The sequence below is a fragment of the Mesocricetus auratus genome, unplaced genomic scaffold, assembly GCF_017639785.1.
Source record: "Mesocricetus auratus isolate SY011 unplaced genomic scaffold, BCM_Maur_2.0 Super-Scaffold_100011, whole genome shotgun sequence".
Taxonomy (NCBI): domain Eukaryota; kingdom Metazoa; phylum Chordata; class Mammalia; order Rodentia; family Cricetidae; genus Mesocricetus; species Mesocricetus auratus.
In genome coordinates, this window is record NW_024429195.1 from 28,624,266 (window position 1) to 28,696,354 (window position 72,089).

At 45.3% G+C, this 72,089-nt stretch overlaps 1 long non-coding RNA gene across 1 annotated transcript; it reads right to left on the minus strand.

The window, feature by feature from the left end:
* Nucleotides 1-32,927: 32,927 nt before the first annotated feature.
* Nucleotides 32,928-50,529, minus strand: LOC121143210. The gene is made up of 2 exons (XR_005880398.1): nucleotides 50,051-50,529; nucleotides 32,928-34,822 (listed from the first exon to the last, which is right to left on the minus strand). It is a non-coding gene; the product is annotated as an uncharacterized LOC121143210 (long non-coding RNA).
* Nucleotides 50,530-72,089: the final 21,560 nt, after the last annotated feature.

Genomic DNA, 72,089 nt, shown 5'->3' on the forward strand with positions numbered 1-72,089 from the left:
TAAAGTGAGTTCAAGGCCAGTTTGGGATACAAAGTAAATTCAAAGCCAGCCCAGACTACAAAGTGAGTTCAGGGTCAGCCTGGGATACACGATACCCTGTTGTGAGGGCTACTATTGGCAACTTGGCAAAATCTGGAATCCCCTGGGAGACAGGCCTTTGGACATACATTGGTGGGGGTTTGTCTAGATTGGGAAGACCTGCCCACTGTGGGTGGCATGGTTCCCGCAGTGGGATGAGGACCAAAGAGCTGGAGGAAAGGAAATGACTAGCTGCTTCAGGCTCCATCTGCCGTTCCTCTTTATGTCGCCTTTGTCAGAAATTTTATCAGAGCATCCAATAATAACTAAGACATCTGTCTTAAGACAAATAAATACATTTTAAAGAAAGGAAGAGCACTTAGGAGTAAGAAGAAGCTAAAATGTCACTGTTATTATTTTCACAACTTTGCAATCCCTGTCTTTGCCAGAGCTGCTTGTATGTGACAGAGAAACAGTGACAGTGCCCTGTGAGCTGGGGAACAAGCTCACAAGGAAGGATGAAAGTATCTGGGCTGACCTACCTTTAAAGTGGCAGGACACAGGCAAAGTAAATCAGCCTCCCTGGAAACTCGGGGCTGCGGAAGCTTCGGGCCTTGAAAAAAAAAAAAGGCAAACAGTTCCTTCTTCTGGCTATTATTTTCTAAAGTGCATGAAACTTTAAATAAACAGTCATATTATGTTCAAAATGCCTCTCAGATAAAAAGGACTGTCAGCCAAGCATTTGCAGAAGATAATGGCAGAAGAAAAGGCAAGCTTGCAGAGGCGAGACATCTGGAATAGAAAATCACGTAGCCAACTTTCAGAGCCGGCTCTGGAAAAGACAGGCTTCTTTGGACCTAAACTGAGAAAAAGAAAAAACCTGAAAAGTCTCCCCCACCCCCCACCCACCTTGTTTATTTAATGCCTTAAGGGTTGGAGGGGAGCTTGGTCTATGACTAAGAAACCGAGAACTAGAAAATTCCCAAACGCAAAGCAGGGCAAGCCTCAGGTCTAGCCTGTCACTCAGGCTGTGTCCTAGATAGCAGCAAACAGAGCTGTTTCTGAATTTGGCTGAGGGACACTCTCCAGAGCCTTAGAGAAAGCGCCAGGGGCTTCTTAACAACAGACAGCATGGGAGAAATGGCGGCGGGGAGGGGAGCATTCCTGTAAACACAGCAGTTGGGAGACAGAGGCAGGCAGATCTCAGAGTTCTGGGCCAGGATGGTCTACAAAGCAAGTTCCAGGCCAGCTAAGGCTGCACAGCAAAACCGTCTCTCAGAGCACACACACACACACACACACACACACACACACACACACACACACCAAACAAACAAACAAAAAACCCTCAAAAGCAAGCAGACAAAAAAAAAAAGAGTTTAAAAATGTCAAACAATATAAGAAGGCAGAATGTCTTTGAACACAAAACATTGATTAGAGGTAGTGTTAGTATTAGGGTTGTTAAATTTTCCTTGACTGAGATGTAGCTCCATGGGTAGAATGCTTGCATCCCCAGCACTTCAGAAAACCAAGCATGATAGTGAGTGTCTGTAATCTTAATATCTGAGAGGTAGAAGCAAGAGGATCAGAAGCTCAAGGTCATACTTAGCTACACAGTGAGTTCAAGGTCAGCCTGGGTCACAGTCGACTGTCTCAATAAAACAGTCAGAAATGGTGGCACACACCTTCAATCCCAGCACTTGGGAGACAGAGGCAGACAAATCTTTATGGATTTGAGACCTGCCTGTTCTACAAATTGAGTTCCAATGCTATATATTGAGAGACTCTATCTCAAACAAGAGGCAGATGGATTTCTGTGAGTTCTAGGCCAGCCTGGTCTACAGAGCGAGTTCCAGGACAGGTTCCAAAGCTACACAGAGGAACCCTGTCAGGAAAACCAAAAGAAAAAAGCATGGATACCAATGATAATATTAATTGATGTTAAATTTCCTAAATTTAATAGGTACTGTAGTTATAGGGATAAAACCTCCTTGTTCTTAGGGAAATGTCAATGTTAAGGGTTGAATCAGATTTTGTATGACCAAAAAATATATATTTTGTTAAATTTAATTCATTAATTATTTTGAGACAAAATCTCACTGTGTATTTCTGCCTAATCTGGGTCTCACTATATAAACCAGGCTTAACCTTGAACTGAGGAAGATTGCCAGCCTCCGCCTCCCAAATGCTGGGACTAAAGACACACACTACCAACACAGCTCTTTTTATATATGAGTGTGTGTGTGTGTGTGTGTGTGTGTGTGTGTGTGTGTGTGTGTGTGCCAGATGTCAGCAGATACACTCAGAGGACAGATGGGTCAGATTGCCTAGAGCTAGAATTATAGGTGGTTATGGACCACCTAATGTGGGTGCTGGGAACTGAACCCCAGTCCTCTGAAAGAGAAGCAAGTTACTCTTAACCATTGAGCCATCTCTCCAGGCCCCAAACCCAGTATTTACGAGAAATAGCACTTACTTATAATCCAGCTCTTAGAAGGCTGAAGCCAGAAGATTACAAGTTCAAAGCCTGCCTGGGCTACCTGTTAGGTAAGCGTTCTTTCAACTGGGGTACAACCTTGGCCTTGCTTTATTTTTGAGACAGGGTCACAATGAAGAAAACTAACCTGGAACTCGTGGCAATCCTCCTGCCTCAGCCTCCTGAGTGCTGCTATGACAGGTCTGCATCACAGTTTGAGTAAAAAACAGAGCATTTACAGGACAGTCAAGGCTACAGAAAAAGCCTGTCTCAAAAACAAACAAACAAAAACCTGGTCTGTAAAATCCCTGGCCTCGAGGAGACCTGGCATTCTGGTCAGATAGGGTTGATGGCTCTGCCCATCCCCAGGAAGGCAGGCTCACTTGGAGCCATGCTAAGTTAGGCAGAGTATTTAGTTCTCCAATGGGTTCCTGACCTTGTTCTTTCTCAGAATCCTTGCCCCTATCACAAAAGCTTACAGCCACGTAGGCTTGCAAGTCTGCCCATGAGGCCAGGGATTTTGTTTTGTTTGTTTGTTTTTTCAGACATGGTTTCTCTGTCCTGGATCTTATTTTGTAGATCAGGCTGGTCTCAAACTCACAGAGATCTGCCTGCCTCTGCCTTCTGAGTTCTAGGATTAAAGGCTTGCGCCACCACCACCCCTGGCTATTTTTTCCTATCTTTTAAGAAAGCATCTTAAACACATTAGGATGCCCCCCCCCCGCCACTGCCATTGGGCTTCCTTACTCTCTCTAAGCCCCCTTCCTGCCTTAAAGCTGCTTGTCTGTGCCTGCCCTCCCTGTCAGTTTCAATGGCATGCTCTTCTCTTCTCCCCTCCATTTCCCTCCTCTGGGCAGGGTTCACAGCTGGCCGACCCTGGGGTTTTTCTTTTAAACACTAATAAAATGGTCTTTGAGCTTCCATTCAAGTCCATTGATAAATTATTTTATTAATGAGACTGAAAGCCACAAAGAGAGGTCCCCAGTATCCTCCACCTGGTCTTTGACCCGATGGACAGAAATCTCTACCAGACCAAGTGCCAGCTGAGTCTAGCATCCAGTCATGCTCACTGGAAACCAGAGACACCAGGTGGCTGAAGGCTGCAGCCCGGAATGGGAGGCGCTGATGGCTCACTGCTCCAGTATATCATGGGCTCTTCTAAACTTGCTGAGGGTGCCTACTTGGAAAAGCCACAGTGACGTTTAAATTGCATGACAGACGTAATGACGCTCACCTTTATAGCACTCAGGAATCTGAGGCAAGAGGATCAGGAACCCAAGGCCAGCCTTAGCTGCAGAGCATGTTCTGGGCCAGCTACAGCTACATGAAACCCAGTCTCAATCTCCCTCTCCCATCCCCCACTAAAAATAAAAGATGAAACTGTGCAATAGGAAAACTTCTAAGACAGTCATAAACTGATCCGGGGTCTTCTATACAGGCTAGCCTGGCACAGAATAAATGGAATTTGTGAGGCCAGGCAGTCGTGGTGTACAAAATAAGATCCAGGACAGAGAAATCCTGTCTGGAAAACCAAAACCACAAAGAAAAAAAAGAAAAAGAAAAAAAAGAAGAAGAAATCGTGGATCTAGAGAGATACTTGGTGGGCAGCTCTCGCAGAGAACACAGGTTCAGGCCCCAGCACACACAGAGACTCACAACCGTCTGTGACTCCAGTTCCAGGGGATCTGACGCCCTCTTGTAGCCTCCGTGGGAACCAGAAATGCACACGGTGCACAGACATACACATAAGAAAAACATTCACATGCATGAAATAAAATAACCAGAAGTATTTAAAAAGTCAATGGTCAGACATGGTGGTGCCTTCCGTCCTAGGGTTTAGGAGTCAAAGAACAAGACCTGCCTGGTCTACAATGTAAGTTCAAGGTCAGTCAAGGCTACATGGTGAGACCCTGTTTAATTTAATAGAAGTACTCTACACAGGTCACATCTCAGCAGGAGAGTCTTCCCCCAAGGTATTAGTCATATGAGCAGGGAGTGAAGGGGGGGAAGGGGAGGGAAGCTACCAAGAGGCACAGTAGCAGGGCAAAAACAAACCCCCAGCAGAGTTTTACCAAAGACTTCAGGTGTCTGAGAATGCAACCCCCTCACCGGGAGCTAAGAAAAGCTGGGCGTGGCGGTGCACACCCGCAACCCCAGCCCCAAGCAAGCAGAGACGGGGAGGTCAGTAGATCAAGGTCAGCCTCAGCTACGCAGTGAGTATGAGGTAAGCCTGGCTTCCTGGAGCCCCTATTTCAAAAGAAAAGAAAAGGCCCCAGGCCTCGTGGAGTACCTGAAGTAGGTAAGAAAGAGTCTGGTGGCAAGGAGAACGCAACCAGCCTCCAGCAAGAAGTGATGTGACGGGGCTGGAGGAGAGATGCAAGAAGTGATGTGACGGGGCTGGAGAGATGCAAGAAGTGATGTGACGGGGCTGGAGAGATGCAAGAAGTGATGTGACGGGGCTGGAGAGATGGCTCAGAGGTTAAGAGCACTGACTGCTCTTCCAGAGGTCTTGAGTTCAATTCCCAGCAACCACATGGTGGCTGACAACCATCTACAATTCAATCTGGTGTAATGTAATAAATAAATAAATTTAAAAAAAAAGAAGTGATGTGACAAAGAGAACCAGGGCTCCGCCGGCCAGACACACAGAATGGACCATGTGGCCCCAGGGCACAAGTCCTGTGTTTCGTTCCCAGCACTGAAAAATCAATAAAACCCACAGAAGCTTATTTTGTTAGACAAAGCTGTGGCACACGGGCAGAACTGCAGAAATGCCAGAAGATAGCTCTTATATCTGCACATGTGGGGAAAACGTGGAAAAGTCAATTAGGCCCACGTACTGAATGCAACAGCCACTTGGAAGGTCCAGGCAACAGACTGAAAGATCTGTTGCATGGGCAAATTATTGAGACCTTATCTCTCAGCAACAATAAAATATTATATAATGAGCTAGATGGTGGTGGTGCGCGCCTTTAATCCCAGCATTCAGGAGGCAGAGACGGGGATTTCTGAGTTTGAGGCTATTCTGGTCTACAGAGTGAGTCCCATGACAGCCAAGGCTACACAGAGATACGTGTATGTGTGTGTGTGTGTGTGTGTGTGTGTGTGTATGTGAAGGGTGGTGGGATAACAAAACAAAATACAGTGCATGGAACAAAAAAATAAGTATTTTATGAATGACCCCAAAGAAGTATTTTATGAGCGATTTCAAAGTTGTGATTCTCCTGCCTCTACCTCCCATGTCTTGGGATGACAAAGTGTCCCATTGGTGAAAGTGGCCATTATCGTTAATAATGGCCCTTCTTGTGGTCAACTGTGAACCTGTATGATCTTAGTGACAATGTAGTGTTCCTCTGTAGTCAGGTGCAGTGACTCACTTAGTGACAATGTAGTGTTCCTTCATACTCAGGTGCAGTAACTCAAACTTGCAATCCGGGACTTTGGAGGTCAGAGGATGGTTGTGAGTTTGAGGCCAACCTGGTTAGTTACAGGACAGCAGGAGCTACAGAGTGAGGCCCAGACTGAAAAACTAGACAAAACAAAATGTACCTATAACCTTAACACTTCTAGAAGACGCCTGACAACATGACTTAATGGCTAAAAATGTTTGCCTGGGAGACTGACCTGGGGCCTGTCACCAGGACCCAACTAGTAAAAAGGACTCCAGTAAGTTGTCCTCAGATCTCCACAAAAGTGTCATGGCATGCACACACACTCACACACACACACACACACAATTTTAAAGGATTAAAACTTGAATACAGATGTATATGCTTTTCAAGTCTTTGTAGCATATCTAAGTCTTCAATATCAGTCCCCTTCAGTAAGACCTCAGCCCTTTCCCCTAACAGGGAAGGCCTTGAGCTTCCTGGGTGGCAAAACCTGGTGTGAGGCAGATGGATAATTAACATAAGGGAGTTAAATGAATAACAATGACAATACTTGCACTTAGCTGTGTCCTGGGACTATGCTAAACAACTTCCTCAGTAACAGCCCAGAGGCAGGTGTCATTTGATTCCCAAACTCTAGGAAAATAACTTACTCAAGGTCAGAGTTCTCTGTGGACAACCAGACCTGGACACAGTCCTAAGACTTTTCCTGATGACCACGGTTTTCATGTGTGGAGACATGCCTCAGGTGGGCGGAGGAGGTAGGTCTTTGCAGGAGTTTTCCTGAGTTCACAAGGCAACTTAAAACTGAGAGGTTCGTTGTAACCAGGCCTTATTCTTGTGAGCAAGAGAACTTGACACTTCCAGGCAGGGATCCAACAGCCATTCTCAGAGCCTCTCTGCCTCAGGCACCTGGTGACCTTATAGGTGGACACAATGAAACCATTTCTGGGTCATAATAGAGGAAGACAAAATGTGCACATTTAAATTCAAAATGATGGTGGTGCAGGTCTGTCATTCCCAGCACTCGGGAAGCTGTGGCAGGGGGATTGCCATGGGCTCCAGGCTAGCCTGGACTACAGAGTAAGACCCTGTCTCAAAAGAGAACAAATAACTAACTTTCTCTACCACCCCCCACCAAAAGCATAAAATGAAGATAGTCTGGAGGTACATGCTGCCATCCCAGCTACTCAGGAAGCTGAGGCAGGAAGATAAAGAGTGGGTTCAAAGCCAACCTGGACAACTTAGTAAGACCCTTTTTCAGAAGGCAAAAAGAAACATGGAGATGTACTTGGTAAGTCACTAGCCTAGCAAGTGAGAGGTCCTAGGGTCAGTCCCCAGTACACATTTTATGTACACACACACACACACACACACACACACACACACAGAGTGGCAGAAGCTTACTAAAGTGAAAGTCACTCCTCAGAAATAAGACAGGCTTCACCAGAAACAGAACTAGTAAAGAGCCTGTCAGAGCACCCACCCTCACCCACACCCACCCAAAAGTCCAATTCTGCCCCCAGGCCATAGAGCCCTTTCACTGGGTAAGTGAATACTAATTGAGGGTAATCAAGACTTTTATCACTTCCCTGGCAAAAATCTACATTCTCTTTCACATTGATTTTTTCCAAGGAACTAGAAAACTCTGGTTCCAAATATTCCCTTTGGGCTGGGGATGGAGATAAGCCTTAGAAGGGGGTCGGCTCTTCCCAATAGGCCCCAGAGCAATTTACATTCAATTAGGCCCAACTGCCCTGGGGCTGACAACTTACCCACAGGCTGCAGAGAAGGAAAAACACACCGGTATGTTTTCCAGTTTATCCTCTGGAGTCTCACTCTGTAGCCCAGGCTGGCTCCAAACCACAGTGATGGAGGAAAGAGGTCGTTTCAAAGTCATCCTTGACTACATTGCAAGTTTGAGGTGCACCAGGGCTCAAAAAAGAAAAAGAAACTGTAGATATGAAGAACTCATTTCTCCTAACTCTATCCTCCAAAGATAACAGTTAACTGTAGTTCTGGGCCTCTTCAGACTCGGGGCTAACTTCACACTCTGGAATAAACGCTCCCTTCTGACTTGTGACCAAGTTTGCGCAGATAATTTTCATGTGCACAAACATAAACAAGTAGAACGTGCTACCCCTCACTCTCTCCTGAGAAATGTCTCGCCGTATGCTTGGGTTGGCTTGTTTGGAGGAAATAAACCAGGCAGGCTACTGTAACACAGTTTTTTAAACCCAGCATTCCAGAGGCTAGGGCAGGTGTGTCCTGTGAGGTGGAGGCCAGCCTGGTCTACAGAGCTAGTTCCAGGACAGCCACAGCTACACAGAGAAACCCTGTCTCAAACAACAAAAAAACCTCTGGGCGTTACAGTGAGTAACAAGCATAATTGCAGTACTCAGGAGTCTGAGGCCAGGCGATTGCTTCAAGTATTACATTACCCTGTGCTATACAAGATTCCATCTCAAACCTCCCTCCCTCCATTTTTTTTTTTGTTATTGTTGTTTTGTTTTGTTTTTTGAGACAGGATCTCTCTGTACTCTGGCTGTCCTACAATTCACTCGCTCTGTAGTCCAGGCTGGCCTCGAAATTACAGAGATCCGCCTGCCTCTGCCTCCTGAGGGCTGGGATTAAGGGTGTGCGCCACCACTGCCCACTTCCTTTTTTTTAAGGCCTATTTTTATTTTAAATTGTGTGTGTGCATGTGTGTAAGTATAGGGCTATGTGCACTCAAATGTGGGCACCTACAGGGCCAGAAAATGGTGTTGGATCCCCGGGAGCTGGAGTTACAGGCAGTTGGGAGCAGCCTGATCTGGGTTCTAGAAATTGAACTCAGATCTTCTGAAAGACAGCAAGTGTTCTTGACCACTGTGCGGGTTCTGTGGCCCTCCTCAATGGTTTTTAAAACTATGGTATCTAGCAGTCTTGCGAATGTTCGCACATTTGTGTAGATAACTTTATAGGTTGTTTTCTGAAAGAACTGTTCAAAGAACTGCCATATTTGTATTCAATCAATGTTAGCAATCTTCCTCCTAAACATCCATTCTAAAAGGGGTAAAATGACCTCCTTTCTCCCTCCCCACTCCCGGTATCATCTCCAGCTCCAGAGGGCTGGCCCAACCAATCGGCTCACTCTCAAGGAGCAAAGGCACTCAGCCGGCATTTCAGAAACCTTGTTACAGCTGTAGAAGTCCAGATACACACAAATTTCAACAATCGCCACCTTCCCTCCATGCCCCTCCAACAAAATGCAACCAAAGCTAGATAGTTACCTTACTAGCCCCTTCTACAAGCTATGTTGTTCTGACACACAGTCAGGCTTCAGAATATTAATCAGACCCAGGTGGCTGTCTCAGAAAAGGCCAAAGACTAATGATGGGCTGAGACTGTAGTTCAGTTGGTAGAGTAGCTTGCCTAGGCTTCAGAAAGGCCTGGGTTCCACCTCAGTATTATATAAATGGTGGCACATTCCTGTAATGCTAGCACTCAGGAGGTGAGGCAGAGGGATAATTTTCAAGGTCATATTGACTGCTTAGCGACCATAGCTATAGAAGATTAATTAGGGGGAAATGACTATGGGTGTTGGTGGCGCATGTCTTTAATCCCAGCACTCAGGAGGCAGAGGCAGGCGGATCTCTGATTTCTGAGGCCAGTCTGGTCTATAGAACAAGTTCCAGGATAAGCCAGGGCCACACAGAGAAAGCCAGTGTCAAAATCCTTTGTCAAAATAAACCAAAAAAACAATAATAATTAAAATTGATGAGCAAGGTGGTCTTGGGAAGGAGACTGATGAGGTCAAACTGAATTGATGAAGAAAGTTCTGCTTCTGTGAAGTTTTATGGTTTTCTCTTTCTCTGTCTCTGTGTGTATGTGTGTGTTGTATGCATACAGGCACACCAGTATGTGTGTCCACATGCATATAGAAGTAAAAGATACCCATTAGATAGCTTCCTTAGTCACTCTAGCTTATTTTGAGAGTGGGACTCCTACTGAACCTGGAGTTCATTGATGGACTGTCTGGCCTGCTCCAGGAATCCTCCTGTCTCTGCCACTCTAGAACCTGACCCTCTCCTCCCCTCCTCCCCTCCCCTCCCCTCCTCTCCTCTCCTCTCCTCTCCTCTCCTTTCTTTTCCTTTTTGAGACAGATTCTCACTATATGGCACAGGGTGGCCTGGAGTTCACTGTGTAGACCAGGCTGGCCTGGAATTTACAGAGATCCATCTGACTCAACCTTGGGACTGCTGGGGTGAAAGGTTTGCACCCCAACACCCGGCCAGAGCCTAGATTTTTCTGTAAAGATCAGAGCTCAGGGCCTCGTGGCTGAATGGCATAGCATTTTACTGGCTTAGCCATCTTGCCAGGCCTGCCCTTTTGTGTGGGATTTTTGTTTGGTTTGGTTTGGTGTACAAGTAGCCAACCAAGAGTGGTGTGCACACAAAGTAAGTTTTCTATCCCAGAGCCCCATTCCAAGCACCAGGCACAAAATCTGTCTCTGGGAAATGATACCCTGCTTTGGAGAGCTTCCTCTGGCATTTTCCCCGTGTTCCACTGGAGAACAAAGTGTTTCATGACTCTTGGGGCCACCACATAGACTTCATGGTCTCCAGACAATCCTGGCACTTCTGCAGCCGAGGTGACTGGGTGCTAGAAGCCGAAAGGCGCCTGTTCTCTGGGAAGTCTGCCTCTCCCCTCACGACTGCAGCTACCATCACTTAGACTAGCAAACTGCTGAACCTCAAGGTCCTCAGGTGACGCACCTCAGTCCGGGAGATGGTTCAGCTGCTCTCTGGTAGCGCAGCCAGGGTAAACTCTTTATCTCTACTGAATTCCTCTTCTCTTTCTTTTACACTGAAAGAAAGTATGGGGCAATTGTTTTTTGTTTTTGCTTTTGTTTTTGTTTTTTGAGACACAGTTTCTCTGTGGCTTTGAAGGCTGGAGGCTGTCCTGGAACTCGCTCTTGTAGACCAGGTTGCTCTCAAACTCACAGAGATCCACCTGCTTCTGCCTCACGAGTGCTGGGACTAAAGGCATGAGCCACCACCGCCCGACTTGGGGCGATTGTTAACAGGAGACTTTTCTGACTGAAAAAAAAAGCCCAAAGCTAGTGATCCACACACTTCAGTCACATGTGCAAAGTTCCTCGGGTAGCTGACACTAGCCACTTCTTAGGATCCATGGTGTCAGGGAAAGCATGGCTCTGAGTATATACATACATGCATTCACACATGCCAGAAATGCAGTTCAGAGATGAGAGCAAGGCTGGCTTTTCCAGTGCCCATTTTACAACCATCCGTAATTCCAGTTGCAGGGGGTCTGATATCCTTGTCTGGCCTCTGTCTGCACCAGGTGCCCACAGGGTGATCAGATATATGTGCAGGTGTATATGATGACCTGGATTTGATTCCAACAATGTAAACCAGGCCTTACCCAAGTCTGTAATCCCAGGATTCAAGAAGCTGAGGCAGGAGAGTTGTCTCCAGCTTGAGGCTAGCCTGAATGAAAAATGACAGCTTGTCTTAGGAAAGAGACAAGAATGAAAGGATGAGAGAATGTAGTGAGGGAATAATATGATAAAAATGTATTACCTAAATGCCTGAAAATGTCAAAGTGAAACCCATTCTTTACATATAACCAGCACATGCTAATGAAAGATTAAAAAAATAGAAATATATGGAAAAAATCCATTAAAATGGAAGGTGTGGGTTGATTTTCAATTATTTGATTTTCGGCTGAATTCTTGAGCTATTTGAATTATTCTATGAAAATAATTAGCAGTACATACTTGCAAGGCTCTACCTTGCTGGGCAGTCTTCGATCCACTGTACAAAGTCAAATATTTGTTAGTAAGTTGGAGCACACACCAAGTGTCACATTTTGAAAAAGGCAAGTTTCCCAGGCTATCAGTGAAAAACCATAGCTCAGACTTCCTAGGAAATTCCAAGAACTTTTAGCTATTAGGCACCCCAAAATCCATCCTGCTAGGGAGGCAGTGGGGGGTGGGTCGTAGCAGACAGGCTGTAGGTTCTTTAAGAATCTGTGAGAATGTCTCTGGCAGGAATGATTGATGGGAGATACACAATTAATTTCACTTGACAAGCATCAAGGAGAAGTTTCCCCCAAGCCTGTGTAACCCGAGCTAAGGCAACCCAGCTTCAGCGAGGCGTGTGTTTAGACTGGATCTCACCTTGGTGACTTAGCCATTAGCAGGAATTCGATGTTTACTTTCAGGATTCTTATCAGTACTTACTCTGTGTTTGCGTGTGATTTTCTCCCGATTGCTCAACACACTCTGGCCATCTATGATTTAGAAATGAGTGAAAACGCTAGCAGATCACAGAAAGCTAATCTCAGCTCGATAATCTTCTTCAAACGCCACAATTTTCCGCTCTCTTTCAGGATGCATTAGTGTTGTCTCTGGAAGGAGCCCATAAACAAACAGGCTATCTCCCTCAGGTGCAATAAAATCAGGTCTTTTTGTTTCCTCTAGGGAGGCCTACTTAAACATTTTGACCAAATGTCTTCTCCATTTCCACAGGAAAGCATCTGTCCTTGGGGGGGGGGGGGGGCTACCTGTGACATCCCTTCTAGAGAAAGTTCTAGAAAACCTCTTCTTTTTGGGGGGGTGTTTGAGACATGTTCTTGCCATGTAACTTTACCTGGCCTCCAACTCAGAGAGATCCTCTTGCCTCAGCCTCCCATGTGCTGGGACTAAAGGCCTGGGCAACCATGCTTGTTATTAAGATGCCCTTTAAGAGTTCACAAGGAGGGTTGCGGTTTTCTTAGACTGTTTGCCTAGCATAAATGAAGCCCTGGCTAGGGGTCAAACGTCTGTAAATCCCAGCATTCAGGAGGCAAGAAGGCCAGAAGTTCAAAGTCCTCCTTGGCTACAGAGTTGGAAGCCTGAATACATGAGACCTTGTTTCAAAAAAAATCATAAATAAATAACTTTTTTCTTTCTCTCTTGTTTTTTGTTTGCTTGCTTGCTTGGTTTTGGTTTTTTTGAGACATGACTTTTTTTTTCTCTGTATAGCTTTGGAGCCTGTCCTGGAACTTGCTCTGTAGATCAGGCTGGCCTAAAACTCACAGAGATCTGCCTGCCTCTGCCTCCTGAGTGCTGGGATTAAAGACGTGTGCCGCCACCACCACCTGGCTCACAAATAACTTTTAAAATAAAAATTTAGCCTTATTTATTGGATGACATGGTGTGTATAGTATTTACTGGATGACATGGTGTGTGTAGTATTTATTGGATGACATGGTGTGTGTAGTATTTATTGGATGACATGGTGTGTATAGTATTTATTGGATGACATGGTGTGTATATTATTTATTGGATGACATGATATGTATAGTATTTATTGGATGACATGGTGTGTGTAGTATTTATTGGATGACATGGTGTGTGTAGTATTTATTGGATGACATGGTGTGTGTAGTATTTATTGGATGACATGGTGTGTATAGCATTTATTGGGTGACATGGTGTGTATAGTGGTCAGAGGATGGCTTTGAGACTCTGTCCTTTTCTTCTCCGCTTGCACTCAGGTCAGTAGGCTTGCATCATCCAATGCTAGTACTTTTAGCGCTGAGCCATCCCAGTGGGCCCATAAAGGATTGGCTAACACTGGACAGGGTCCAGGAGGTCTCACTCTGGTTAGATGTTTTCCTATCCATATGACTTCAGACAAGGCAGCCCATATAAGGACCAACTCAGAATAATCTACATAGTGGTGTGAGAGGCAAGCCAGGGTGGGCTGAGCAGAGACCGAGTCTAGAAACATTGATGCAGAAGATAGGCCTTTGCTTAGAGAGCTAAAAAACAAAAACAAAAACGCAGCCTAATTCTAACGTCTTGCTGTGGATGTAACATTGGAGATGTGTTTATCCTCCTGGATGGCTGGAGGTGCTGGGGAGTAACCCGACCAGAAGCAGTTGAAGTCCTGGTGAATAAGCAGACCAGGAGCAGCTGAGCATCAAAGGGAAGCTTCCAGATGCCTCTTGGCAGACTCTAGAATCATGCAGAGCCCTAGTCAGTGCTGCCGTGATGCACCAGGTGCCTGGGGCAGCAACAAGCCTGGCACTGCCTTTGCTTGCCGCTGCCCTCCGGGCCCCTGAGCACACCCCATGCCAGGTGTGTGCAATGGGCGTGCTCCTCCAATGGTGCAGGTCAGGCTGGGGGTGGACTGCGAGCCGCTCTAACCTCGCCCCACCGGAACCACGTGACAGCCCACTTCTCTTTGATCTCAGCTTCCCTTGGTGGGTGGCTTCTCCTTCCTCAGCTTCAGGGGCCTGCCTGCTGCCCTGTTCCGCCACTTTTGTTGTTGTTGTTTAGGTTCCTCAAGCAGATACACCACTTCTCGCGCACGCGCACGCGCGCACACACACGCACACACGCACGCGCACGCTTACGCGTGGGCTGCCGCCAATCTCAAGGACCCGACAGTCCTCCACAGTCTCACTTCACCGGAAAGCACCACTGCGGCCCTGCCTCCCTTTGCCTTGTTCCAGAGCAGTTCAGGGTCTCAGTTAGTCTTAATTGCAAAGCAGGGGTTCCCAAACCTGCAAGCTAGCAACGCATATTCAACTGGAGTGTTCTCTGTGGACTGAATAAAGAATGTCTCTCCTTCACACACACAAGCCATGTCCTTAGCAACCTTGAGGTTGACACCAACAGTTCTCTCCTCCCCAGAATGTCTAGCATCCTTCTCTGTAACAGTACTGGGGAGGTTGAAGCAGGAGCATTTCCATGAGTTTGAATCCAGCCTCTGCTACAGAGTACCAGTCAGAACTACATAGCATGAGCCTGCCAGAGAGAGAAGGGGGGAAGGGGAGGGAGGAAGAAAAGACCCGAGTGGTGACACAGCTATAATCTAAACACTTTGAAGGCTGAGGCAGGAGGATTGCCCTGAGTTCTAGGCCGACATGGGCTACAGAGTAAGACACTACCTGACCCCCTCACACACACATATAATAAAACATAGAAACAAAAGCCAGGGTGGGGGCATATACTTTTAATGCCAACCCTCAAGAGAAGGAGGCAGGTAGGTCCCTTTAAGTTTGAGGGCAGCATAGCAAGTTCCAAGCCAGCTGGGGTTACACAGTGAGGCTCTGTCGCAAATTTAATTAATTAATTAATTAATTAATTAAAATTAAATAAATAAATGTGAAAAGCAAGTAACTTCTCTTTGAGAAACCCACACCTGTGTTGTGGGGGCGTGTCCTTACTAGTCACCTCTTTTTCTCTTAATCTTCATGCTTGAAATCTGTAGTAAAATATCTTTAATAAGTCTAGTTGTCATAGCGCACACCTTTACTCCCAGCACTCAGAAGGCAGAGGCAGGTAGATTTCTGAGTTTGAGGCCAGTATGGTCTACAGAATGAGTAGGGACCTTGGCTGGGCTACACCGAGAAACCCTGCCTCAGAAAAAAAAATCTTCAATAGACCCCCAATTCTGCTTTTAAAAAAAAGGATGAAGGAAAGAAAGAAATGAAAAAGGAAGAAAAGAAAAAGCAGCTTCAATTTGTAGGGCTAGGTAGAGAGCAGAGAACACATAAATTCAGTTTTTTCTTTTTATGATGGATTTCTTTATTTTTTCTTCATTTTACATACCAACCACAGTTCCCTCTCCTTCTCTTTCTCCTCGTGCCCTCCCGCCAACCCATTCCTACCCACTCCTCAGAAAAGGTAAGGCCAGGTGGAGTCAACAAAGCCTGGCACATTCAGTTGAGGCAGGACCAAGCCCCTACCCCACTCTGTATCAAGGCTGAGCAAGGCATCCCACCATATGAAATGGGCTTCAAAAAGCCAGATCATGTACTAGGGAAAGATCCTGGTCCCACAAACGGACAGGGCTACCATGTGAGCTCCCACAAGTTCAGGACAACTGTCTCTGTGGGTTTCCGTGTCATTATCTTGACCCCTTTGCTCATAATCTCTCCTCCCTGTCTTCAACTGGTGCTTGGATGTGGATCTCTGCCTCTACTTACATACAATGGATTTCCTTTATAAGGTTTTTAATTTTTTTTTTTTTTTTTGGTTTTTCGAGACAGGGTTTCTCTGTGGCTTTGGAGGCTGTCCTGGAACTCGCTCGGTAGTCCAGGCTGGTCTCGAACTCACAGAGATCCGCCTGCCTCTGCCTCCCGAGTGCTGGGATTAAAGGCGTGCGCCACCAACGCCCGGCTGAAGGTTTTTAATTTTATGTGTGTGTTTTGCCTACTTGTATGTCTGTGCACCATGTGTATGCAATGCCTGTGTGAGCCAGAAGGGGGTGACAGATTCTCTGGCACTGGAAATACAAACAGTTGTGAGCTACCCTGTGGGTTCTGGGAATCAAACCCAGGTCCTCTGGAAGAGCAACCAGTGTTCTTGACCAATGAGCAGTATCTCCAGGCCCTGGACTTCTTTTCTTACAATAATTGTAGACTCACAGAAAAAAAAAAAAAACGCAATGGAAAGTACAGAGATTTCCCCCACTCCATGTCTTCCAGCTGTTCTAACAGGGATTTGTCTTTCTGTTTTCTCTTTTGTCTTTGATGGGCCTTTCTCAGCACATTGGTACCCTACCCCATTCCACCCCCACCCTGGCAACTACAGCTTTCCCTGAGGGCCTCTCCTGACTTTGCACTCTGGAGTTTGACATGTGTGCAATGGCATGTGCCTAAAGTGGCAGCATCATTCAGGATTGCGTCACTACACTGGAAATGTGATGTTTTACCACTTATCCCTTCCTCCCCTAGCACGTCCTGGCAACTGCTGAACTTTCCCTTTTCAGAATGTCGTATGCTTGAAGCCATCTACACATTGCCCTTTCAGGTAGACATGGTTCTATTATGGGCTTCCCATTATGGGAGTATGACAGGGCGGGGAGGGGTGCCTTTTAGCTTTCTGAGATAAGGCCTCAGGTAGCTCAGACTGTTATACAGCCAAAGGTGACCATGAACTAATAATCCACCTGCCTCTACTTCACAAGTGCTGAAACTACAGCTATGTACCACCATACTAACTTGGCTGATTGGCTAGTTGGTTGATTGGTTTTGTTTTGTTCTGTTTTTGTTGCTGTTGTCTGTCTGTTTATTTGTTTGTTTGTTTGTGACACCACATAGGCCAGGCTGATCTGGAATTCGCTGTGTAGTCCAGGCTGGTTTCATGTGCAAGGCCATCTTCCTGCCTTAGCCTCTCAAATGCTTGTATTGTAGGCATGAGCCGCCACTTGACAGCAATAATATGCATCAGGTCGATCCACGATTGCTCAGGTCGATCCACGATTGCTCCGGGTTTGACAGCTTATTTGTTTTTATCCCAGTGTCCAGCTACACCACAGATAATTTATTTGTTTACCTACTCAAGGGCATCTTAATCCTTCCAAATGTAGGCAATTATTGCTAAAGCTAATGGGGGAAGCGACCACAGGCACGTTTCCAGGTCGACACAGGGTTTCTACTCATTTGGGAAATACCAAAGACTATCACTATTGGATCTGGTAGTAAGTAACAGCAAGGTTAGTGTAGACCATCTTCCAAAGGCTGCTGAATGTTTGTCTCTCCACATCTCTGCCAGCCTTAGCTGGTGTCAGTGCTATATATATCTGGACTTTTCAAATACACGGATACAACGATTTTGTTTGTTTGTTTTTTATGTGCAACTCTGGCCAATCACAGCAGCTCTTGTCTTTAATCCCAGCACTTGGGCAGTGGAGGTTATGGAATTAGAGGTCCAGGACCTTCCAGGGCTGTAAAAAGAACAAGGTGTTAGTGACATAGTTCTACTGGCAAAACGATTGCCTAGCATGGAGGGTGCCCTGACTTCAATTCTCAGCACGCAAAAACTCCCGGGTGTGGTGCACACCTGTGTAACTGCAGGGGTGAGGAGGAGAATCTGGGATGCGCAGCCACCTTAAGCTACATATCAAGACCTATCTGGGCTATGCAGACCCTGTCACCAAAAATATAAAAGACTATCTACAATTTCTCAAAGGTCTGTGACGGTGACTGTCATCTTGTGGGCATCTCTAAGACCTCCTTTCCAATGAGTGGTGGGATCATATGTGTGTACCACCACACCCCATCTTTGAATTGCGGAGGATCGAACCCAGGCTTTGTGACGGCTAGATGCGTACTTACAGCTAAGGACATCCTTGAGAGCTGCTGCTCAGCCACATGAGACCAGACAAACCTTGTCTCCAGTGTCTGAGCCCCAATTTCTTGCATATAAAATGATGGTGAAGTATAAGATCCTATGCATAGCTCTGTCTTTTCCATCAGAGCCAGGGCAAGGGGTGTGTTGCTCTCAGTGGAAATCCAGAATTCACATGGTTGCTACAAAGCTATGAGCCATGCCTCGGGTTTGGCATTGCAGGGACTTTAGGTAACAAATCACAGAGTCCGCATTTAATGCATGAATTAAATTAGAAGACTGACATCCCCACCAAGCGCCACCACAGGCTGCAAAAAACCCCAGACTGATAACAGCAAGATTTAAATGAGCAAGTATGTGGAGACTCCAATGAGAAAGTGTGTGTGTGTATACACACAATTACATATAGGGCAGAACACGGAGAATTCCAGACCCCACACACTTTGAGAATGCAAAGAGATATAAAAATAGAAACCATCAAATAGCCAGATGGCTCGGTTTTCTATTTTTAAACAGACCGTGAGTTCCGTGGGAGAATGCCGTGAGTAAAACCATGAAACATGACTGAACCTTTAGCATCTCTGATCTTAAAGCAGTGTCACACGGTGGCCAGGGAGCTACATGATGATGAAAGTAGCTGCCGTAGCCCGTCAAAGCACCCTTCGCTAATGCATTGTGATCCAAAGTATTCATCGCACTTCCTTCATGCTCGAAGCCCAAGTTATTTACCAAGGCTGTAATATTTCCAAGAAATACCTAAATCGGTGGGTGAAATTACCTTCCCCCTTCTCAAGTTTCCACCCTCAACCTCTTTTCAAATGTCCTAATATAGCCATGGCGTGTCCACAGAACGTGACAGAGTAAACACATCGTGGGTCACTGATGAGCCAAACTTTGCGAAACATCTGAGAAAATGTGTTTGGAAAGGGACTGCACAAGTTTAGAAGAATTTCAGAGTAACTCACGAATCGGCTAACCCAGTCAAAAGATTACTCACCTAAGAATGATATAATTACTTTCAGTTTGCTTAAAGCCGGGAAAAGTTGACACAGTGATTAAAGGGAAAATGAGGGAAAAAAATAGAGTTACATTCTACAGACTGAATTCAGGCTGTTGCAGGGAGCAGGCTCCAGGCTTATTTGAGGAAAGATTATCTTGACAAATTAGATAAACATTTTCTGCATGACAGCACGCTGATGGAGAGGCGCTCAACAAGCACACCTGGTAGTGGTTGGCTCGGTGTTTGACCAAGGTGTTCAGTTTGCCCGAGTTCTCCCGGGGGCTTTGTTTACCATTCTGCAGGTAGGGGCAGAGCCAGGGGAGGCCTTGGTAACGGTTGTTGGGTTGTTGGGCACCGCAGATGTCTTACCCCACCCCAGCCCCACCCCCACATCCCCTTTTGGGCCAAAACAACTCTTGACTAGACTGAGCCGTGAAAGCCAACAGCAGACTCAACAAACAGGCCTGCAGTCTAGTGTTCCGAAAGCAAATAAATGCACCCATATCCCTTCTCCCTTGCCCCCTTCGTGGGCAGCAGAGATGGAGAGAACAGGCCACTCAGGGAACTACCGAGGACCGGAAGCCTCCAGCACAGCACATGAGTCTCGTGACCTTGGACACGGAGAGTGGGTGGTCTCCCCTCTCAAGCTATTTCAGGATCCCTGGGCATTACAGATGTCTGCTATCTATGGCAGCTGTGAAAAGCAGCGCTTCCTGGAGACAGAAAGAGGAGGAATGGCTTCATACCTCGAGTATTTCTCACCTTTTGTTTTGCTTGAGACAAGCTATTGCTGTATAGCCCAGGCTGGCCTAGAACTTGCAACCTTCCTGTCTTGCTAACGCTGAGTGATAAGGGTGTACCACAACACCTGACTCTCCTCCCGACTTCTGTTTTCCACTCCCGATCTCCTTCATTTCTCTTTATTTTTAATTTTAGTTTTTAACTTGTTTATTTGTTTGTTTTTGGAGACAGGGTTTCTCTGTGTAGTTCTGGCTGTCCTGGAACTAACTTTGTGAAAACAGGCTGGCCTCAGACTCACTTCGATCAATCTACCTCTGCCTCCCAAGTGCTGGGATCAAAGGGGTGCACCACCCCACCCCACCCCAGATAGTTTTTATTTTTTGAAACAGGTCTTGTGTAGCCTAAGCTGACTTCAAACTCACTTAATTAGCCCATGGCTTTGAACTTCCCATACTCATGATCCCACCTGCCCACGATTCAGATTACAGACACGTACAACCATACCTGGTTTTCTGTGTTGCTGAAGACGAGTCCAGAGCATCATACATGCTGGACAAGTGTTCTACTAACTGAGCTAAATTCTCAGCCTTTCCTTTGCTTTTAAAGACTAATAATGTATCCATTGGAGAAAATTAAATATTTGCCAGAATAATAAACTTTAGGATATGGGTGGGTTGGAGGAGCTGCTGGGGGGCATGGGAGGATGGGAGGGCGAGGGAATTGATATGTAAAATAAGATTATTTCTAAAATAAAATATATATATAAATAAAATAAAATAAACTTTAGGATATAGCACCTTTAATCTCAGCACTTGGGAGGCAGAGGCAGACAGACCTCCTTGAATGCTCCGCCAGCCTGGTCTACACAGAAAGTTCTAGGTCATCCAGAGCTACACAGTGAAAGCCTGTCTTAAAAAAATAAATAATAGACTATAAACCGTATTCTTTTTAGTGGACACAGAGAGTTGCTAAATGACTCAAGTTGGTGCAAGAGGTATGTGATCAAGTTCACTGTAGTGTACTGTCAGAGACATAGTCATCACCTTGGAGAAGAGGCAGAGTGCCACCTACAAACTCTAAACATGCTCTGGGCAGTGGTAGTGAAAGCCTTTAATCCCAGCACTCTGTGAGTTCAAGGCCAGACTGGTCTACAGAGCTAGTTCCAGGACAGCTATGGCTGTTACACACAGAAACCCTGTCTCAAAAATAACAAACAAAACAAAACAAAACAAAACAAAAACTCTACAATAAAGGTCCCAGGAAAGTGAATGTGTGTGTGTGTGTGTGTGTGTATGCACATTTGTGGTGCACCTGTGCATGTGGTGTGTGTGTGTATGCATGGGGTGGGAGGGCTGTAGATGTGTTTTGATGTAAGATCTCATTCTAAAACTCTGGCTGGCCTGGAACTCAGTATATAGACCAGACTTGCTTAAAATTCAAAGAAACCTACCTGCCTGTGCCTTCCTTGTGCTGGCACTGAAGGTACACACCACCCTGCCCAACTCTGTTCGGCTATAGCTGGGAAGCTCACGGGCTCATGCTGATGGCCCTGTGGAAGAGTCGGTCTGATTCAGGGACTACTGAGTATCTGTTACCTTGAGCTGCTCAGACAGAAGATGCCAAGAGCAGGAGAGTTGGGGGAAAGAGAAAAGTCTAGTGCAGATGTGCTCAAACTGTGCATCTCAGCCCTTGGGAGGTGGTCAATCACCCTTTCACAGGGGCTAAGAACACCGGGAATCACAGATATTTATGATTCATAACAGTAGCAAAACTAGTTATGAAGTAGCAATGAGATAATTTTGTGGTTGGGGTCACCACACATGAGGAACTGTATTAAAGGGTTTCAGCATTAGGACAGTTGAGGAGCACCGGTCTAGAGGGACACACTGGAGGACCTTGGTGTGTAGTCCTGGGACCTTGGCCCAGAAACTTCAGTTAGTAATATTCATGGGTATCTGTCTCAACAGGGAAAGAAACAAGAACAAGCTTGTGGGCTCTGGTTCTCCAAGGCAACCTGAGCTCTGCTGTTACAAAATAGTTGTGTGTATTGACTGATTTTATTTTTGAGGGTTTTGGTTGGTTTGAATTTTTGTTTGTTGGTTGGTTTGTTTTTGAGACAGGGTTTCCCCGTGTAACAGCCCTAGCTGTCCTGGGACTCAACTCTGTAGATCAGGCTGGCCTCGAACTCACAGAGACCCGCCTGCCTCTGCCTCCCGAGTGCTGGGATTAAAGGTATGTGGGGCAGCCGCCCAGTGGTTTAATTTGTTTTTTAGGACAAGGAATCATGTAGTCCAGGCTATCCCTGAATTCCCTGTGTACCTGAGGGTGATGTCAGTTTCCTAATCCTCTAACTCTGCCTCCCGAGTGCTAAATTCACAAGCTCTGCATACCATGCCTGGTCTTGACCCTATGAGTCACTCTTACTAGGTAACTCAGGGTAGTGGGAAGTTCGTGTGCCTACCGGATACCAGACTCATAGGTGTATGCCATCACCACTGCCAGCCACCGCATTTTGATGAGATCATTTTTCTGTAGCTAAAAATCTGTTAGAGGAAAGTCACACCATGTGCTCACTAGTCGTGACTACATCTACATCTTCCTTGTTAAGATGCTGTCATCCTCTTTTGAAACTTCCATCTTTCCCCACCCCTCATGTCTCAGCTACACTTTTTTTTCAAGACAGGGTTTCTCTGTCCTGGCTATCCTGGAACTCACTTTGTAGACAAGGCTGGCCTGGAACTCTCTAAGACCCTCCTGCCTCTGCCTCTAAACACTGGGATTAAAGGTGTTCTGATAAACCAGATTCAACCTCCCTTTCATATGGTTGTCACATATTATCACAAAATTAGCTTTATTAGGGATTCACAGCTGGATGGGGCTGTCAAGATGACTCAGGGGGTAAAGGTGCTTGCTGCCAAGCATGGCAACCTGAATTCAATGCCCAGAACCCACATGGTAAAAGGAAAAACAAACAACCAAAAACAATTCAGGAAGTTTCTCTCTTACCCCTACATGCAAGCTTTGGTATTTTCACGCGCGAGTGTGTTTGCCTGTTTGTACACCACATCCACATTTGTGCAGTACCTGAAGAGGCCAGAAGAGGGCCTTGGATCCTGTGGAACTGGAGTTAAAAATAGCTATGACCAATAATGTGGGGGCTGTAAATAAATCCTGGATCCTCTGGAAGAGCATGCAATAACATTTGCCCCCACTGAACCGTCTCCCTAGCACAAAGTTAAAATAAATAAATAAACAAAAGATTCGATCCACAGCTGGACATGATGTTTGTAATCCTGACACTCAGCATAGTAGGCAGGAAGATCTGAAGTTGCTGGCCACTGCTGTGCATAGTGGTTAGAAATGCATCTGAGGTAAGATGGTGGCCGAGCTGCTTGTCCATGTAAAGGCTGAAATGCGACCAGCAAGGGAGAAGCATTGACATTTCAGCCTCTAGTCTGGCATGTAAATTAGAAAACGGGGAGAATGAGAGGGGTGCAAAAATGATGGAAGAAACTCTTTTTTTTTTTTCCAGACAGGGTTTCTCTGTGGCTTTGGAGGCTGTCCTGGAACTAGATATTGTAGACCAGGCTGGTCTCCAACTCACAGAGATTCACCTGCCTCTGCCTCCTGAGTGCTAGGATAAAGGCGTGTGCCACCACACTCGGCTTTGGAAGAAACTCTTTAGTTCTAACCTTTAAAAGAAAAAAGGCAGGGGGCAGAACAATCTTTAATTGTTCTTTAAAAGAAAAAAGGCAGAGGCAGGTGGATCTCTGAGTTTGAGGCCAGACTGGTCTACAAAGCAACTTCAAGGACAGTAAGGCCTATTGCACAGAGAAACCCTGTTTCACCCCCAAGCCCCAAAGAAAGAGAGAGAGAGAGAGAGAGAGAGAGAGAGAGAGAGAGAGAGAGAGAGAGAGAGAGAGAGAGAGAGAAAGAAAGAAAGAAAGGAAGGAAGGAAGGAAGGAAGGAAGAAAGAAAGAAAGAAAGAAAGAAAGAAAGAAAGAAAGAAAGAAAGAAAGAAAGAAAGAAAGTCTGCAATCTAATACTCACATGGAGGCATTAACCACGGTCCGGTACAAGATCTAGTACAAGAGGGTGATCCGAAAATACTCAGAACCTAAAGGGCTGAAACTGGGGATGTTTTGAACAAGCCCGGAAAGAAGCTATTGCAGAGGGGCCTGTGAGGCTTTGGAACATGGAAGGGGGTGGGGTCAGTCTGATTGCTGTGAAAGTAGGAAAACTGAGTAATGTGTAACTAACTACCCAGCCATTCTTTAAGGCCAAGGCTCCCCAATGGACTGGCTGATCAGAGCCCTGGGAATAATTGTTGTGTCTGCTGAAGTTCCCAAAAATCTCCGGGGCTGAAGGACCATAGAGGAGGGGCAGGTGCTATTGAGGGAACTGGGAATAAGCGAAGCTGTGTGTGAGCTTCAGCTCACCGCCAGACAGAACTGTGGTCACAGAGGAGGTAAGAAAAAGAATGAGTCAAGAGAAAACTGTGGCTTTGCTGAGTTCCGTGGCGGCATGGGATCTTTATGAAGCAGGACAGGCTCTGGAAAATTAGAATAATCTAGACCAGCACATGAATGTGGTTTTTTTTTTTTTTTTTTTTTTTTTTTTGGTTTTTCGAGACAGGGTTTCTCTGTGGCTTTGGAGGCTGTCCTGGAACTAGCTCGGTAGTCCAGGCTGGTCTCGAACTCACAGAGATCCGCCTGCCTCTGCCTCCCGAGTGCTGGGATTAAAGGCATGCACCACCAACGCCCGGCTCATGAATGTGTTTTTAAGGAGTTAAAGCACATGGGAGGAGAAGAGGAGAGTAGCAGATACTCAAGGTAAATGTGACAAGATTTATAACAAGCTGCAGTCCCTAGAGATACACTGATAGCCAACTTCTGTACTTGGGGGTCTTTAAACATCTTAAAAGCTGACCAGTAGTTCACCAAAGGGTTAAAAGAAATGGAAGACAGGGAGGTGGAGGTGCCCACAAGACCTCTGGTGAAAGAAGAAGGAGTCAGCCACCCAAGCTGCTCCTCTGACAGGGTGACCAAAGTTGCCTACAAGTAGGGGCTGGAGAGATGATACAGCAATGAAGAGAACTTGCTGTCCTTGAAGAACACCAAGATTCAGTTCCCTGCACCCACAAGGTGGATCACAACCATCCAACTGGAGAGTCCAGGGGCTCCTATGCCCTCTTCTGACTGACCATCACAGGCCCCAGAAATACACGTGATAGACAGCCAAACATGCAGACAAAACATTCAAACACTTGAAAATTAAATAAATCTAAACAAACAACAGTCCAGTTGCCCTTGTAATCCTAACACATGCAAGGCAGAGGCACCAAGAGTATGCAAGCTAGGGACACCTCCATCTGCTCAGCAAGGTCCAGGTCCAGGTTTACAGGGCTACACAGCTAGACACACACAAATATGCATGTGCCCGCACACACATGAAACTAGAGACGCAAGTCATGGGAGCACTTTGGCTGGGACTTTGGGCCCAAAGGCAACTATCTTGAGTCTGTGAGATCTTTTCACACCCAGGAAGAAACGGTCAACGCAGAAAACACAGAGCCCACAAAAATGGCCCAACCTACTGACTCTTGCCAAAGAAGCAGGAAAAGGCAACTCAGATAATAGCTGTTTCATTCCTGCCAAACACCACAGGGAAGCTGGCACCATGTCCCGAGTGGAAGGCAAGGCCGCAGCTCCACAGTGGGGGAGAGGGGCCGCAGGCATTCCCTCAAGGTGGTGTGGGAGGGCGTCAAATGTGGACCCGGTGTTTTCTCCCGTTCCAGACAGTAATAAGACCCTTCCCAGGGGCAGCAGAGACAGCCTGGAGTCCTAGACGCGGGTCTGACTGGCAGACATAGTGGTGTTCCTCCTTGTGGCATTTAGGGAAGAATCTTTCCCAGGGCCCAGTAGTAAAAGAGCACCCTCCGCAGAGTCTTTTGAGACAAGAGAGATGGAAGAGGGGCCAGCAGAGACCTCCCGGAGCACGGAAGTCAGATGGGCCTCTCACAGCAGCAGGATGATAACCTGTGACTCTCCACCCCAAACACAGCGAGCTCTGAAAATGAGTGAACACAGCTGAGCCTACCGGCTCCTGCCTATAATTACATCCGTGTGGAGGAAGAGGCAGGAGGATAGCTGGGAGTTTGGGGCTTCACAGTGTCTTCCAGGCCAGCCACGGAAGCACAGCAAGATCTTGTCTCAAAAACCCATGTACATAAATACATGAAGATATTTTAAAAATAAGTAAAGAATTCCATTTAAAAATAAGTTTAAAAAAAGTTTCTCAATTCATCTTAGGATGTATTACTCTGCTACCAAAGAAAGAAAGGAGGGAGGGAGAATGGGAGGGAGGAAAAGAAAAAACCATAAACCAAGAATCCTCATAAATATAACATGAAAATTCTCACCAAACAATCATAAAGTGACCCAATGAATTCTACTAACACACAGAACTCAGTATTATATGTTATATAAAAGACATGCAGATATATGAGTAATTGCATTTTTAAATAACCACACAAGGCAGGTTCAACATTTGGAAATCAATTACATAACAGGTTAAATAAAAAAAAAATCAAATGAAAAAATGCACCCGGGTGTTGGTGGCGTGCACCTTTAATCCCAGCACTTGGGAGGCAGAGGCAGGTGGACCTCTGTGAGATCAAAACCAGTCTGGTCTACAGAGTGAGTTCCAGGACAGGCTCCAAAACAATACAGAGAAACCCTGTCTTGAACAAAACAAAACAAAACAAAACAAAACAAATAAACAAAGAAAGAAAGGAAGGAAGGAAGAAAGAAAGAAGGAAGGAAAGAAAAAATGCAATACCCACTCATAATTTTTTTTTTTTTTTTTTGGTTTTTCGAGACAGGGTTTCTCTGTGGCTTTGGAGGCTGTCCTGGAACTAGCTCTTGTAGACCAGGCTGGCCTCGAACTCACAGAGATCCGCCTGCCTCTGCCTCCCAAGTGCTGGGATTAAAGGCATGCACCACCACCGGGCCAAAATATCTTAAAAGAGAGAGGTTAATAATAACAGTTTTAGATTGAGAAACAGGACAAAAACAATGGTCTAGGTACAAGATAATGAGGAAGAAACACCAAGCAACAGTAGGCAACAGCATATGAACATTTGAGGAATTAAATTTAGTAAGGTGGGACCAGAGAGATGGCTCAGTGGTTAAGAGCACTGGTTGTTCTTGCAGAGGACCTGGGTTCAATTCCCAGCACCCACATAGCAGCTCAAAACTGTCTGTAACTCCAGCTCCAAGGGATCTGATAGCCTGTTCTGCCTTCAGGGAACATCAACCATACCCATGGTACACAGACATATGTGAAGACAAAACACACATACATATAAAATAAAAATAAATAAGCCTTTTAAAAATGTATTAAGGCAGTATGGTTGACTGAACTTGGACAGACAGAAATGAATCAAAGGAGCAAAGTGTGGTGGCATTTAGAAGACTGAGGCAGGAGGATTACCATGAGTTAGAAGACCCTGTAGGGAACAGAGTGAAAATTTCTCTCAGAAAACAGACAAAAAAGAGGCAAAGGCAACAGGCACAAACAGGGGGTCACATCGGTAGTCAAAGCACTTGGAAGATCCTAGCTCCTCCTGCTCAGGAACAGGGTTCAGTTCCTGACACCTACAGGTGGCTCACAACCTCCGGATCTCCAGCTCCAGGGGATCCAACACCCTCTTCCGACCTCTCAGGGCACCAAGCACACATGGTGAGCATACACTTATATGCATGCACGCACACACACACACGCACACACACACACACACACGCAAGTATTCACACATTTAAAATAAATTTTAAAAGAAATTAGAAATCCGCCGGGCAGTGGTGGTGCACACCTGTAATCTCAGCACTTGGGAGGCAGAGGCAGGTGAATATCCGGGAGTTCAAGGCCAGCCTGGTCTACAAAGTGAGATCCAGGACATCTGAGGCTACCCAGAGAAACCCTATCTTGAAAAAAAAACAAAAATGAAAACAAAATGTCAGACTTCTCCGTGTTTCAAATATCATATATTTTTAAGTTAGATAATGCTTTGCTTTTTAAGATGGGTCTCACTGTGTAGCTCTGGCTAGCCTGAAGCTCACAGGGCTTGAACTGCCTTTGCCTCCCCAGGGTATTCACCTCTGCATCCACCCTATTTATTTTATTTTTTCATATAAAATATTTTGGTTATATTCTGTCCCCTCCCATATCCCTTCCACCCCCATTGACCCAACTCCATATTTTTCTCTCTCTTAAAAACAGAAACAAAGGACACTCTCCAAAAACAATACAGAGAAACCCCGTCTCGAAAAAACAAAACAAAACAAAAAACCACACACACACACAAATAAAACAAAACAAACCTTCCTCCACAGCTAACACAACTTTATATTATTTCTCTCTCCTAAGGAAAGAATGAAGGAAGGAGGGAGGCAAAGAGGGAGGGAGGGAGAGGGGGAAGGAAGGCAGGCAGGAAGGCAAGTAGGCAGGCAAGCCTGATGGCGGTAGCCCATGCCTTTGATTTTGGCACTCAGGAGGCAGAAGCAGGTGGATCTCTGGAAGTTTAAGGCTAACCTGGTCTACAGAGTGAGTTCCAGGACAGCCATGGCTACACAGAGAAACCCTGTCTTGAAAAAACACGAAGAAGAAGGAGGAGGAGGAGGAGGAGGAGGAGGAGGAGGGGAGGAACAAGAAGAAGACATATATACCCAAAGAAAAGCAAACCAAAACAAACACATGGAGTCCATTCTGAGATAACCAGCTACTCCTGCACATGGGGTGTACCCTGGGGTGTGGCGGATGTACAGTGTCACTCCACCAAAGAAAACTGATTTTCACTCTCTGCAGCTGTCAGCTGCAGATACTTTTTTACCTAGGGATGGGACTTAGAGACTCATTTCCCATTCTTTTTGTGCTGAGAGCTCATCTGGCTTGAACCTGAGCAGGCCCTGTGCATACCATCATTGTCTCAGAGTTCGTGTGTGCATCAGGCCTAATGTATCTGGAAGACTGTGTCCTTAGAGCCACCCATCAAGTATTTGCATCTCCTCCTCTGCAGAGCCTTGAGGTGGGAGGGATTTGATGAAGGCATTTATCTCATTTAGGACTGGGTGCTCCAAGGTCTCTCACTCTGCACACTGTCCATGTGGGTCTCTGGGTTAACTACCATCCACCGCAAGAAGCAGCTTCTCCCATGAGATCTCCAATTGTTATTGGAATACAATGCAAAAGAGGGCACCCATCAGCAGTTCACCCATGGCGCACGCAAGGCTACAGTAAGTGCCAGTTCTTCACCTCCACAAGCTTTCATGCAGGCTCTGCCCTTCCTCTGAATAAGGAACAAGGAAGTGCCACCTGCGTGATGTGACAGGTGTCAACAGAGCAGCCTGTTTCTAGGCTAAAGCAAGCAAGACTCTACTCTGCCACAGCTTATGCTTCCAGCCCTCAGACCATCTGCCTCAACCCCCCCACCTCTCTTCACCCTCCCTGGGCCCTCATGCCTAGAGTTCCAACTTTACAGTGTTTATGTTGCTGACTGTTTCCCTTTAAGGATTATAACAGCTAAACGGTTCTTTATAAATAATTACATGTGTATTACTTTACAAATACATGTATACACACATATAAAAGTTATTATTGTATTGTGTGGTGTACTGTGTGTGTGAATAGCATGGCAGGTGGGGGAGGGTCGAAGGACAGCTCTATAGAGTAGGTTTGTTCCCTACTTCTGTCTCTTTTTTTTAATAACTTATTTAAATTTATTTTATGTGTAACGGTGTGAAGGTGTCAGATCCCCTAGAACTGGAGTTACAGACAGTTGTGAGCTGCCATGTGGGTGCTGGGAATTGAACCCAGATCCTCTGGAAGAGCAGCCAAAGCTCTTAACTACTGAGCCATCTCTCCAGCCATCCCTCCCCCCTCCATCTTTATGTGGGTCCCAGGAATTGAACTCAGGACAGCAGGCTTGTTCAGCAGTCTTTTACCCAGTAAGACAGTGATTCTCAACCTGTGGGCCAAGACCCCCCCAGGGGTCACATGTCAGATGCCCTGCATATCAGATATTTACATTATGACTGATAACAATAGCAAAAGTACGGTTAGGAAGTAGTGATGAAAGAATTCTATGGTTGGGGTCACTGCAGCATGAGGAACTGTATTAAAGGTCACAGGGTTTGGAAGGTTGAGAAGCACTGCTCTTACAGTAGCTGACAGATGAGTTTTACTTGCTCTGAGTACCCACAGGCCAGTGCATGAGTTTCTTCTGCTGTTTGCCATCTCAGCCATGATCCCGTCGAGGATTAGGTGCAAATGTCACTCTCCCTTTCCTGTCATAGATTATGCAAGTAGGGATTGGATTGTGTAAGGTGTGTGCTGACTCCTTCCTGCAGTATTAACCCAGCAACGGTGTTAAGGAACGTTCCCCCCTCCCCTTTCTTGGAGAGGGAAAGAATAAGCAAGCTAAAGCTTGCACTCTTGGCAGGCAGAGACAATGAACAGAGAGCCTCCCAAACTGCCAGTGCCTACAAGGAGCGTCCCACAACCTGGGATTGCACCGCCACACACAGCTCTGTCAGGGATGATTGGAAGACCCCCCTCCACGGTTCTCCTTGAAGGCAGCTATGGTGACCAGACAGCCATGCATTCGAACTAGCACTCAAGGAATGATTTTAGTAGAGATTAAAGTACCTGAGGGGGTACTATTCTCCGAGTCAGCCTGACAGAGATGGTCTGAATCTTGTTTGCCAGTTACATCTGTAAATTAAAGTCCCACCTGTTCAGCCACGTGGTGTAGAGCACAGCACTTCTGAGTGTCCTCTGAAGAGTGTCCTCTCCCGAGATATTCAGGCCTACCTGAGGCAATGATTCAGCAGCTAAAGATAAATGAGGCTTCCGGCCCTGTCTGTGAGGCCTAGCAAGCAGCAAGCCCCAGGTTTTACCCCAGCACGGCATGAACTAGGCATGGCAACACTCCCGTTACCCCGGAGGATCAACAGTTCAAGGTCATCTCCAGCTGTATAGCCAGCCAGTTCTTGCTACATGAAAAACTGCCTCAAAGAGACCCAAAAAGCTAAACTAGAAGAAAAGAAGTTTCTATCTCTTCAAATATTGTGCTCTTAATGTTTTAATAAATTATACTCTTAAATTTAAATTTCCTTCCTTCCTTCTTTCCTTCCTTCCTTCCTTTCTTGTTTTTCGGGCCAGGGTTTCTCTGTGTAGCCTTGTCTGTCCTGGAACTCCCTCTGTATCTCTGTAGACCAGACTGGCCTCAAACTCAGAGATCTGCCTATCTCTGCCTCCAGAGTGCTGGGACTATGCACCACCACTGCTTCACTCTTAAATATTTTCTTAACTATGGTTATATGTCTGCATATGGATTTGTGTGCATAAACAGAGTTCCCTGGAGCAGGAGCTGTCCCACAGGAGTGCTGGGGACTAAACTTGGATATTCTGCAGAGCAGTATGGGCTCTCAATGCTGAGCTACCACTCTAGCACAAATGTCTTACTTTTAAATCATTTATTCTTGGGGCTGGAGAAATGACTCTGGTTAAAAGCACTGACTGCTCTTCCATAGTACCCAGGTTCAATTCCCAGATCCCACATGGCTTTCTGTAACAACTTTCTGTAACTCCAGTTCCAGGGGACTAGACACCCATGGCAAAACACCAATGTAAATACAACAAAAATAAGCAAATTTTTAAAAATGTATATACTTATGAGATATAATGTGCTAGTCAAACAATGTCCAATGTCCAAAGCAAAACAGCAGCATTTCCATCTAAACACTCCTTGTTGGCTTTTATGTTGTGGACCTCAGAGCTCTTCTTGTTTTGTTTTTGGGTTTTTTTTTTTTTTTTTTTTTTTTTTTGCTTTTGAGACAGGGTTTTTCTAGTAGCTTTGGCTGTCCTGGAACTCACTCCGTAGACGAGGCTGGCCTCAGACTCACAGAGAGCTGTCTGCCTTTGCCTCCCAAGTGCTGGGGTTAAAGGCGTGTGCCACCATTGCCACACTCTCCTCTTGTCCTTGATAAAAACAAAAAGTTGTTGAAACTATCATCATTGAATGACTCATTTTCCAAATGGGCATGCTTGTGAACACCTGTAATCCCAGCACTCAGGAGGCCAGATGCAGGAGGACAACAGCAAAATTCAAAATTCTTTCTGAAAAAGACAAGAGAAGCACCATCGAAATGGTTCATTGCCCACAAGCCTGACAAACTGAGCTCAAACCCCAAGCCCCAGATGGTAGAAGGAGAGAACCAACATCTGTAAGTTGTCCTCAGGCTTTCACAATCCCACTGTAGTACATGCTCCCAACACACACACCACACACACACACACACACACACACACACACACACCATATATTCATACCACACACCATACACTCACACACACACCGTACACATATATCACACACACAAATACACACCACACACACACCATACACATACACACATATACATACACAAATACACACCACACACACATCATACACACAAATACACACCAAAGACACACACACACACTCCACACATACCACACACACACACAAATACACACCACACACACACCACACACACACCACACACACCCCATATATACATACCACACACCATACACTCACACACCATACACATACACACATATCATACACACACAAATACACACCACATACACATCATATACACACACAAATACACACCAAAGACACACACACACACTCCACACATACCACACACACACAAATACACACCACACATACAATCCACACATGTGTGCATGCACACATACACACACACACAAATACCAAACACACACACACCAAAAAAATAGGAAAAATACTTTGTTTGAGATAGGATCTCTCTCTGCAGCCCTAACTGGCCTGGAACTCACTCTGTAGACCAGGCTGATTTAAAATTCACAGAGATCCACCTACCTCTGCCTCCCAAATGCTAGGCTTAATGGTGTACCACCACATCCAAATTAAAAAAAAAGTTTTAAACAAAAACAAAACTGATGAGAAACTCAACCAGACGTGAGTTTCACGCCTATACTACCAACAATTCAGAAGCTGACACAGGAGGATTGCCATGAGTTCCATACCAGCCAGGACTACAGAGTCAGATACTGTCTCAATAAATGACAACAACAGTAACTCAATTTGCCTTTATTTTACAAAAAATGAGCTGTGAATGAATTTTTTGTGGTTGGTTTATCTAGGTGAGAGTATGGAGTGCATTCACGAATGTGCCTGTGTGTTGGAGACTGAAATCGGGGCCATTGCTGCCAGCTGCCTGCTGGACTGCTATGAGCTTCCCCACTTTTGAATTCTATTATTTTATTTTATTTCAATCTAGTTTGGCTGTATATCTTGGGACAGGTCTTCTTATGTAGCTGAGAATGACTTCAAACTTGCTTTGTAGCTGAGGTTAACCTTTAACCCTGATCGTTGAACTACAGAAATCCAGGGACAGTCCAACCAATGTAGTTATTATATATACTACCTCAAAACAAAAACTGCAGGGCAGAGAGCTCAATGGTACAGTGTTTCACTGGTATACATGGGGTGCAGGGTTCAATCTCTTGTACAAATAAATGAATGCCCAGTCTTAAAATCTCCTTCAACCCAGACAGCAAGTTAGTTTGCCTGTGATTTATAATGAAATACGATTTTTTTCCCTTAGGTTGAGTTTACAAATATATGGTATTTCCTGCGCATCCCTATGGGGGATTAATATGCACAGTGTATGAAGAACTGCAAAAACTAAATACGTACACACATTCAAAACAAAACAAACAAGGAAATCCTCAAATCACCTAACAAACTTATGGACCAAAGCCAAGGACTTGACCTGAGGACTTGAAGCAGTGAAATTCAGAGCCCAGCACCCTTAGCTATAAGGGAAATGCAAATCTAAACTGATTGCATCTCACCGGTTCAGAATGACTATCAGGAAAACAAAGGCGGTCCCAGAAGCTCTGCATGCATGAGATGGTACACACGGCCCAATACCATCCTACATGCTAAATGTAATTTAAGAAAGGAGAAGAGAAAAAAGTGCTGGATAAGGAAAATGGGCCACATATACACAAAGGAATTGTACTCGGCCATTAAAAAAATTAAGTGATGACATTTGGAGGAAAATAGATGTCACTGGGGATCATTATGTTAAGTGCAATAAACCAGACTCAGAAAGGCAAACACAGCGTGTTTTCTGTCATATGCAGAACCTACATTTAAATGTATCTGTGGTGTGTGTATGTGTGTCTGCTGCACATACACACATATGAGAGTGCACACTCGGCTTGTGTAGGTTATGAAGCTAGAATTCACTGTGTAACTAGAGATGACCTTGAACTCATGATCCATTTGCCTCTACCTTCCGGGCTCTAAGATTATAGACAGGTGCCACCACCCCTGGCAATAGCACTATCTTGTTGATTTGTTTCCTCAGTTTAGTTTACTGATAATTAATCTACTGTGGTTGTTATTGTTGCTTTTCACTGTGTTAGCTGGAACCCAGGGGTGGAAAGCCAGGCCAGATGGTTCAAAAATCAGAGAGTATTTTTCATTTGTTTTTGCCTATGCTGTCTCCCATGGGAATGTCTATGAATTCAAATACTTATTCATCAGATTTATTTAGCATCACTGTTTCCTAGGCATGGAACTGTTCTCAGTAGATACAAGATGAACTCTGGCCTTTGACAGCACAGCTGGGAAGAAGAAGGAGGGCAATTTTGCCCACGGGCTGCAAACTGTGGGTTTGGAATCCAGGAACAACATATTGATCTGAGTATCAAATACAACCCAAGCATTGGGATCTATGACCTGGATTCTATATGGTGCTGAATAGGCCAGGATTCAACACAGAGGACGAGAAACACAGTTGAGTTGAGCCAAATACATCATCAGCAAAGAGGAGGCCATGGGCTGGTCCCAGCAGAAGAGTGAGACTCATCCTTACTGGCAAATGAATTCTACCCAAAATGGCCAAGAAGCATCTCAATGAGAAATTGTTGATGCCAGTCAGTGTTCCAGGCAGGACCTGTATAAAACACAAAACAATGAATAAGCAACTCGCCCTGTGTGATGCTTTGCAGGCATCTGGGATGTCTGCATATTCTGACATGAAGACCACAAAATACTCTTTTATACTTTTTTTTAACTTTCATTTGGGACTTAGCCAGACTAGCAGATTTTTATAACAATGTTACATGAATGTGCTATATGAATTTTTTTAAAGAACTAGAATTTCAATTTTCCATGAAAAAAAAAGTTTTTTTTAAGTCAAGGTTTTGTTGGCTGTCCTGGAACTTCCTCTGTAGTCCAGACTGGCTGAGAACTCACAGAGATCCACCTGCCTCTGCCTCTGGAGTGCTGGGGTTAAAGACGCACAGGACCACCACCTGGCTTGAAAATTTGAATTATTGCTCGTATACTGTATGGGAATGTGAGCAAGCTCAGGTCAGAGGGCAACTTCGAGCAGATGGCTTCCTTTTTCCACCTTGTCGGGTCAGAATTTCTTATTTCTGTTATGTTGTACTCCAGGATAGCTGTACTGTCTCCACCTTCCACCTCTGTAGGAATGCCAGGAGGACAGACTACAGACTTGCCACAGCCACCACAACTACCAACACACATACATTTGGCTTTTTCTTTTTTTAATGTTGGTTTCAAGGATTGAACTCAGACTCCAGGCATGCGTGGTTTTTACCTGCGGAGCCCTCTCACTTGTTGAAAAAAAAAATGTTTAACTTTTGTTATATGTGCATTGGTATAAAGGTTCAGATCCCCTGGAACTGGAGTCGCAGAATTATGAGCTGCCATGTGGGTGCTGGGAACTGAACCCCGGTCCTCTGCAAGAGCAGCCAGTGCTTTTAACCACTGAGCAGTCTCTCCAGCCCCAGAAAATTGTTTTTATACTGTAGTGATGAGGTCACTTAATTTTCTTGGGGAAAGCGTCAAAAACAAGGTGACCTTGAGTAGAGACCGCAAATGAGCAAACTAAAGTCTAACGGGCAGAGAAGGACGCACACAGGGTTAGGGGTGCGTTGTCAGGGTGCCCAAAGCCCTTTGACTTCTTCCAGATTTCAGGAGCATTGCAAGGAAGTGAGGCCTGAGGCAGGTGAGGGCATCCTGTAAACCACACATATTGCCTCACAACACTAAAGGGAATACTGCCAGGATGAAGTGATGTTCCCCATGAGCTCTGAAAGCAAAAGGCATGTAGGAGCATTCTTATCACATAAAAATAAATGAAACTATTAATAAGTATAGTTACATGAATAACAAATGCATGCATACCATCAAGATGGAATTACTGAGATATTTACTTGTTTCACATCTCTGAAGATTCACTATTACAAATTATTTTCACTTGGTGTGTTTAAAAAAAAAAAAAAGGGAAGCTGAAAAAAAGCTAACCAGAAATATCATTGTACCTCACCATGATTGTGTTTTTCTTTTGCATAAGCCTGTGTCTTTCAAATAAATCCACAAGCAAATAGCTCCATTCTGTAGATGAGAAATTATGAAAGACCATGTAATCGTCTGACAATGGGACTGAAAACAAGCCCAGAGGAAACGCATGGCTGTTCTTGAGAAGTCACAATGTGCGGGTCTGTTTGCTCCCACAGAGAGCGCACTCCTGACATTTCTCGTCTTCCAAATGGACTTCATGAATGAGGGCTGAAGGGTGCGTGCTGCTGAATGTAAGAAAAGGATCTGCGGAGGCAACAGAAGTCCCCACACACTGGAAGCCAACATTTGTGTGTGGACTTAATGAAGAAGCAAAACCCAGACACTCAGAACCACAAATTTGTAAAACAAGAGCTGTTTTCTCAGTCTTTTGGTTTTTTGAGATAGGGTTTCTCTGTAGTTTTGAAGGCTGTCCTGGGACTCACTCTGTAGACCAGGCTGGCCTCAAACTCATAGAGATCCGCCTGCCTCTGCCTCTCAGTGCTGGGGTTAAAGACAGGCGCCACCACCTCCCGGTTGGTTTTCTCAGTCTTTAGTCATGGCTCTGGGGAGGACACAGTGGTTTGTGGTATAGAAACCAATGCATAGGAACAGATTTTAGAACAGTTCCAAGAGTGTGCGCCAGAAAGACAAGAACATTCTCTCACCTTCAGCTCAACTCACCCACCCTACTGCCAAGCATCTGACTGTGTGTCCACTCTGCCATAGACTGTCTGGCTGCCATTTACCATCCTTTATTGTTTTTCTACTATAAAGTCCCAGCTGACTTGGAAGCTATGTAAACTGCACTGGCCTCTCTCCTCATATTGCCTCTTAAGCGTTGGAATTACAGGTACACTCCCCTAACCCTGGATGGATATACATGCCTTGTATAAACAAAAATATTACAGGAAAAATGATAACATGAAATATAGTCAATGTTTTTTTTCAATGTTTTAAATATTACTTTAACTATGTAAAGATGTTTTACATTTATGCTGCATTTGATTAATTATGTAAAGGTCCGTTGCTGGTTTACCTTGCTTGCCTAAGGCACCTGATTGGTCTAATAAAAAGCTGACCGGCCAATACCTAGGCTGTATGGGAGATAGGCTGGGCTGGTGGGTAGAGAGAGTAAGCAGGAGAAGAGAATGAGAGAAGAGGAGAGAAAGAGAGAGACAACCTGGGGCCAGTCAGCAGGCAGCCTCCAGCCAGTCAGACATGGAGTAAGACATACAGAATGAAGGAAAGGTAAAGAGCCCCAAGGCAAAACACAGATGGAGAGAAACAGGTTAAGTTATAAGAGCTGGTGAGACAAGCGTAAGATAAAGCCAAGCATTCATAACTAATGAGAAGTCTGCTTGCCATCATTTGGGAGCTAGCCCAAGCCTCCTACAATCCTCTAAAGGAGACATAAAATATGGAAGAGTTTTGAAAGTCAGTTTATTGATATAGTGATCACCAGTCATATTGCTGGATAGCACTGAGTTCAGATATTTAGCTTCATTTTAATTTTTATTCTATAATTGATTAATCAATTCATTCATTACAACACTAGGGTTTGAGCCCCGGGCCCTGCGCATACTAGGCAAGCACCCACCACTAAGCTCTGCCATCAGCCCTTCTTATTACTTGTTTTTTATTTTGGTTTTGTTGATGTCGTTTTGAAGCTAAGTGTAATGGCATTCTCTGGTAATCTCAGCACTCTGGAAGTAGACACAGAGGATAAGGGATTCAAGGTAACCTCAGCTACATAGGAAGTACAAGTTTAATGTGACACCCACTTCAACTAATTAGACTGATTGATTGGTTGATAGATGATAGATAGATTGATAGATGGATGATGGATGGATAGATAGGCGATAGATAGATAGACAGATAGATAGATAGATGATAGATAGATGGATGATAGGTAGAGATAGTTGATAGAAGATAAATAGATAGATATAGATAGATAGATGATAGGTAGATAGAGATAGATGATTGATAAATAAAGATAGATAGATAGATAGATAGATAGCTCGATCAATGGTTGAGAGCAGTTGGCTACATTCCCAGAACCCAGGGCTGATCTGACTGCTCACAAGCGCTGCAATTCCATCTCCGCTAAATCTATCACAGTCTTCTGGCCTCAGCAAGCACAGGGACATATGCAGTAAATGTACATGCACATGAATAAAATATATCTAAAGTAAAAATAAATAAATAGACACTAAATAAAAGACTCAGTTCTTCCATTGTAGCTCAGGCTGGTCTGAAAGTCACCTAGCAGCTTAGCTTGGTCTTCAACTTGGGATCCCATGGCCTCAGCCTCCCAAGGGTTGGTATTACAGGCTTGTGCCACCATATTCTGAGTATGTGTGAGCGTGTGTGAGTGTGCGAGAGTGTGTGTGAGTGAGTGTGTGAGTGTGTGTAACAGTGGCGGGAAGATCAGTAGTTCAATGACATCTCCACTGAGAGGCCAGGCTGGGTTATATGAGACCATGCCCCAAAAGCAGCAAATCTATTCTTGGAATTTCATTAAGAGACAGTCTTTTTCTGAGACTGCCTAAGTGTGTGGTTTACCAAGACCTGTGTGACTTGGATCCTAGAATCCTGACTAGGGGTGGTGTAACAGGTTTTCTTTTGGGCCACCAACCAGCTCCCAAATCACGACACAGAGACTTATTAGTTATGAGCACTGGGCCTTAGCTTATGCTTGTTTTTTGCTAACTCTTATCACTTAACCTGTTTCTCTTCATGTACGTTTTACCTCAGGGCTTTTTGCTTTACTTTTCTTTCCTTCTGTTTTACTTGGGGTCTGACTAGCTGGTGGCTGACTGACTGGCTGGCAGCCTAGCCAGCCCCAGATGTCTCCTCTTTACCCCCTCATTCTCTCCTCTTTTCTTGTTCTCTTCTCTCCTACTTATTCTTTCTGCCTGCCACCCCAGTCTATTCCTCTAGTGTCTAGCTATTAGCCATTCAGCTTTTTTTTTTTTTTTTTTTTTTTTTTTTTTTGGTTTTTCGAGACAGGGTTTCTCTGTGGCTTTGGAGGCTGTCCTGGAACTGCCATTCAGCTTTTTATTAGACCAATCAGACGCCTTAGGCAGGCGAAGTAAAACAGCAATACATCTTTACTTAATTAAAACAAATTCAGCATAAACAAATACAACACCCCTTTACAGAATCAAACAAATAGAGCATCAACAATTACAACACACCTTTACGTAAAGTAATATTCCACAACAGGGTGGTGAGGGTACCAAGAAAAGACAGATATACAGACACATGGTTAAGTAGGGAATGGTCACTCTAATGGAGGGCACTTACAATCACCAGCAACCTGGAACCTCAGCTGTTTATTAGGTATTGCACAGGGGTAGGGGCTGGCTACTCTCCACGATAGCTGTAGTTGAGCCGTCTCCGGCCGTAAATATCAGGAAGAAGGTACTGTAGTTGCTAACCTTTTCACACACTGGTCACTAAATCACATTCAGACTCCTAAAGAAACTGTGTCATCTCCCTTGAACTTCTCCTGGGTAAAGCTTTGCTAGTCCTACGGAGTTGAGGCATTGGTGTCCTCAACATAGGTGTGCCTTGTCAACAATATGACACATATTCATACAGGGCTTCACTCAGTCGGGCTTCCTCTGATCCCTACAGTGGTTTCTAAGTTTTACACAGATATAGGATATTTTGTATGGTTATATAAAATCATGTTTGCGCATATAACATGAAAAACAGAAGCCAAATTGCCTGGGGGAACAAAGGGGAGTAACAGGAAAAGAGACTAGAAAGGAGAAGGGAAGGAAGGTGGGAAATATACTCAGTGCATGCTTTACACGGCTATGTTTCCTTATGCAACAAAACAACAACGCCTGGCCACTGTCCGGCTTTAAAAAAATGTTTTGCTACTTTTCAAATTGTGTGTGCTGGGCTGTGGTGGCGCATGCCTTTAATCCCAGCACTCGGGAGGCAGAGGCAGGCGGATCTCTGTGAGTTCGAGGCCAGCCTGGTCTACAAGAGCTAGTTCCAGGACAGCCTCCAAAGCCACAGAGAAACCCTGTCTCGAAAAACCTAAATAAACAAATAAATAATAAAATTATGTGCATAATTTTAACCCTAACCCTGTGTGTGGGTATGAGTGTAGGTCCTTGAGAAGGCCAAGAGATCATCAGATCCCCAAGGCTGGAATTCACAGTAGGCAGTTGTAAATTGCCTGGTGAATGCTGGAACTGAACTCAGGTCCCTCTGGAAGAGCAGCAAGCACTCTTAAGCCTCAATTATTTTCTCAGGCCCCCTATTAGAATTTTTAAACTATTTGAAAGATAATCATGAGATTCTGAGAACAGTCATATTATGCTTCGAGTTAATATATTACCTTTGAGCTTTAAAAGCTATCACCTTAAATGGGGTGTGGTGACTCACTCCTGTCGTTCCAGAACTTGGGAGGGAGGGGAGTCTGAAGTTTGAGTCCAACCTGCATCATAGAATGAGACCCTATCTCAAAACAAAACACAACCATTTCATCGCCATCACAAAGAAAGGAAGAAAGAAATGGAAAAGGAGAGGAGGGGAAGGGAAAGAAGAGAGAGGAGAGGTGAGGGGAGGGAAGTGGTGGGGAGGGGAGGGGAGGGGAGAGGAGGGGAGGGGAGGAGAGGAGAGGAGAGGAGAGGAGAGGAGAGGGGAGGGGAGGGGAGGGGAGAGGAGAGGAGAGGAGAAGATTGATATCTGTGCCGACTTCTCTATCATTAGGGTTCATCTTCCAGCCATGGTCTGATGAGTCTCTAAGTCAGCAGGACCCCACCATTTATGAAAGGGTCATTCATTCGGGGCTGAGCAAGAAGGTCATCAGCCACAGTGAGTTATCTGCCCTGTGTGCATACTCTCAAAGTACAGCTGGGTCCTCAGGGCAGGAATTAGAGTTGAAGGGAGTTCTTCGGGGTGGAATACAGTGTGTTGATTCACTCAGCAGAGGCACCAGGGTGGGTCTACTTCACCGCCTTTCCCAAAATGCCAAATCTGGCCCTGCGTCCAGTCACGGTAGACATGACCACTCCCTCAGTATGCCTCGGACTCTCCCTGTGGCCTATCACTGAATTCTAAGTGAGCTTCCTGATGGCTTGAGAGCCTTTGAAGCAGCGTGGATCTGAGTCACGGAAGGCTGGGTGTCACCTCAGCCCTAGACAGACAGAGCCTTTCACTGGTGAATTCTGGCTGCTGGCTGAGGTCAGCCTGAGGAGAGATGGAAGCAGGAGCCATGCTGGGTGAGCCCAACATCTCCTAACTCGTATTAAAGAGGACATGTGGTCTGAGGCCTGGGCGGGTGCTGGGCTTGCAGCATAAACAGGATGGAATGAGAAAGAATAATGCTTTTATGTTTTTGTCTATTATGGGTCCACGGAGACTCTTCAGCTAAGATGAAAGGCAGAGGCTGGGTTAAATTGCCTTGTTTCCAGGGGCAATTGTCCGGGTCCCTGGTGTCTACTTCCCAATGCACCCTGGAAAGGCTCGACGCAATCTGTCATTGCTAACCACACCTCTTTGTCACCGTTGAAGCTATGGCTCATCTACATCTCCATCTGCTGATAATACTTTCCGTACACCTCTCGTGGATTGACTAAGGCCACTAAAAGTAACAGAGAGCGAATGTGGCCCAGGTTTGGGGGAGTGCCTGGGTAAGTGCAGTGAACTAGACTGGTGGTCAAAACACAGACATATGCAAACCAGACCCAGACCCCGGGAACGCGAACTGTGCCTGGAGTTAGTCACCCAAGAGAAGAGGGGAAGGATTTCTGGAGAAGTGACCCCAGGAATATGACAACTTAGAATCTTGATCTAAGGAGTACCTCGAAATGGGAGTCTACAGGAGCACTTTCCTGTCACTGAGCTACATGCCCAGCCCTCTTTTATTTTTATTTTGAGGTGATTTCATGCTAATTGAACTCATTCTGTACCTGAGGCTGGGCTTGAACCAATCTCACAAGTAGCTGGAATTATAGGCCCCTTTTTTGACGCTCAGCTTCCTTAAGGTTGAGCGGCATAACCAGTGGAACAACCCTGGTTTCTAACCTCCATAACTTAAAACTGTGTGTTTGAGTGAGAATGGCCCCTGCAGGCTCCTGTGTTTGAATGCTTGGATCACAGCTGATGGAACTGTTTGGAAAGGATTAGGAGGTGTGGCCTTGTTTGAGGGGTGTGTCACAGCAGACTTTGAGGTTTCAAAAGACTCCTCCCATTCCCAGCAAGCTCTCAGCTGCCACTCCAGCCACCTGTTACCTCCACTCTGCCACCATGGACTCTATTCCTCTGGAGTCACATGCCATAAATACACGTTTTTCTACAAGCTGCCTTGGCCACAGTATCTTATCCAGGAACTCACACAATCGTCTATTGTAGTAACAGCAGCAGATCAGAAGATTTTATTATTAAATCCTCATTTTAGAGGTTGGGACTGTAGCTCTGGTGATTACTAATCTGCATAAGGCCTTGAGTTCAATTCTTAGCACCATGCACACATGCTAGATCTCATTTAATGCTTCTGGTTGGTTTGTTTGTTTATTTTGAGGGGGTCTGAGACAGGGTCTAATTATATACCCCTGGCTGGCCTAGAACTCACTTTGTAAGGTCTGGTCTCAAACTCCCAGACTGCCTCCTCCACTCCCCAAGTGCAATAATTAGAGCCATCACCTCTTTAGGCTTAAATTTAAGACTATATGTATTCACATCACAAACACTGAGTGTTTGGGGGACTTGTATATTAAGCATTGCACCTTGTTACATATATATATATATACATATATATTGCATATATGTATATATATTACATAGACATATGCAAATATCTATGACAAAGTTTTAGCCACAAAAAAACACAGCCAGTACTGAGGAACTAACCTATTAACAGATTATTTTTCAATTTTATTTCACACACTATAAAAGAAGTGAGAACTTTGTCAGTTTAAAAAAAAAAGAAAGCTACTTTATTTCATGCCATTATTTCTTTTCAGTCTCCTAGCTAAAAACATATCTATACTCAGCTTTTGTTTCCAGCTCCTTATTATAGTGTCCATAAAAATCATTGGAAATACACTGTTTCAGGGAGAGAAGCTGATTCCTCATCTGTCCAAATTGTTCGTTTTCTGATTGACTTCAAAACCCAAAACTTTACTCTCTTTGAGGGAAAATAACCTATTTTTTCCAGCAAATTCCAATCTGTCAGTCACTCTGATAGACGCACAGCTCCAACCGTATTATTTTTTGTTTCAATGGACTTAACTTAAAATCAATTTTAAAGGCAAAGGCGGCTCGACATCTTGATTAGTCCCAAAAGTTTTCTCTTTTTAGAAAGAGAGCAGAGTTTTGTGAACACTGGTATGTTTAGCTTTGTTTGGGATGGGGTCTCATAGCCCAGGACGACCTCCATTCATCTAAGAAGACGCATGTAAGCCCCAGCTCTGTCGCCAAGCCTTTTCTTCTTGTTGCTGTTGGGTTTTGTTTTGTTTGTCTGTTTGAGGCAGGGTCTATCTGTGTAAGACAGACTTGACTTGTAGCAATCCTCCTGTCTCTGCCTCCCAAATGCTAGGGTTACATGAATCACCACGCCTACTTCAGGAGTTCTCCAGCAAGGGTTCAGGACAGCCACGTTTCCTGCTGTAAGACAGCGTCTGCAAGGAGCAAACAAGCTACGATCTGTCCAGACGTAAGGACTGCACCCACACATGATGTCTCAGCAGGAGAGGCTACACTGCACAGTGTGTAGCTGGTATATTTTTAGTTTTAAATTGCACAGCAAGTAACTTTAGCTCCCAGACATAAAATGATTAAAAGAGAAAAAAATTAAGTTCAGGAAGTCCTCACTGCTCATGGTTTTAATCAATGATTCATTTGTGTGGGCCAGGACTGTCACAATGGATCCCTATGTGAAGACACTGACGGCAGTCTCACTGTCACTTCCTCTTGGGAACTAGAACATTCCATGTCTCTAGCTCAAAGTATAGATGGAGGTGGGGAGAGGCGCTAAGCAATTATTCTTTAAGAATATCTCTATGAAAACTTGTTGTAGCTGTTGCAGAAACAAAAAGCTGCTATGTATGTGGAGAGGGTTTAGAAGCAGTTAGTTATTCAAAAGAGGTCAGCCTTGAAAATGACAGTATTTTTTTTAACTTTATTCTATGCTCATAGGTGTGAAGATGTCAGATCCCCTAGGACTGAAATTACAGACAGTTGTGAGCTGCCGTGTGGGTGCTGGGAATTGAACCTGTGTCCCCTGGAAGAGCAGTCAGTGCTTTTAACCACCGAGTCACATCTCTAGCCCCAACAGTCAGTACTGAGTGATGTTTTTGCTCTTACTCTTTTGGCTCTTTAGCCTTTCAGGGCCTCGCCATCCTGTTCCCAAGTAAATCACACGCTGAGGCTTATTTTTAGTTATGAATGTCCAGCCTTAGCTTGGCTTGTTTCTAGCCAGATTTTCTTTTCTTTTTTTTTTTTTTGGGTTTTCTTTTTTTTTTTTTTTTTTTTTTTGGCTTTTCGAGACAGGGTTTCTCTGTGGCTTTGGAGGCTGTCCTAGAACTAGCTCTTGTAGACCAGGCTGGCCTCGAACTCACAGAGATCCGCCTGCCTCTGCCTCCCAAGTGCTGGGATTAAAGGCGTGCGCCACCAACGCCCGGCTTTTTTTTTTTGTTTTTCGAGACAGGGTTTCTCTGTGGCTTTGGAGGCTGTCCTAGAACTCACTTGGTAGTCCAGGCTAGTCTCGAACTCACAGAGATCCACCTGCCTCTGCCTCCCCAGTGCTGGGATTAAAGGCGTGCGCCACCAACGCCCGGCTCTAGCCAGATTTTCTTATATTATCCCATTTACCTTTTGTCTCTAGGCTTTCCCTATTCTCTTACTTCTGTAAATCTTACTCGTATGCTGCGGATTGTTGGGTGTCTGGGTGTCTGTCTGGGTGTCTGTCTGGGTGTCTGGGTGTCTGTCTGGGTGTCTGGGTGTCTGTCTGGGTGTCTGGCCCCTGACCTTCTCCTCTCCTCGTTCTCTTGTTGCTCTCCTTTTCTTCCTCAGTTCTCCTATTTATTCTACCTGCCAGCCCCGCCTATCCTTGATCCTGCCTTGCTATTGGCCATTTCACTCTCTTTGTTAAACAAACCATCAGGTGTTTTAAACAGGCAAAGTAACACAGCTTCACAGAGTTAAACAAATGGAGCATAAACAAAAGTCACACACCATAAAATAATATTCCCCAACAAGTCAAAAAGCAGATATCTGGGAGAACTAGGTTCTCAGTTTCCACCATGTGGGGTCCTGGAGACATCAGGCTTACCAGCAAGCACCCTACACACTGAGCCATCCCATTAGCGCTGGCTAAGTTGATACTCAGGAGGAGGAAACCTGATGAAAATGTTATACAAGGAATAAAATCAAGAAACATGTCTCTTCCTCCTTTCCTCCCTGCCTTCCTGTCTGTCTCTTTCCTGCCCCTTACCCCACCCCACTTTCCATTGTAAACCTTCCTATCTTTAGCCTGGACAAGCCTGAACCCTGCATGTTTACTTGCAGTATTAAAAACCACTCCAAATGTGAGTGTCAGCGAGAAGGCCTGGGCAACCTATGGGGCCCTGAGCAGTGGATCAGTGTCTATCCCTGGAATACAAACAGTCTTCGTGTGCCTATAGCACAAAGAGGGATGCTCTCTCAGCCTGGACTCTTAGGGGAGTGCCTGGACCCTACCCAGAGTAAAATGACAGACTCTAGATATCCCCTATGTGGAAGGATTTTGCAATAGGGTGGGAGGGTGGGGGGGAACGGGAGTGCGGGAGGAGGGGAGGGAGAGGGAACTGGGATTGACATGTAAAACAAGCTATTTAAAATAAAAATAAAAAATGATTAAAAAAAAAAAACCACTCTGCCAGAGTTGTAGCACGCAGCCAGTTACTCGCTAGGCAGAACTTTCAGGGCAAGGGCTTCAGGGGCTGTGGCACAGCAGGTCCATGTGGTCCCAGACCCAGCAGCTGCAACAAGAGCCCAAGAGCAAGGACTGTCGCTTAAAACTGCACGAGGTTTGTACTTGTGCCGTAGAAAAAGTTATGATAAAAGAAGCTACCCTGTTCAGTAACCCTGACCTCTCAACCTGCTTCAGCCTCCAGAGTGCTGGGACTTGACCTCTCTGATCATTTTTAAGACCATATTCCTATATTCTTCAGTTTGTGTTAGGACCTGTTAAGTTTTACATTGAAACCACACAGTCATAGAAAATACCCTGCCAGCTCACTGAGCCAGTTCAGAATGTGGGAAGAACTTCCTGTAGGTCCAGTAGCTAACCCAGAGACTAAGGTGCTTGGCTCTTGCCTCCTGGGAATGCACGGTGGCCCAGTTACAGTTATTTATTTATTTATTTATTTATTTATTTTATGAGGTAGGGTCTCCTGTAGCTCAGGCTCAATTTGCTGTACAGCTGAAGATATCCTTGAACGCCTGCTGTTCCTGCCTCCTGAGTACTGGGGTCACAGGTATGTGTTACCATACCTGGCTCCCAGTTACATTTTTTTATGCACTGGCCATAGTCAATACAGTGATCCTTTATTCATACACGTATGTAATGTGTTTTGATCATACTCACTCCCACCCTGTCTTGTCCCCCTCTCACTCTTAGTCTCCCTTCCTCTTCCGCTAGTTCCCCTTCTGTTCTGAGCGGTGAGGGTAAACCCACAGTTCCATTAGGGGCCTACAGGAGCTTGAGTGGGAGGTTATTTACAGGACACCGGCACCTTACAGCACCAAAGGACATCCTGTCCCCCACTCCCATCCACCATCAACTGCCTATAGGTCCCTGGGGAGGGGCTTCCAAAGCCTCTCTCCTGGTGATATCTTTCATCTGTTCACTTGATCCCTCCTCAAATATTCTACCTTAGAAATTTGACTTTGGGGCGGTGGTGGCGCATGCCTTTAATCCCAGCACTCGGGAGGCAGAGGCAGGCGGATCTCTGTGAGTTCGAGGCCAGCCTGGTCTACAAGAGCTAGTTCCAGGACAGCCTCCAAAGCCACAGAGAAACCCTGTCTTGAAAAACCAAAAAAACAAGACAAAAAAAAAGTAGATAAGAAATTTGACTTTGAAGCAAGTCTAGTGGCAGTTTGTACAAGCACCAAGTCCTTTCTTTGCTCTTCCCCAGCCAAACCCAGTGACACTCCAGTGTGGTGTTGTTCAGAAGGGCAGTGTGGGCTCACACCTCCAGATCTTCCAGTTTGCCACGAGAAGCTGAGAATATTAATATTCATATGAAGTCTCCTGATTTCTTTCTTTCTTTCTTTTTAACACAGGGTTTCCCTTTGTAGTCTTGTCTGTCCTGGAAGTTGTTCTGTAGGTCAGGCCGGCATTGAATTTGTAGCGATCCATCAGCCTCTGTCTGCAAGTGCTGGGATTAAAGGCATGCGCCACCACCATCCGGCTCTCAATTTCTGCTTTCTGGATATTGGTAAATACTTAGAACTTATCTGCAGCTGGGCATGATGATGCACCCCTGCATCCAGCACTTGGAAAGGAGAAGTGGTAGAATAAGAAGTTCAAGGCCAGCCTGGGCTACATGAGACTCTGTCTAAGAATATATAACAAATAAATCCTTCCAAAACCCACTCATCCACATGGATAACTGTCTGCTTTCCACACAGGGCCTACTGCCTTTCAACCTAGAGCTGAAAATCAGAAGAATGTTTTCCAACAACCTAAGAGGAAAAGTTTTTCAAAATACTAACTATGAGAAAGGTTTAGACAAAGGGTCCCACACAGAGCATGACCCAACCACGAGCGATGACTGCCAAGAGCAGCCTGTGACACTAAATTAATAACTAAACTATTGCAGTTACCCGGCTGGAGGTGTGGTAGACTGCAAGTTCTCTAGTTTTGATGCCCAACACAGAATTAAACTGGGTATGGTGACAAATCTCAGCATTCAGGAGGTAGACACATTATCAGGAATTAAAGGCCAGCCTTGGCTATATAGGAAACCTGCCCAGGTTACATGAGACCCTGTCGCAAAAAAAACAAAACAAAAGAAGCAAAAAGAGGCTGGCACACACCTTTATTCCAGCAGTAGTTTCAGGCCAGCTAGGGCTGTTACACAGAGAAGCCCTGCCCTAGAAACCAAGAGAGCCGGGCATTGGTGGCACACCCCTTTAATCCCACCACTTGGGAGGCAGAAGCAGGTGGATCTCTACGAGTTTGAGGGCCAGCCTGGTCTAGGGTTCCAGGACAGCCAGGACTGTTTTAGAATGCTAAGAAGAAAAATATTAAAAACAAGCAAACAAAACAACCCAAAGCTATGGATATCTACTCATTCATTTGTTCAACAAATATTTATCAAACAAACTTTGGGAGACTGAACATTGTCTGTAAGGAGGCATGAGGGACTAGAGAATGCCTGTCTTATAGAGAAGTAGGGAGGAGGACAAGATGGGGAGGAGGGAGGGACTAGGACAAGTGTCAGAAAGCAAGGGATTGCAGAGAGCAGCAGGGAGAGCTGAAGAGCACTTGAGGGAACTACTCAGAGAGCAGCTGGATTTGCCCTCCTAACCTGGAATTGGGTCTTCCAGGGGTGTGGATCCTGGTTTGATTACTGGTGTGAGAGGAAGTAACCAGGGCTTAGGACCAGCCAAAGGTTCAGAAAGTCTCTTCCCTACAAGCAAGAATAAGCATGTCTGTGGTTATAGGTTAAAATAAGCCACAAAAGGCATGCTAAGAACATGAAGAGATTTTGATTCCTATATTTTCAACTTGGTGTATGTGCATAGCCATATGTATACATATATGTGTGCAAGCCTGACAATATTTATATAAATAAAGCACTGCTCTAAATACTAGGAACCTAAAGGGAGTTTTACAGCTCTTCTCGGAAGGAAGACTGGGATGTGACACATAGTCAAAAGTCAACCATGAGAAGCAAGGCTGCTGAGAGTGTCACACTGACCGAGTGGCCTGCTGTCCTTGGAGAAGTAACATCCAGACTTGCCTTGAATCCCAACACTCAGTAGGCAGACGTGGGAGGATCTCTGAGTATAAAGCCAGCCTGGTCTACATAGCAAGCTCCAGGACTACTTAGAAAGAGCCTGCCTTACTCCCTCACCCCTCAAAAACAATATCATGGGACAGGGGTAGTTCAGCAGTTAGGAGTATTTGCTGCTCTTGCAGACTTCAGGTCCCAACACCCATGTCAAGCAACTCACAACCACTGGTCATTCTGCCTCCAAGGGATCCAGCACCTTTTTCTGGCCCTTGTGGGTACACACACACACACACACACACACACACACACACACACACACACACACACAGACACACACACACTCACACATACACACACACAGACACACACACAGTCACACACACACACAGACACACACACACACAGACACACACACACATACACACACACAGACACACACAGACACACACACACAGACACACACACACACTCACACACATACACACAGTCACACACACACATACACACATACACACACACACACAGGTACAGAGAAAGTGTTTTTTTCTTTTTGAGAGAATTTTTTTTAATTAAATCTAGGAAAAAGCAATAGGATACATGTTCTTCAAACAGCTTCCTCTAGATACCATTTCTATCAAACAGAACATTGATGAGTTGCTAAGAGACGCGAAGAAGGAGGGGGAGACTCACAGTAGGATGGAATGAAAGACTGCCATGCTCCCTTTCTCTCTTGTTTTTTTTTTTGTTTTTGTCTTTGTTTTTCTTTCACCTTTTGCCTTTTGTAACAAGATACTCTGAATTCTCCTGGGGAGACAAGAACATCTGTTTCACATCATACTTCTCACCTGAGTTAGCTCTGCTCCCCTGATGTGGATTCCCAGCATTGCTGGAGGGGATGGACCTGGGGAGGGGGGTCTTAATGAGAGGTTCTAATTTGTCCTTGGAGGCTGTTTCTTGACCCTGGCCTCTTCCTGTCACTCTGCTTCCTGTAGGTCCTGGATCTTCTCTGTTACTACAGCCCAAAATGACCTAGGCCAAGGACACAAAGCTTAAATCTCTGAAACTTTAGCAAAACAATCCATTATGCAGTTTATCCCAGTTACCCAGTCATGGCAGGTAGATGTCTAACTCAATGGTAAATATGGAAAAGACCCAACAAGCTATGACTGTTTCTATGCATCTTGTTTTGTGTTCTGAGATAGTCTTGCTGGGTAGCCCTAGGTTGCTGGATCCATGCTATGTGGAACAGGCTGGCCTCAAGCTTACAGCAATCCTCCAGCCTCCAACTCCTAAGTGTAGGAAGATTGGGAGTTCAAGGCCAGGCTAGACTACAAGAGATCTCTCCTCCCCAGCCAAAAAAAAAAAAAAAAAAAATCCCCTGGGGCATTGACTAAAAGTTGCTCTCCTTCGAGGAGCTCAGACGTGGCTCAGGGGTTAAGAGGACTTGTTCTTGCCCAGCATTGGCTTCAATCCCAAGCAGTCACATAGTGGCTCCCAGCTCCTGGGGATCCGAAGCCCTCTTCCGACTTCTCTGACACACAGCATTCACATGGTGCACATATGTACATGCAGGCATAATATTTATGCACATTAAAAAAAGATAAAACAGCTACGGAGTAGTGCCACATGCCTTTCATCCCAGCATTCGGGTTGGGAGGTAGAGGCAGGTGGATTTCTGTGAGTTCAAGGCCAGCCTGGTTACAGGGCTAGTTCTAGGACAGCCAAGGCTACCAAAGAATCCCTGTCTCAAAAAACAAACAAAAAGGATAAATATAAGTAAATAATTTTTGAAAAATTGTCCAATTCCCCTCCAGTCCTATGCAAGAAGTCATCTTGAGGATAGGACTGGAGGTCTTTGATGATTTCTGTGATTAGGAAAGTTTCAAAAAGAGCTTTGAAAAGTATTTCCATAAATTAAAACCACATACTTGCCGGGCATTGGTGGCACACGCCTTTAATCCCAGCACTCCAGAGGCAGAGGCAGGCGGATCTCTGTGAGTTCAAGGCCAGCCTGGTCTACAGAGTGAGTTCCATCACAGCCTCTAAAACAATACAGAGAAACCTTGTCTCGAAAAACCAATAAATAAATAAATAAATAAATAAAAAACCACATACTTAAAAAATGTTCCCTACAATCAAACAAAATAATAGGCAGAAACCAACCAAGAATGCCTATCTGCATGAAATAACTTGGAAGCTGGATGGCCTCGTGAGTGACCCATGTACTCTGAAATGAGTACACAGTGGCATCATCCCCTGTGACCAGGCCCCATTAGAAGAGCAATGTGCTTTTGAAATCCAATGACAAATTGAGCTTATCTTCTCTTATGCTTAGGTTGCTAGATTCTCTCTCTCTCTCTCTCTCTCTCTGCAACTAAAATATTTGTATGAGTTAATTCTGTAATTAGATGCAGAGATTTATTTCCTACCTGTGTGGCGTAGGTGAGAAAGGTAGCTTGTGACAAACAGATGACTAATCTCAAGTCCCATAGCTTGAGATACGTACTGCTTAGGCCTTATCTATATAATAAGCACACAAGAGAGTCTGACGATATTCTCTTACACAGTGATACAGGCTCCTTGATTTGGAGAGTCAGCACAAAGAGGGGAGTAAGAATGGGGGCAGGGGATCCAGAGTCCCGCCCCTTCTCTAAGCCCGTCTATCTCTCAGATCAATTCAATTACTATCTCCAAGTTCCAGTTCCCCCAAAGTGACCTCATTGTTTTTTTGGTTTTTTTTTTTTTTTTTTTTTTTTGAGACACAGTCTCTCTATTATGTAGCTCTGGCTGTCCTAGAACTTACTATGTAGACCAGGAAGGCCTTGAACTCACACAGATCCATCTGCCTCTGCTGGGATTAAAGGTGTGTGTCACACTCGTGGTCTTGTCTTTGCTTTTTAATATTTGCGTATTATTATGTGTATGTGTAAGCTTGGGGGCACAAAGGTCACTGAACTCATGTGAGGGCCAGATGACAACTTTCCGGTGTTGATTCTCTCCCTCCCTCTCACATTTCAGGGGTCAAACACAGATTATTAGTCTTGTGCAGCAAAGCCTTTTTATCCACTGAGTCATCTTGGTAGCCCTTATCTTACTTTTGAGACAAGGTTTCAAATAGTCCAGGCTGCCTATAAACTTATTATATAGTGAAGGATGACCTTGAACTCATGATGTTACTATCTCTATTTCCCCAGTGATAGAATTCTGGGAGTTTGCCACCACAGCAATATATGCGATGCTGGGGTCAACTCCAGAGCTTCATACGCTCTACCTATTAAGCCGCATCCCAAGCCTATTATGATCATATATATGATCTTCCCTGAGTGTAACTCCTTACAGAAAGAAATCAAGAAGCCCCAGACACGAACAGTTCAGACTCACCTTGAGACTTGGGAAACCGCCTGAGCACAAGGAGGAGAGTGACCTCACAGAGGAGGAAGCAGGAAGCAAGTCTCACAGAGGAGGAAGTAAGTGCAAGGGTGGGGCTGGGTCAGGGAACGCACGGGGCCTCATTACAATAGTCCTCCTGTGGTTGAGAAAGGGTCTCACGTAGTCCTTGCCGGCCTTAAATTCACTATGTAGCCAGAGTTAGTCTTGAACTCCAATCCTCTTGCTTCTGCCTCCTGAACGCTTAGATTAGGTTTGATCTGTGTCTTTTGTCTTTTGTTTTGTTTCACTGTAGCCCTAGCTGTCCTGGAACTCCCTTTGTAGACCAGGCTGGCCTCAAACTCAGAGATCCTCCTGCCTCTGCTTCCCGAGTGCTGGGATTGAGGGCGTGTGCCACCATTGCCCAGCTAATAAAATTTTTAGGAGATGGAGACTTCATCCCATCTTTACTAATTTCAACTCTAATCTGGAAATTCTGTGCTCTATACCCAAGCCTTTGGGAAGCACTTAGACTTGTCCATCAGGCAGTCATAAGTTGATCTTCAGAGAAATCTCGAAACTCACTGAAGGTCACCAGCCAGCAAGCAGTGCTACTACATTGAGTCTACACCCTCCCTAAACGTGAAAGCCACCCCCTGAGCCTCCTTCCTGCTGGAGACCCAGTCCTTGGACGGCAGCCTCCAAGAAGGGTTTCTGACTAGACAAACAGAGAAGCCTGAAGCGTGTGTCTGCGCCCACACATCCCTCCGGTGTGACTGGCTCAGAGCCTTCATTTTCTGTGTTCCTAGCAAAGTCCCACTTTACTGTAAAACTAAAGTTGATTGTGGGGTGTTTGTTAAGTACCTTTGAAAGCAGAGTCATCAGCAAACACAGTCTCTCAGCAGATGACAGGACTGGCCTTGCTCTGAGAGCACTGCTCGAAACTTCCTCAAGGACTGGAGCCAGGATATGGCCAGAATCTCTGAGCAGCGGGGTGTCCTTGGTCGGGGTTTTTTTTTTTTTTTTTTTTTTTTTTGCTTGAGACTTGTTCTCTCCTTGTTGCTCAGCATGACCTCCTGCTATCCTTCCTGCCTCTGCCCCTGCGGCCAGCTGGGACTAAGCTCTCCCACCCACACACCTGATTTCTTGGTATTTTACATAATATGCAACACAAGCTGAGGCTTGGAGGAAAAAGAGTAGCCTCTCAGACTTGATGCAGGGCTGGGGCTGTAGCTCAGCTGGTAGAATGCTTGCCCGGTATGCACAAAACCCTAGCACTGTTGGGAGCTAGGCACTGAGTGACCAACGTGGAGCTGCTGAGCTGGCTGGCTCATCTGCCTAAGTTCACTCCCCTGAAACCATGGTAGAGGAGACGACCGCTGATAATTGATCCCTGTCACAGACATGCGCGCTAGCAGTCACATACCTACTCACCCAGAGCAGTAATAAACAAAAATTTCTAAGAGCTCAAACATGAGCCGGGTAGTGGTGGGGGTACGTCTTCAATCCCAGCACTTGGGAGGCCAAACCAAGTGGATCTCTGTGAGTTCGAGGCCAGCCCGGTCTACAGGGCAAGTTCCAGGACAGTTAGGGCCACACTGGGAAACCCTGTTTCAAAAATCCGAAAAAACAAAACAGGTATGGTGGTGAATGCTGGCAATCGCAGCTCTAGGGTGGTAGAGGCAGGTGGATCAGAAATTCAACATTATTCTTGGCTATTTGGGTCCATTCCAGACTACATAAGACCCGGTCTTTAAAAAAAAGTTGATTTGGTTTAACCAGTACTGAGTGCACAGACTCAGTGGGCACAGTTGCATATTCAGGGTTATGCAAGCATCATGCCTAGTTTGACAGCGGATCTCCAAGACAGGTGTCACTGTGCCCATGTCAAAGAACAGAATACAGTCTTGGTGGGCCTAAGTAACTTGTTCAGGTTACCGAAACACCTCCAGCACCTGACTTCAAGGTCATTGCCTGCTTTGCCTGCTTCTACCCTGACAGCCTACAAGAAGCAAACCCAACACCACCAGCTACAGCAGAAGAGGTATTTATCATGAGAGAAATCCTTTGAACCTCTGGGGATTTGGATCGTCAAAAATGCCAACTCTGAGCAGCGTGGGATAATGTCGGAGGAGGGAGAGAAAATGTCACCCCACTTATAAATACGTTTTAGATTTAGGCTTCTGTTACTCCCATCTTGTACTGTCTCACGTACCACCGAAAATGTACAACACACATCCACACCCACACAAATGTTCAGTCCCTCTAGGACACTATCTGAAGCTTGGACTGAGGGAGCCAGTGGTCACAGGCACGTGGCTCAGTGTCCACAAGTCCCTGGACAGTGTTCTCTGCGCCACACAGGTCCTGACAGTGGGAAGCAGATACGTAGTGATTGCAGACACTGCCAAGGACAAGGTTTCACAGGCCGCAATCATTCTTTAAAGATTTTTTAAATTATTACTGTGTGTTATGTGTGTGATACGTGTGGGCACAAGTGGCACATGTATGGGGGTCAGTTCTCTGCTCCCACCTTTAGGTGGGTTCCAGCCACTGAACTCCAGTCACCGGGCTTGTCTAGTAAATGCCTTTGCCCTTTGAGCATGCTCACCAGTTTTTTGGTTTTCTTTTTGGGCAGGATCTCACGTAGTCGGCACTGGCCTTGAATTTGTCACATAGCTAAGAACGGCTCTTGATCCTCCTAACTCTCAAGTGCTATTGACTATGATGTATCACCACACTCAGCTCTCCTGTAAAGTGTGTGTGTGTGTGTGTGTGTGTGTGCGCGCGTGCGCGCATTTGAGCACATGTGAGACAGACAGGTGTCCCGTTCTGTCACTCTCTGCTTTATTCCCTTCAGACAAGGTCTCCCACAGAACCTGGAGCCAGGCCGGCAGCCAGCAAGACCCAGCCATCCTCCTGTGTCCAAACTTCTCAGCCAACACTGGGTTGTTACAGGCAAGCATGTGTGGCTGTGCTCAACTTTTCAGGCCCTGGTGGTTGTACTAAATTGTCTCTCCAGCCCTAGAGAGATTTTTTCCTTTTTCTTTTCTTTCTTTCTTTCTTTCTTTCTTTCTTTCTTTCTTTCTTTCTTTTTTTGTTTGTTTGTTTAGGAGAGAGGATTTTTCTCTGTATGTTCCCTTGGCTGGTCTCAAACTCACAGAGATCCACCTGCTGCTGCTTCCCGAGTGCTGGGATAAAGGCGTGTGTCTCCACTGCCTGGTGGAAAGACACCTGTGCTTGTTTTCCCAACATGTGAAAGGTAGACGCAGAAGGATCAAGGGTTCAAGGCCACTGTGGGCTGTAAGAGACCTTGTCTCAAAAAGCACAAGACAGGAACAAAAACAATGAAACAGTATCTGGAGAGATGGCCCAGTGGTTAAAAGCACTGACTGCTCTTCCAGGGGACCCATGTTCAATTCCCAGCAACCACATGGGAGTTCACAACTGTCTGTAATTCCAAGATCTGACACCTTTACACAGTATATGTGCAGGCAAAACACCAAAGCATATCAAATAAATTATTAAAAAAGAATACTTCCTTCTCTACAACAGAATGGAGTAAGGATCAAAGGCCGGACACTACTACCACATCCAAAGTCTGAAAGGGACAGTTAGTCTTCAGCAAGATTGACTATCTGGGACAAACTTTCCAGATTATTAAAAGAAAAAAAAGGAGATACATTCTAAATTATGTGTATGTGGGGAGTGGGGTGGGGTGCTTCTACTTGTGAATACAGTTGCCCTCAGAGGCCTGAGATTAGATAGTTTTGGAGCTGGAGTTACAGGATTGGCTAGCATGAGAAACTGATCTAAAAGAGAGACCCAGCTAGCCCAGGGGTGTGGACCTGAAATCCCATAAATGAAAAGGCAGAGAGGCAGGAGGATCACCACCACCTTCGAAGCCAATCTGGTTTGTATACTGGGTTTCAGGACAGTCAGGGCTACACAGCAAGACCCTTTCTCAAAAGTAAAATGCAAAATAACAATAAAATCAAACAGAAAAGAGCCTGCCAGTATTGGAGATCAGGGAAGATTACATAGCCCATCCCAGGAGAGTCAACTCAGGGAGCCTAGAACCCAAGAGACACATGGTCAGTCCCATTCCTTCTCACACAAGGTCTGTTGGTAATTCTCTCTCCTTTTCCTTCTTTATTTCTCTTAAAACCTGGAAAGATTGTTCCTGAACTGTCAATAGAGAAGATTGGTTTTGAGAACTCATTTGGGATTTTCTATATTAACAGCTCGATACCATTAGAAGAGAATTATTTCTAGACACTTGTGGGAGTGTGGTTGTTGGGCCCTGTAGTACCTTAATAAAAGATCATTTCTCATCAGCTAGAAATACCTTTAGATAAGTCTCCATCACCCTCTGCTCCAGTCTGTAATGCAATTTGAACACTTGAGGTATTCATGCAAAATTTAGTGTGTACGGAGTCTGGACTCATGTGATCCCAGCTTTTCTCTTTGATGTGATCACTTAAGTGCATCCATCGTGGTAGGAAAACAGCCGAGTTTGGGCAAACAGTGCTCACTCAGACCCTGGCTCCCTTTCAGACCTGGGGACCCTTCATCTGGCCCAGTTCCCATTCTTGTGTCTCTCCCCGCGGCTTCCCCAGTGCATTTTATTAAAGCCTAGTTCATCCACATCCAGCCGCACGACTTCTTACAGGCTTCAGAATAAATCACCACATAGCTCCGATCGTGGCTTCTCTGCCCTCGGCTTTCAATTAAATTTAGAATTGACTTTAAAGGTTCAACCTCAATGTGCATGGTTGAAAATGACCCTGTTTCCCCTTCCCCCCCACCTGCGACTTCCTGCGAGGGGTTCTTACACTCTAGCTCCTGGTTCAAAAACTAGAAACAGGAATTTGCTTCATGCTCCCATGGCAAACTGTAAGTCTCAAGCTGTTTCAAGACTTTAAAGTCCTATCCAAAAGGTAAAGTGTACTCTGCAGACAGAAATCTGGGGACCGGGATCTGTGTGTGCCTGTATTCAGGAAGAGACACAAGGAGAGGAAGAAGACAGACAAACCATCTCTGAGCTGAACACTTTTAATTAGTTTAGTTTCTGAATCTTCTGCTCACAACACACACCCACCATTAAGGCAATGGCATGAACTCAGTATAGACTCAGCAATGGGAGTCCATCAGATGAGACTGACATCAAAACTAATTTTCACCTTGCGTTTTTTTTTATTATTTATTTTTTATTTTATGTGCATTGGTATTTTGCCTGCACGTATGTCTGTGTGAAGGTGTCAGATCTTGGAGTTACAGACAGTTGTGAGCTGCCATGTGGGTGCCCGGAATTGAGCCTGGGTCCTTTGGGAGAGCAGCCAGTGCTCTTAACCACTGAGCTATCTCTCCATCTTATGCTTTGTGACTCAGCTTCTGAGTCTCACCCAGGACCATGCTGGGCTCTGTGAAATCCCCTGGTTCCCATACTCTTGCCCTTTGGAAGGACAGTTGATTTGGAAAACAGATCTCTCTGTTCATGAACCATTAATATTTTGGACACATGATTCTATCTCACTGAGGGCATCAAGGTTCCTCGGGTTTGGAAAGGGGAAAGAGAGCTTGACAAGCTTGTCCGAAGGATCAAAGAAGATTCTGTATAGGAGAAGGGTGCAGGGCCAGCGGGGGATTGAGAACATACTGACTGATTTCTTCATTCTGTATTAGCCAGTTATTGGGTATTTATTATACACTTTCTTTTTTTTTTTTTTTTTTTTTTTTGGTTTTTCGAGACAGGGTTTCTCTGTGGCTTTGGAGGCTGTCCTGGAACTCGCTCTGTAGACCAGGCTGGCCTCGAACTCACAGAGATCAGCCTGCCTCTGTCTCCCGAGTGCTGGGATTAAAGGCATGCGCCACCAACGCTATACAAGCCTCACTTCCCTTGAAAATGGGTGCAGAGATCTGTTACGAGAAGCTTTCCTTGAGAGAAGCCGTCCCGCCCGCCTGGTTCCAGATCTGCATCAGTCCCAAATAAACACACAGGAGGCTATATTCATTATGAAGCTGTTGGCCTTGTTTGTCTCTTACTGGCTAGCTCTGCTTTAAGTAATTACCCCATAATTGTTAATCTAAGTATGTCTCTTACCGGAGAATAGTTCCAGGCTTCCTACCCCATGCGGTTACATCTAGAACTCTCCTGTGTTTCTCCTTCCCAGAATCCTCCTGGACTCCTAGTCCCTCCTATCTTGGTTCCCTATAGGCTCAACAGTACTTTATTGACAAATAACAGGCAAATAACAGGACTTCCCCAACAGAGATCCTTCATCTTGCAGTGGTGAGAATTAAGTGAAAGAATACATGCAAGACAAGACCGTTTTTAAAACCATTTATTTATTTTTGTTTTTTAAGATGTATTTCTTTTCATGTATATGAGTGTTTACCTGCATGTTATATATGTGTACCGGGGCTCAGAACCCCTGGAAACTGGAGTTACAGACAGTTGTGAGCTGCTGTGTGGGTGCTAAGAGCTGAACCCAGGTCCTCCGCAAGGGCAGCCAGTGGTTTTAACTGCTGAGCCATCTCTCCAGCACCCAAACAAGGCTTTTGTTTGTTTGTATGTGGACCTGCGGAGGTCAAAGGACAACTGGAGAGAGTTGGTTCTTCTCTTCCACCGTCTAAGTTCTGGGATTCCAGTGCCTTTACCATATTGAGCGATCCTTTAGACCACATTTTGGAGCTTTACATAAATACACAAGTTTTCCAAATGCGTGGGATCTAGAACATAATGAATAGCTACCCTAAACTTCTTTTTTTAGCCTCTGCCTCTATTTTTCAGGGGGAGAAGAGGTCTTGGATTGTCTGGGCTAACCTCAAACTCATTAAATAATCAAGAATGACCTTCACCTCCTGCTCCTGCTGTCCCCACCTCTGATTACAGGGGAGGGTGTCTTAGGTAGGGTTACTAACATTGTGATAAAACACCATGACCAAAAGCAATGTGTGGAGGAAAGGGTTTATTTCAGTCACGGTTCATTATCAAAGGAGGTGGGGGCAGGGTAGGAACCTGGAGGCAGGAGGGACACAGAGGCCATGGAGGGTGCTGCTTACTGGCTTGTTCCCCATGGCTTGCTCAACCTGCTTTCTGATAGAACCAGGACCACCGGCTCAGGGATGGCACCACTCACAATCAGCTGGGCCCTCCCCCATCAATCACTAAGGAAGAGAACACCTTACAGCAGGAATTCATAGAGGTGTCTTCTCAATTGAGGTTACCTCCTTCCAGATAACTCTAGCTTGTGTCAAGTTGACATAAAACTAGCTAGCACAGTGTGTTACCACATCTAGCCTACTATTGGCTTCTAAGCACAAAATTTGAAAAGTTTCCAAGATTTAACTTCTCAAACCTCAAATCAAAATGCTTTTCTATTGATTTCCCTTTAGAAAGATTTGCTGGGGCTGAAGAATCGGAGACAGGAGGATGGCAATACGTTTGAGGAAAGCATGGGCTACACAGTAAGTTATAGTAGGCCAGCTAGGCCTACACAATGAGACCCTTTCCCAAAGGGGCACAAGGAGAAAGATTTACCAAGAAAAGTGTGAGGATTTTAGACCCAGTTCATGCCCCTTCCTTCATGATGAATGTAATGTGTATGTACATGTGTGTTTGATCCAATGAGTTTCATTCAGGTGCCTTTTAGGATCCTGGGTGAGAGATAATTTATAGGAACATAGTCACCTTACCTGTGACTCCATCAATGGAGATGATGTCTGTCCTTCCTCAGTAACCATGAGTTACCTATAGATGTTGCTGGGCCCAGTACTGCGCAGGCCTTCTGCAGATATCATGGCTGATGCGACTCCATGGGTGCAGTGGCCACATCTGGAAAGGAGCACCTCACAACACACCACCTCTTCCCATGAGTGCAGGGACCACATCTGGAAAAGACCACCTCACAACACACCACCTCTCCAGTTCTTACCTTCTTGCTCTTTCTTCCAAGACGGTCTCTGCACCATTGAGGATATGATATAGATGTCCTATTGATGGTTGAGGCTTTGGGCCTTTCCCAGCCACTTAGTTTTAGCAAGCATTTTGGATACTTACGTGGTGTGCAGACACCACACCCTCTGTGAAAAGAAGCTTCCCTGACCAAAACTTACAACAGAGATAAACTTAGTTATTCACAAGTCATGTTTGCTACGTGATTGGGGGGGGGACATACAGGTGACCAACTACTGTCTGATTACTGCCCCACGGGAAGAAACTCACTTCTGCTACTACAGCTGGTCAAAAGTTACTGTAGGAGGTATTAGAGGCTCTGTCTGTTGGAGCTAAATGGACATGGTGTGCCAGAGGCACATCCTGCTTGGCAGTTAAGTAGTATAACATTTTGGTGGTTGGGTTTTTGTTTTTGTTTTGTGTTTGAGACAGGCATTCATATAGTTTAGGTTGGCCTAGAACTCACTCTTTATCTAAGGCTGGCTTTGAACTACTGCTTCTCTTGCCTCTCCCCTCCAAGGCTGTCTTTAAATGACTGATCCTCCTGTCTCCAACTCCTGAGTGCTGGAATTTCGGGCATGTACCTCCATGTCCAACTTGACAAGTATAATAATTAATTTCTCACTCTGTGAGAACCCCACAGTGTTTTCTTCTTTTCCATTTAAATTCTTCCGAGTAGAACCTTCCCTTTTTAGCTCTAAGAGACCAATATTGGCAGGGCTGTTTCTGACGGCTTTGATTCTCTTTCCTTTCTCTCCAGAACACTTATGCTTCTCTTGGGAAGGAAACCACACACGTGTGGAAGCCTGTGAACTGAAGCTAGGAAAGGAAGTTGCACCGCACTGACCTCCTTCTGAAAGGCTACCACCACCCCCTCGGTTAACTGATTCCTAATTCTGTATTTGACAGCCTTCCCAAAAGACAACTCTTAAGTGGATGTGTCCTGCTCTCTGCTTCCCCTATCACAGGAAAAGTGACAGTCATACATTAAAGTCGAACCCAGGAACCCAGGAGCTGAAGGCTTTGCTAGGTAGATCCGTCACAGTTGTTTTATTTTGTTTGTTTGGGTTTGATTTGGCTTTGACTTTTGAGAAAGGGTTTCACTCTGCAACTCAGGTCAAATTAATTGCCCAGCTTTCCTGTCCTGGATGCATAGGCATGTGGTGTGTGCCAGCATGAAGAGGCATGCTGGGCAGGTCCCAGGCTCTGTAGCTTTTAAGGGTATTAAGGAGAAGGTAACTGTCCTAAAATTGTTCTACCAAGACTGTCATCCTCAACCGGTTGCCATTGTCTCTCCAGTGCCTGCCAGACAGTGTACTTGGCCTAGACTAGCTGATTGAACTTGTCTGTCCACAGAACAAAAATCTTGCATCATGCCAAGGGTTCTTTTCACCCTTTCCTCCTTCCTTCTTTTCCTTTTTCCACTTTTTTTAAATTTATTAAATTGTTGTGAGCTGCCATATGGGTGCTGGGAATTGAACCCAGGTCCTCTGAAAGAGCAGTCAGTGCTCTTAACTACTGAGCCATCTCTCCAGCCCCTGCCCCCCTTCTCCACTTTTTAATTTTGCAGAAATAGTTGTTTTTTCCCAAGTGGATACCATGCTGCTCGTTCACTTGCTGTGGCCTAAACACTTTCTGGCCTCCAAGACAGTCTCTAAGCTCCCAGGGTGAAAAGACTGAAGGGTAGCTACTTCTTTATCTGCAAAACAGTGGTATTAGACTAGCAAGAAAGGCCCATTAGTGGAAAACCAGTCAAAAGAATAGACTCTGATGCTGAGCATGGTGGTACATGCCTTTGATCCCAGCACTGTGGAAACAGAGACAAGAGGATCTCTGTGAGTTCAAGGTCAGCCTGTTCTACATATCTAGTTCCAAGTCAGCCAGGGCTGTATAGTAAGAGCCTGTCTCAAAACAAAAGGAAAACACACCACAACAAAACAAACAAAATGAGGGGGGAAGAGGAGACAGAGTTGAATCTCTGGCCTAGGTGGAACCCTAGTATTCCAGTTGAATAGCATCAATTACCTGTCCAACGGATACCCCTAGGAAGGTGGGTCTCCCTTAACCCATGCTGAAGAGACCATTGTCCTTTAAGAGAGGCTGTATATTTCTTTCTCAGAATCCCCGACCCTGGTGCCAGGCCCTCAAGCCAGGCTGAGCAGCCGAGGTTTCCAGAGACTGCACTCTTCTGAGTGTACCCTTTCCCTTTCTCTCTCTTCTTTCTGTTGCCAGCTTGAACCAAGGATGCTTTCTCTGATACTTGGGCTTCCTAACTCTTTCTCTACAACCCCTTCCCTGCCAGGTGGCTGTTGGCCTCCTTGTGGAGGACCAAAGGCAGCAGCTGTTTTCCTTCTCTCCCTCATTCTCCTCCTCCAGGCAGAAGCTGAGGTTTTAAAAATTCTAATGAAGTTGTCATCGAGCTTCCATTTGAAAAGTAGTGTGTTAAGAAGACTAAGAACCCCAAAGGGGACACCCCCCCCCCACCACCGATCTTCCCAGAGTCCTTGGTGCTGTTTCTACTCTCAAGGGAGTGAAGTAAGATTCAGTGCTCTTGAAAGCCTCTCTCAGCAGCCTGTGGTACTCAGGGAGTGTTAAAGTCCAGGTCTTTCTTTTGAAATATTGCTGTGGAGTCAAGAGAATGAAGTCAAAGAAATGAGGCACCGGGTTATGTCACCTTAAACGTCCTGCTCAAGACACAGCTTCCTCTTAACCTACAGAACCTGCACAGGAGGAGAGCAGTGAGGTAGAGGAGTCCCGGGTTGTGAGGTGAAGCTGGCCTTAGTCAGAAATGGGCCTGAGGAGGCCTGTGTCACACCCTCCAAATCCCCATCAAGGTTGCTCACACCTCAGGGGTCTTTGTATTCTTTGTTTACACTGCTGGGAACTCAGATGGTCATTTGGTTTCCTCCTTCTCTCTAGTCTCTCAAGGACACACAGTCACTATCTGGTCTGAATGGATTAGAAGTCTGGCCTTCCATGAACTCTGCAACACCTTATCTTGTTTATTTTTGAGACCAGTTCTCACTCCATGGTGTAGTCCAGTGTGGCCTTGAACTTTCTCTCCCTCTGCTACAGCCTCCAGGTACTCCCTATCTCATCCAGGTCAAACCCTTTATCAAGACTGCATTTTTTCTCTAATATTTTTCTTCCTTTTCTCTTTATTTTTTATTTTATATAGTCTTGGCTGTCCTGAAACACACAGATACCTGCTCACCTCTGCTTCTCAAGTGATGATCAAAGGTGTGCACCACCACACCCCACTCCTGATACCATTTCTCCCACTAGAAGGTAACAACCATAAAGAAGAAATATATAGGAATTTCCCTAGCTGGTACAATTAAATGTTTGTTGAATGGTGAGAATATGACTATGTTATAAGTGTGAAATGACAGTATTGCCTTTTTTTTTCTGTTTTTTTTCGAGATAGGGTTTCTCTGAATTGTTTTGGAGGCTGTCTTGGAATTCACTCGGTAGACCAGGCTGGTCTTGAACTCACAGAGATCCACCTGCATCTACCTCCCTAGTGCTGGGATTAATGGCGAGCGCCACCAATGCCTGGCAAATTAATCCTTTTCTAAAACTGGCAAATTTCACTTAGAAAGAATGCTCATGCTAGGCATGGAGGCCCATACCTACAACCCCCTACATTGGAAAGGATGAGGCAGGAGGATGGCAAACAAAAAGATTATCATTTTACTAAGCCCAGGCCAGCTGGGAGAACTTGAAAAGAGATCTGACCTTGTCATCCTTTCCTCTACTCTACGGGCAGCTGTCATCACCCCAGGTCCTACTCAAGACGCTCCACCCAGAGGGCCCCTGGGGCTCTGGCTCTTCCAGGTACTGCTGAATCTTCCTTTAGCCTTCTGGTGTCATAGCACACTGTTTTTATCTCCACACTCCACCTCCTAGGAATAAAATAGAGAACCTCGCCTTCCCTCCCTTAACCCTGTCTTCCCCAACCCAGTGACCTCTGAGACATCCTTAATTTTGAAATGATTTGTGCCCCAAGGAGAGTTTATGGTATCTCATTCTCTCCATTTTTTTTTCTTTTAAACTTGTTTACTTTTATTTTATGAGCATTCACTGGTGTTTTGCCTACATGCATGTCTGTGTGAGGGTGTCAGATCCCCTGTAACTGGAGTTACAGACAGTTGTAAGATGCCAAGTGGTTGTTGAGAATTGAACCCGGGTTCTCTGGAAGAATAGCAAATGTTCTTAACTCGTGAGCCGTCTCTCCAGCCCCATGGTATCTCATTCTTGACATGTTTTTCTATTTTTTATTTTTTTAAATTCCAATCAGATGAACAAACCATATGCCATGGAGCCAACAGAATTTTCAGCCATCCCAAACACCAAAGAGAATTAAAGAGAAGCCCCTAACATAACTCAAATTGTCAAACAGCTCAAAACAACATTAGTTGACAGTTTACCAGATGTTTCATGACAGAAGGCTCTCCAGCACCTCTACTGTGAATTTGGTAAGAAGATAGTTCATTGCTCTGAAAAAAAATCAAAATGAAGGGGCAAGGACTAGGACTGTAGCTCAGTTGGTATAGTGCTTTCCTAGTTCTGGGTTCCAGCCTCTGCACCACATAAACTAGGCCCGGTAGTAGTGTGCAATTCAGCTGTTCTTGCGGAGGTCCTGAGTTCAATTCCCAGAATCCACATGGTGGTTCACAACCATCTGTAATGGGATCTGATTGGCTCTTCTGGTGTGCATGAAGACAGAAACCTCACATACATAAAATATCTAAACATTAAAAAAAAAGATAGTCCTCTGGAAGTGTGTGCTCTGTAGGAAAAGGATGCAGGCTGCAGCTGTGGGTAAGGACCAAAACTGGGCTGTGGGTAAGGAAGCTGCTGCCTCTCCAGCTCCCGGCAGTGAACTGTGAGTCCCAGGCTCTGCTGGCTCTGTTGTCCTGGGCAGGCAATCCATCCAAAGCAAGCTCATCACATAGTTTCCATTATTCCAGGAGCTCTGGCTTGTGCCCAAGTCACCTGCTCAAAGGCCTCCTGAATGCCTCCCTGGTCATCACAGAGAATGTATTAAAAACAACAAACAAACAGCCAAGTGGAGGAGGCCTCCCTTCCTCTGGCACCAAGAAGCTCTTCCCTGTTCGGCTACCCCACTGGTGGCTGGCTCTCTGACTTAACGTTGGAGAAGTTGATTGCATGAGAGAGAGAGAGAGAGAGAGAGAGAGAGAGAGAGAGAGAGAGAGAGAGAGAGAGAGAGAGAGAGAGAAATAGGCAGCTGGCCTCAAATTCACTATGTTAGCTGAGTAGCATGACTTACTGATAACTTCCAACCATTACCAATACCTACTGTGCATTGTATCAGGGAGGGAGCACTTTGGAAGGTTCAGAACATTCCAGATAACAAGATTCAGTGATTACACTAGTAACTAAAGGATTGCTCTGGTAGCTAATCAACATCACCATAAGAAATGAGAAAATGGTAGCTGTTTCAGGCAATCAAATTTTATAGTGTTTTCAATGAGCAACATAAACATTACAAGTCAAAGGATATAACAAGCAACCTTTACTCTCTAGTCATGAGGTTAGTCTCTAGACTCCTATTAGGTACATGAGTGTATAAATTAAAGCTATATGACCAATGTCCTGAAAGCAATAGCTGTGGAGAACATCTAAGTAGTTACACACATACACACACACACACACACACACACACACACACAAACAACACATACATATAAACAACACACACATATACACCACACACATACACACATATACACACAACACACAGGCACACACACAACAAAAAAACCAACAAAAACATGTAAGAGAAAACCTGCACTGATGTGGTAGCCCATGCTGGTAATCCCAGGTAGGGACAGGAGGATTGCCATGAATTCAAACCTATTGTGGAATATATAGAGGATACCAACCTGTGTTATACAGCAAGCTCCTGTCTCAAGCAAACAAACAAAAACACAGACAGCTGGGGGCATAGCAGTGCATGCCTTTGCTCCCATAACTCAGGAGGTGGAGTGCGGCGCATCTTTGTGTTGCAGGCCAGTCAAGGTCACGCTGTGAGAGTCTGGAAAACAAGACTGCAGCAAAAGCTCCCACACAAGGATAAGGGGAAGAACTTGCAGCTGGGTAGTGGTGGCAAACTCCTTTAATTCCAGCACTCAGGAGGCAGAGGCAAGCTGTTCTCTGTGAGTTCAAGGCCATCCTGGTCCACAGAGTTTCAGGACAGGCTCCAAAGCTACACAGACACTCCGTCTCAAAAAAAGAAAGAGAGAGAGAGAGAGAGAGAGAGAGAGAGAGACAGAGAGAGACAGAGAGAGAGAGAGAGAGAGAGAGAGACAGAGAGAGACAGAGAGAGACAGACAGAGAGAGAGAGAGAGAGAGAGAGAGAGAGAGAGAGAGAGAGAGAGAGAGAGAGAGAGAGAGAAAGGAAGAAGCCCAAAAAACCAAACAAACAAAAAACCCAGAACAAAACAAACAAAAAAACTTGCATTCACAAATGTTTCTTTTCATTTAGATTTTATTTTTAAAATGCATGTATTATTAGTGTGTGTGTGTGTGTGTGTGTGTGTGTGTGTGTGTGTGTGTGTGTGTACAGATGCTATGGATCCTGTGTGGAGGAGGGCAGAGGATGACTGTGATATTGGGGTCTCTCTTATCATGTGTGTTCCCAGGATCAAACCCAGTTCCCTAGGCTTGTGTGGCATGTTCCTTTACCACAGAGCAGCGGGCCATTTCCCACTCCTCACCCATTTGGGGTCTTAAAATAACTGTTTCTGGTAGTTTGCCTACCTTCAAACCTTCCAAGCGAAGAAACCTCCAACTCTTAACATATGTCTAGCCGTAATGAAATGATATTTGTCAGTTTTAGAATTGAAAAAAGTTACTGGGGAAGAACTCAGTTCGTGCGTTTACAGATGCAAAGTTGATTCAAATGAAGTTTGTGTGACCTCCCCAGCTCCTTTGTCATCCTAATAAATAAGTCCCCAATGATAAGGGCAGGCATCATCTTTAACAACAGTAATCAAATAAAGCCAGAAAAACGTAGACCCAAACCACACAGACGAGACTGATAGAAGTTATTATTTCAAACACACAGCTCTCCAATCTTGTCTCCCTGAAGAGAAAGCAAAGCTGGGGCACGCATCGATCGCATCCTTCCGTGGCCTCCTGCCCAGGCAGGATCTTTTCCCTTCCTTCAGGAAGATGGGGCGGGGAGGAGGGGGTTGTTGGGGGGGCGGTGGAAGGGAGACATGGACTTCTCTACGTGGCCTCGTGGTACAAGTGACCGTGGCTGCAGAGGAGGAAAAAAGCCCATGAAGCTGAAAATTTTTGCAAAGAGAAAACAATTGTCCCGCAGACCACAGTAAATAAAATAACAGCGGTGGGGCGATTTGCAAGCATGTAACGCGCTTTTGTGCGGGGCTGCTCCCGCGGGCCTCGAGGGTTTCTGTGTGCCTGCTCCGCGGGACCTCCGCGACTGGCCTGCAGCACAAAGGCCGAGCCTGCGCCCCTCCTCCAGCGATTCACCCCCAATCTTCCCCATGCTGAGGAGGTCTTACAGCGCACTGAAGACTTTCAGTGGGGTGCAGGGCAGTGCAATTTAGGATTTCTGCAGTACGGGGTGGATTTCCAAGCCTGGCAGACAGGGGCCAGATTTAAAAATAGCCTTTACTCACCCGGTTAACCCTTTCCTCGCTGAGCTGCTCTTTGCGATTTGCTTGCTCCGAACAGTGTAATACCTAGCTTTTCATGGCTTGGAGAGCAGCTGAATAAATGTCATGATTCATTGCCAAAAGAGCTCTTTAAATTGTCGCAGTCTTTTATGACAGGGTTGAAGGTGGAAGAGGAAGGGGCCTGGAGAGCAGGGGAGAGATGATGACCAAAGAGGAGGAGAAACGGGTCCTGGTTAGAGGAGACATTGCCCTCACATGGAGACGGAGATGAGTCTGTGATTACTTTAATGACCGTGAAACTTGAGTATTCAAAGAAATAAATGAAGCTATGTAATCACCTTCTAAGTCCGATCAAAGGCCGGTGAGAGCACGAAGGGAGGGGCCGGTTATATAATAGCATTTATGTCCCACAGGGCTCTGCAGGCCAAGGAAAGCAAGGGCCGATGTGTCAGAAGGAGAGCAAGGCTGCATTCAACCCTACCAGGAAGGCCTCATCTAAAGCTGGGAAGGGCAGCCGAGCCATTGGGACCACCGCGGTCTCTTGCAGCGTTTGGACTGGGAAAGCCCTGCTGATGGTTTGAGTTTCTGAGAGTTTTGCAGTGCAAATCAAGCTCAATATTACACAGAGGATGGGCAAACACCATCTAGCACCTGCCTGTGTGCTTTGAATTTTAAATGAAAGCACACGACCCAATCAAAAGACAAACTTCTGATTATCTTAATGTGACGCTACTTTAATACTTCTATCTCTTTTTTTGTTTGTTAACGTGATATTATAAAATAACATAACCAGTTGCCTAAGGGAGAGATTGGCCTCCAGCTCTCTCCAGAGCTGAGGATGGCTTTAAATGGCTGGTCTTTTTGCCCCTTCCTCTCAAATGCTGCTGTTAAAGGTGGTCACCACTACCCACTTGTGCCTGGCCTGAGTGGCATTTGGGATCCAAAACAGGGTTTATGGATGTTAGGCAAGCACTCTATCAGCCACAGGTCAGGCCGGAGACATTTGTGAACTCCAGGGTTTATTTCTCAGCCTGTTGCTCTAGGACAGGTCTACGTCTCAGGAGGCTTGGGGTCCTGCTTCATACCTCACAGCTGTCTATCTCCATGTGCCAGGATCTCAGTTTCCTCATCTGCAGAACAGGTTTCTGGCTACTTCATCTTGTTCTGACGATGCTTGTGGACAAATGGGTACCAAGCACCTGCTCTTTGACAGACAGTCAGAAAGGTGTTGCCCTACTCCAAGGTTCCAGCAGGTCGTAAGAATTCTTACTATAGCCGGGCGTTGGTGGCACACACCTTAAATCCCAGCATGCAGGAGGCAGAGGCAGGTGAATCTCTGTGAGTTCGAGGCCAGCCTGGTCTACAGAGTGAGTTCCAGGATGGCCTCCAAAGCCACAGAGAAACCCTGTCTCAAAAAACCAAAAAAAAAAAAAAAAAAAAAAAAAAAAAGAATTCTTACTATAATCCCCATGAGTTGGGAAAATAAAGCCCTTACAAAACAAAATAACACCTCGGGCCCTGCTAACCATGAGTTTGCTATTGTTGAAATTCCCCAGAAAAAAAAAGGGGGGTGGGATGACGACAAAAGCCAGACACCCAGTTAAATCTGAATTTGAGATGAATTTGAAAGCCATTTTTCAGTTTAAGTAGACATCAATAAAAAAATAAATTGTTTAAAACCCTAGTTTGATTGGTCAGCCAGTTCCTACGTGCCAAGCTTGGCCATCTGAAGACCTGTGGATGGTTTGCTTACAGCACTGGAGACTGAACGTAGGGCCTCCCCTAGGTCACCAAGTGCCAAGCGTGGCCATCTGAAGACCTGTGGGTGGTTTGCTTACAGCACTGGAGACTGAATGTAGGGCCTCCCCTAGGTCACCAAGTGCCAAGGGTGGCCATCTGAAGACCTGTGGGTGGTTTGCTTACAGCACTGGAGACTGAACGTAGGGCCTCCCCTAGGTCACCAAGTGCCAAGCGTGGCCATCTGAAGACCTGTGGGTGGTTTGCTTACAGCACTGGAGACTGAATGTAGGGCCTCCCCTAGGTCACCAAGTGCTTCACCACAGCTCGGCCCAGCCTGAGACCTAGGAATAGATAACGCTCACGCTCTTGGCCCCGGTCCCCACTAAGGTAACAAGAAAGATATACTCACTCCAGAACTTTTCAAAATGAGTATCACTTATCCAGAATGTAATTTCTCAACATTTTGACATCTAACAATTTAAAAAGTGACTTGGATTTTTATGTTCTCCGGCCTGAACCACAGCAAAGTGCTGCTTTAGGGATAGTGGGCCAATCCTGGGTGTGCTGCAGCTGGATATTGACCGGTTTGTATGCAATTTATCTGTCACTGGTAGTCAGAGGTGATAGGGATTAGCAGTTTAGATGCTGGGTGAATGGAGCTGATTGGATGGATGAGTATCTGTGCCAGCATCTTGGTGTTGCCACAACTCAGGGAGAGAAGCAGAGGGTAGATAGGACTGACAGGCAAACTGATTTCACGAAACCCAGGACTTGTCTTGATTTTACTGATTTATTATTTTTATATTTACTTATTTCATTAGTTTTTTTTTTTTTTTTGAGATAGGGTATCTCTGTGTAGCCCTGGCTATCCTGGAACTAGCTCTAGAGACCAGGTTGGCCTTGAACCTAGAGATCTGCCTAACTCTGTCCCCTGAGTACTGGGACTAGAGGCAAGCGCCACCATGCACAGCCAAGAAATGTCTTTAGAATTCACAGCACTTGGGGGCTGGAGAGATGGCTCAGAGGTTAAGAGCACTGACTGCTCTTCCAGAGGTCCTGAGTTCAATTCCCAGCAACCACATGGTGGCTCACAACTATCTACAATTCAATCTGGTATATATGTAATAAATAAATAAATCTTTAAAAAAAGAATTCACAGCGTTTCATGCTGTCCACCTTTGTGTCAGCACTGCTGTGTGTTTTCTGTGTTTCCAGGTGTGGCATCTCTCTCGTGACACTGGATTCCCAGGATCTGCATCTCCCAGGCTTTTCCAGAATTCCAGACAGAATCCCTTAGCTTCCAACAAATCCGACAGGCTGATCCTGTTTGACAAAGAGGACATTTCAACTCTGGAAAAGTCACATGCCTCTCTGCCCTACAGTCACTGGATGATCATGCTGAGGATAAAAATCTAAACTTTAACTGTCTAGAGTTGGTCATGGTAGCATACTCCTGGGACTCCGGCACTGGGAATAGAGACAAGAGAATCACAAGTTCAATGTCATTTTTAAGTTCAAGGCCAGCCTTAGCATCTTGAGACTAAGTCTCAAATAAACAGAAACCAGGTAGACACTTTTCTAGTCTTTCTCTATATTTTCACAGTGACTAGCAAGCACCAACACCACTAATAAAGACATATAAACAATTACTTCCTGGACCCTTAAAGAGGATTCCAGATACTGCTGGCTAGAAACACAGATTCCCACATTGAACACCATACGTTGAGGTCATCATGTAAAGAGAGGACTATGTTTACCTCAGAACTTACTATATTATAAATAGACCATCAAAATACAAAAACTGAAAAATCACTATCCCCCCCCCCATGCAATGGTGCACACCTTTAATCCCAGCAGAAGCAGGAGATGTCTTTGAGTTTGAGGCTAGCCTGGTCTACAAAGTGAGTTCCAGGCCAGCCAGGGTTATACGGTGAGACCCCGTTTCAAACAAAGCAAATTAAAAACAATTCTGGTTGGTTTTTATATTCACTTGTAGTTACTGAAGTTTGACTGCCTTCACATTATCTAGTAGCGTGTGACAGAGACACAGAACTTCAAGGTGGACAATCATTCAGCATTTGTGCTTTGTTTTACAAGCAGGTTCCTAACTTCATTGTGCAGGCTAGCCTCAGACACCTAAGGTGAAGCATC